Source organism: Vicugna pacos, chromosome 22, assembly GCF_048564905.1.
Source record: "Vicugna pacos chromosome 22, VicPac4, whole genome shotgun sequence".
NCBI lineage: Eukaryota > Metazoa > Chordata > Mammalia > Artiodactyla > Camelidae > Vicugna > Vicugna pacos.
This window is the reverse complement of record NC_133008.1, coordinates 2,910,393-2,981,783: the sequence shown is the minus strand read 5'-3', so window position 1 is coordinate 2,981,783 and position 71,391 is coordinate 2,910,393.

Sequence of the window (71,391 nt, the reverse complement as noted above, 5' to 3'; positions counted from 1 at the left end):
TTGCAGGAGAAACCCTTACTCTGGTTTCTCAGTCTGTTTCCCAGTGCCGGTTTGAAGTGCCTGCCGTTTTCACTGTAAAACCGTGTTGGAGCTTGTACCTCCCCATATATATGTATGGATTGGAGTTGGCAACTGAAAAGAAACTTTGTGTTCCCTTCAAGCTAGGTGAAGGACGGCTTTCACACACACTTATCTCTCAGAACTGAGCATGTGGAGAGACGTTCGTTCATCCAGCACAAAGGGAACGGGTTGCAGGAGAAACCCTTACTCTGGTTTCTCAGTCTGTTTCCTAGTGCCGGTTTGAAGTGCCTGCCGTTTTCACTGTAAAACCGAGTTGGAGCTTGTACCTCCCCATATATATGTATGGAGTGGAGTTGGCAACTGAAAAGAAAGTTTGTGTTCCCTTCAAGCTAGGTGAAGGACGGCTTTCACACACACTTATCTCTCAGAACTGAGCATGTGGAGAGACGTTCGTTCATCCAGCACAAAGGGAACGGGTTGCAGGAGAAACCCTTACTCTGGTTTCTCAGTCTGTTTCCTAGTGCCGGTTTGAAGTGCCTGCCGTTTTCACTGTAAAACCGAGTTGGAGCTTGTACCTCCCCATATATATGTATGGAGTGGAGTTGGCAACTGAAAAGAAAGTTTGTGTTCCCTTCAAGCTAGGTGAAGGACGGCTTTCACACACACTTATCTCTCAGAACTGAGCATGTGGAGAGACGTTCGTTCATCCAGCACAAAGGGAACGGGTTGCAGGAGAAACCCTTACTCTGGTTTCTCAGTCTGTTTCCTAGTGCCGGTTTGAAGTGCCTGCCGTTTTCACTGTAAAACCGAGTTGGAGCTTGTTCCTCCCCATATATATGTATGGAGTGGAGTTGACAACTGAAAAGAAACTTTGTGTTCCCTTCAAGCTAGGTGAAGGACGGCTTTCACACACACTTATCTCTCAGAACTGAGCATGTGGAGAGACGTTCGTTCATCCAGCACAAAGGGAACGGGTTGCAGGAGAAACCCTTACTCTGGTTTCTCAGTCTGTTTCCCAGTGCCGGTTTGAAGTGCCTGCCGTTTTCACTGTAAAACCGAGTTGGAGCTTGTACCTCCCCATATATATGTATGGAGTGGAGTTTGCAACTGAAAAGAAACTTTGTGTTCCCTTCAAGCTAGGTGAAGGACGGCTTTCACACACACTTATCTCTCAGAACTGAACATGTGGAGAGAAGTTCGTTCATCCAGCACAAAGGGAACGGGATGCAGGAGAAACCCTTACTCTGGTTTCTCAGTCTGTTTCCTAGTGCCGGTTTGAAGTGCCTGCCGTTTTCACTGTAAAACCGAGTTGGAGCTTGTACCTACCCATATATATGTATGGAGTGGAGTTGGCAACTGAAAAGAAACTTTGTGTTCCAGTCAAGCTAGGTGAAGGACGGCTTTCACACACACTTATCTCTCAGAACTGAGCATGTGGAGAGACGTTCGTTCATCCAGCACAAAGGGAACGGGTTGCAGGAGAAACCCTTACTCTGGTTTCTCAGTCTGTTTCCTAGTGCCGGTTTGAAGTGCCTGCCGTTTTCACTGTAAAACCGAGTTGGAGCTTGTACCTCCCCATATATATGTATGGAGTGGAGTTGGCAAAAGAAAAGAAACTTTGTTTTCCCTTCAAGCTAGGTGAAGGACGGCTTTCACACACACTTATCTCTCTGAACTGAGCATGTGGAGAGACGTTCGTTCATCCAGCACAAAGGGAACGGGTTGCAGGAGAAACCCTTACTCTGGTTTCTCAGTCTGTTTCCCAGTGCCGGTTTGCAGTGTCTGCCGTTTTCACTGTAAAACCGAGTTGGAGCTTGTTCCTCCCCATATATATTTATGGAGTGGAGTTGGCAACTGAAAAGAAACTTTGTGTTCCCTTCAAGCTAGGTGAAGGACGGCTTTCACACACACTTATCTCTCAGAACTGAGCATGTGGAGAGACGTTCTTTCATCCAGCACAAAGGGAACGGTTTGCACGAGAAACCCTTACTCTGGTTTCTCAGTCTGTTTCCCAGTGCCGGTGTGAAGTGCCTGCCGTTTTCACTGTAAAACCGAGTTGGAGCTTGTACCTCCCCTTATATATGTATGGAGTGGAGTTGGCAACTGAAAAGAAACTTTGTGTTCCCTTCAAGCTAGGTGAAGGACGGCTTTCACACACACTTATCTCTTAGAACTGAGCATGTGGAGAGACGTTCGTTCATCCAGCACAAAGGGAACGGGTTGCAGGAGAAACCCTTACTCTGGTTTCTCAGTCTGTTTCCCAGTGCCGGTTTGAAGTGCCTGCCGTTTTCACTGTAAAACCGTGTTGGAGCTTGTACCTCCCCATATATATGTATGGAGTGGAGTTGGCAAATGAAAAGAAACTTTGTGTTCCCTTCAAGCTAGGTGAAGGACGGCTTTCACACACACTTATCTCTCAGAACTGAGCATGTGGAGAGACGTTCGTTCATCCAGCACAAAGGGAACGGGTTGCAGGAGAAACCCTTACACTGGTTTCTCAGTCTGTTTCCTAGTGCCGGTTTGAAGTGCCTGCCGTATTCACTGTAAAACCGAGTTGGAGCTTGTACCTCCCCATATATATTTATGGAGTGGAGTTGGCAACTGAAAAGAAACTTTGTGTTCCCTTCAAGCTAGGTGAAGGACGGCTTTCACACACACTTATCTCTCAGAACTGAGCATGTGGAGAGACGTTCTTTCATCCAGCACAAAGGGAACGGGTTGCAGGAGAATCCCTTACTCTGGTTTCTCAGTCTGTTTCCCAGTGCCGGTTTGAAGTGCCTGCCGTTTTCACTGTAAAACCGAGTTGGAGCTTGTTCCTCCCCATAAATATGTATGGAGTGGTGTTGGCAACTGAAAAGAAACTTTGTGTTCCCTTCAAGCTAGGTGAAGGACGGCTTTCACACACACTTATCTCTCAGAACTGAGCATGTGGAGAGACGTTCGTTCATCCAGCACAAAGGGAACGGGTTGCAGGAGAAACCCTTACTCTGGTTTCTCAGTCTGTTTCCTAGTGCCGGTTTGAAGTGCCTGCCGTTTTCACTGTAAAACCGAGTTGGAGCTTGTACCTCCCCATATATATGTATGGAGTGGAGTTGGCAACTGAAAAGAAACTTTGTGTTCCCTTCAAGCTAGGTGAAGGACGGCTTTCACACACACTTATCTCTCAGAACTGAGCATGTGGAGAGACGTTCGTTCATCCAGCACAAAGGGAACGGGTTGCAGGCGATACCCTTACTCTGGTTTCTCAGTCTGTTTCCTAGTGCCGGTTTGAAGTGCCTGCCGTTTTCACTGTAAAACCGAGTTGGAGCTTGTACCTCCCCATATATATGTATGGAGTGGAGTTGGCAACTGAAAAGAAACTTTGTGTTCCCTTCAAGCTAGGTGAAGGACGGCTTTCACACACACTTATCTCTCAGAACTGAGCATGTGGAGAGACGTTCGTTCATCCAGCACAAAGGGAACGGGTTGCAGGAGAAACCCTTACTCTGGTTTCTCAGTCTGTTTCCTAGTGCCGGTTTGAAGTGCCTGCCGTTTTCACTGTAAAACCGAGTTGGAGCTTGTACCTCCCCATATATATGTATGGAGTGGAGTTGGCAACTGAAAAGAAACTTTGTGTTCCCTTCAAGCTAGGTGAAGGACGGCTTTCACACACACTTATCTCTCAGAACTGAGCATGTGGAGAGACGTTCTTTCATGCAGCACAAAGGGAACGGGTTGCAGGAGAAACCCTTACTCTGGTTTCTCAGTCTGTTTCCTAGTGCCGGTTTGAAGTGCCTGCCGTTTTCACTGTAAAACCGAGTTGGAGCTTGTACCTCCCCATATATATGTATGGAGTGGAGTTGGCAACTGAAAAGAAAGTTTGTGTTCCCTTCAAGCTAGGTGAAGGACGGCTTTCACACACACTTATCTCTCAGAACTGAGCATGTGGAGAGACGTTCGTTCATCCAGCACAAAGGGAACGGTTTGCAGGAGAAACCCTTACTCCGGATTCTCAGTCTGTTTCCTAGTGCCGGTTTGAAGTGCCTGCCGTTTTCACTGTAAAACCGAGTTGGAGCTTGTACCTCCCCATATATATGTATGGAGTGGAGTTGGCAACTGAAAAGAAACTTTGTGTTCCCTTCAAGCTAGGTGAAGGACGGCTTTCACACACACTTATCTCTCAGAACTGAACATGTGGAGAGACGTTCGTTCATCCAGCACAAAGGGAACGGGATGCAGGAGAAACCCTTACTCTGGTTTCTCAGTCTGTTTCCTAGTGCCGGTTTGAAGTGCCTGCCGTTTTCACTGTAAAACCGAGTTGGAGCTTGTACCTCCCCATATATATGTATGGAGTGGAGTTGGCAACTGAAAAGAAACTTTGTGTTCCCTTCAAGCTAGGTGAAGGACGGCTTTCACACACACTTATCTCTCAGAACTGAGCATGTGGAGAGACGTTCGTTCATCCACCACAAAGGGAACCGGTTGCAGGAGAAACCCTTACTCTGGTTTCTCAGTCTGTTTCCCAGTGCCGGTTTGAAGTGCCTGCCGTTTTCACTGTAAAACCGAGTTGGAGCTTGTACCTCCCCATATATATGTATGGAGTGGAGTTGGCAACTGAAAAGAAACTTTGTGTTCCCTTCAAGCTAGGTGAAGGACGGCTTTCACACACACTTATCTCTCAGAACTGAGCATGTGGAGAGACGTTCGTTCATCCAGCACAAAGGGAACGGGTTGCAGGAGAAACCCTTACTCTGGTTTCTCAGTCTGTTTCCTAGTGCCGGTTTGAAGTGCCTGCCGTTTTCACTGTAAAACCGAGTTGGAGCTTGTTCCTCCCCATATATATGTATGGAGTGGAGTTGGCAACTGAAAAGAAACTTTGTGTTCCCTTCAAGCTAGGTGAAGGACGGCTTTCACACACACTTATCTCTCAGAACTGAGCATGTGGAGAGACGTTCGTTCATCCAGCACAAAGGGAAAGGTTGCAGGAGAAAAACTTATTCTGGATTCTCAGTCTGTTTCCTAGTGCCGGTTTGAATTGCCTGCCGTTTTCACTGTAAAACCGAGTTATAGCTTGTACCTCCCCATATATATGTATGGATTGGAGTTTGCAACTGAAAAGAAACTTTGTGTTCCCTTCAAGCTAGGTGAAGGACGGCTTTCACACACACTTATCTCTCAGAACTGAACATGTGGAGAGACGTTCGTTCATCCAGCCCAAAGGGAACGGGATGCAGGAGAAACCCTTACTGTGGTTTCTCAGTCTGTTTCCTAGTGCCGGTTTGAAGTGCCTGCCGTTTTCACTGTAAAACCCAGTTGGAGCTTGTACCTCCCCATATATATGTATGGAGTGGAGTTGACAACTGAAAAGAAACTTTGTGTTCCCTTCAAGCTCGGTGAAGGACGGCTTTCACACACACTTTTCTCTCAGAACTGAGCATGTGGAGAGACGTTCGTTCATCCAGCACAAAGGGAACGGGTTGCAGGAGAAACCCTTACTCTGGTTTCTCAGTCTGTTTCCTAGTGCCGGTTTGAAGTGCCTGCCGTTTTCACTGTAAAACCGAGTTGGAGCTTGTACCTCCCCATATATATGTATGGAGTGGAGTTGGCAACTGAAAAGAAACTTTGTGTTCCCTTCAAGCTAGGTGAAGGACGGCTTTCACACACACTTATCTCTTAGAACTGAGCTTGTGGAGAGACGTTCGTTCATCCAGCACAAAGGGAACGGGTTGCAGGAGAAACCCTTACTCTGGTTTCTCAGTCTGTTTCCCAGTGCCGGTTTGAAGTGCCTGCCGTTTTCACTGTAAAACCGTGTTGGAGCTTGTACCTCCCCATATATATGTATGGAGTGGAGTTGGCAAATGAAAAGAAACTTTGTGTTCCCTTCAAGCTAGGTGAAGGACGGCTTTCACACACACTTATCTCTCAGAACTGAGCATGTAGAGAGACGTTCGTTCATCCAGCACAAAGGGAACGGGTTGCAGGAGAAACCCTTACTCTGGTTTCTCAGTCTGTTTCCTAGTGCCGGTTTGAAGTGCCTGCCGTTTTCACTGTAAAACCGAGTTGGAGCTTGTACCTCCCCATATATATGTATGGAGTGGAGTTGGCAACTGTAAAGAAACTTTGTGTTCCCTTCAAGCTAGGTGAAGGACCGCTTTCACACACACTTATCTCTCAGAACTGAGCATGTGGAGAGACGTTCTTTCATCCAGCACAAAGGGAACGGGTTGCAGGAGAATCCCTTACTCTGGTTTCTCAGTCTGTTTCCCAGTGCCGGTTTGAAGTGCCTGCCGTTTTCACTGTAAAACCGAGTTGGAGCTTGTACCTCCCCATATATATGTATGGAGTGGAGTTGGCAACTGAAAAGAAACTTTGTGTTCCCTTCAAGCTAGGTGAAGGACGTCTTTCACACACACTTATCTCTCAGAACTGAGCATGTGGAGAGACGTTCGTTCATCCAGCACAAAGGGAACGGGTTGCAGGAGAAACCCTTACTCTGGTTTCTCAGTCTGTTTCCTAGTGCCGGTTTGAAGTGCCTGCCGTTTTCACTGTAAAACCGAGTTGGAGCTTGTACCTCCCCATATATATGTATGGAGTGGAGTTGGCAACTGAAAAGAAACTTTGTGTTCCCTTCAAGCTAGGTGAAGGACGGCTTTCACACACACTTATCTCTCAGAACTGAGCATGTGGAGAGACGTTCGTTCATCCAGCACAAAGGGAACGGTTTGCAGGAGAAACCCTTACTCTGGTTTCTCAGTCTGTTTCCTAGTGCCGGTTTGAAGTGCCTGCCGTTTTCACTGTAAAACCGAGTTGGAGCTTGTACCTCCCCATATATATGTATGGAGTGGAGTTGGCAACTGAAAAGAAACTTTTTGTTCCCTTCAAGCTATGTGAAGGACCGCTTTCACACACAATTATCTCTCAGAACTGAGCATGTGGAGAGACATTCTTTCATCCAGCACAAAGGGAACGGGTTGCAGGAGAATCCCTTACTCTGGTTTCTCAGTCTGTTTCCCAGTGCCGGTTTGAAGTGCCTGCCGTTTTCACTGTAAAACCGAGTTAGAGCTTGTTCCTCCCCATAAATATGTATGGAGTGGTGTTGGCAACTGAAAAGAAACTTTGTGTTCCCTTCAAGCTAGGTGAAGGACGGCTTTCACACACACTTATCTCTCAGAACTGAGCATGTGGAGAGACGTTCGTTCATCCAGCACAAAGGGAACGGGTTCTAGGAGAAACCCTTACTCTGGTTTCTCAGTCTGTTTCCTAGTGCCGGTTTGAAGTGCCTGCCGTTTTCACTGTAAAACCGAGTTGGAGCTTGTACCTCCCCATATATATGTATGGAGTGGAGTTGGCAACTGAAAAGAAACTTTGTGTTCCCTTCAAGCTAGGTGAAGGACGGCTTTCATACACACTTATCTCTCAGAACTGAGCATGTGGAGAGACGTTCGTTCATCCAGCACAAAGGGAACGGGTTGCAGGAGAAACCCTTACTCTGGTTTCTCAGTCTGTTTCCTAGTGCCGGTTTGAAGTGCCTGCCGTTTTCACTGTAAAACCGAGTTGGAGCTTGTTCCTCCCCATATATATGTATGGAGTGGAGTTGGCAACTGAAAAGAAACTTTGTGTTCCCTTCAAGCTAGGTGAAGGACGGCTTTCACACACACTTATCTCTCAGAACTGAGCATGTGGAGAGACGTTCGTTCATCCAGCACAAAGGGAACGGTTGCAGGAGAAAAACTTATTCTGGATTCTCAGTCTGTTTCCTAGTGCCGGTTTGAATTGCCTGCCGTTTTCACTGTAAAACCGAGTTATAGCTTGTACCTCCCCATATATATGTATGGAGTGGAGTTTGCAACTGAAAAGAAACTTTGTGTTCCCTTCAAGCTAGGTGAAGGACGGCTTTCACACACACTTATCTCTCAGAACTGAACATGTGGAGAGACGTTCGTTCATCCAGCCCAAAGGGAACGGGATGCAGGAGAAACCCTTACTCTGGTTTCTCAGTCTGTTTCCTAGTGCCGGTTTGAAGTGCCTGCCGTTTTCACTGTAAAACCCAGTTGGAGCTTGTACCTCCCCATATATATGTATGGAGTGGAGTTGACAACTGAAAAGAAACTTTGTGTTCCCTTCAAGCTAGGTGAAGGACGGCTTTCACACACACTTTTCTCTCAGAACTGAGCATGTGGAGAGACGTTCGTTCATCCAGCACAAAGGGAACGGGTTGCAGGAGAAACCCTTACTCTGGTTTCTCAGTCTGTTTCCTAGTGCCGGTTTGAAGTGCCTGCCGTTTTCACTGTAAAACCGAGTTGGAGCTTGTACCTCCCCATATATATGTATGGAGTGGAGTTGGCAACTGAAAAGAAACTTTGTGTTCCCTTCAAGCTAGGTGAAGGACGGCTTTCACACACACTTATCTCTCAGAACTGAGCATGTGGAGAGACGTTCGTTCATCCAGCACAAAGGGAACGGTTTGCAGGAGAAACCCTTACTCTGGTTTCTCAGTCTGTTTCCTAGTGCCGGTTTGAAGTGCCTGCCGTTTTCACTGTAAAACCGAGTTGGAGCTTGTACCTCCCCATATATATGTATGGAGTGGAGTTGGCAACTGAAAAGAAACTTTGTGTTCCCTTCAAGCTATGTGAAGGACCGCTTTCACACACAATTATCTCTCAGAACTGAGCATGTGGAGAGACATTCTTTCATCCAGCACAAAGGGAACGGGTTGCAGGAGAATCCCTTACTCTGGTTTCTCAGTCTGTTTCCCAGTGCCGGTTTGAAGTGCCTGCCGTTTTCACTGTAAAACCGAGTTAGAGCTTGTTCCTCCCCATAAATATGTATGGAGTGGTGTTGGCAACTGAAAAGAAACTTTGTGTTCCCTTCAAGCTAGGTGAAGGACGGCTTTCACACACACTTATCTCTCAGAACTGAGCATGTGGAGAGACGTTCGTTCATCCAGCACAAAGGGAACGGGTTCTAGGAGAAACCCTTACTCTGGTTTCTCAGTCTGTTTCCTAGTGCCGGTTTGAAGTGCCTGCCGTTTTCACTGTAAAACCGAGTTGGAGCTTGTACCTCCCCATATATATGTATGGAGTGGAGTTGGCCACTGAAAAGAAACTTTGTGTTCCCTTCAAGCTAGGTGAAGGACGGCTTTCATACACACTTATCTCTCAGAACTGAGCATGTGGAGAGACGTTCGTTCATCCAGCACAAAGGGAACGGGTTGCAGGAGAAACCCTTACTCTGGTTTCTCAGTCTGTTTCCCAGTGCCGGTTTGAAGTGCCTGCCGTTTTCACTGTAAAACCGAGTTGGAGCTTGTACTTCCCCATATATATGTATGGAGTGGAGTTGGCAACTGAAAAGAAACTTTGTGTTCCCTTCAAGCTAGGTGAAGTACGGCTTTCACACACACTTATCTCTCAGAACTGAACATGTGGAGAGACGTTCGTTCATCCAGCACAAAGGGAACGGGATGCAGGAGAAACCCTTACTCTGGTTTCTCAGTCTGTTTCCTAGTGCCGGTTTGAAGTGCCTGCCGTTTTCACTGTAAAACCGAGTTGGAGCTTCTACCTCCCCATATATATGTATGGAGTGGAGTTGGCAACTAAAAAGAAACTTTGTGTTCCCTTCAAGCTAGGTGAAGGACGGCTTTCACACACACTTATCTCTCAGAACTGAGCATGTGGAGAGACGTTCGTTCATCCAGCACAAAGGGAACCGGTTGCAGGAGAAACCCTTACTCTGGTTTCTCAGTCTGTTTCCCAGTGCCGGTTTGAAGTGCCTGCCGTTTTCACTGTAAAACCGTGTTGGAGCTTGTACCTCCCCATATATATGTATGGAGTGGAGTTGGCAACTGAAAAGAAACTTTGTGTTCCCTTCAAGCTAGGTGAAGGACGGCTTTCACACACACTTATCTCTCAGATCTGAGCATGTGGAGAGACGTTCGTTCATCCAGCACAAAGGGAATGGGTTGCAGGAGAAACCCTTACTCTGGTTTCTCAGTCTGTTTCCTAGTGCCGGTTTGAAGTGCCTGCCGTTTTCACTGTAAAACCGAGTTGGAGCTTGTACCTCCCCATATATATGTATGGAGTGGAGTTGGCAACTGAAAAGAAACTTTGTGTTCCCTTCAAGCTATGTGAAGGACCGCTTTCATACACACTTATCTCTCAGAACTGAGCATGCGGAGAGACGTTCTTTCATCCAGCACAAAGGGAACGGGTTGCAGGAGAATCCCTTACTCTGGTTTCTCAGTCTGTTTCCCAGTGCCGGTTTGAAGTGCCTGCCGTTTTCACTGTAAAACCGAGTTGGAGCTTGTACCTCCCCATATATATGTATGGAGTGGAGTTGGCAACTGAAAAGAAACTTTGTGTTCCCTTCAAGCTAGGTGAAGGACGGCTTTCACACACACTTATCTCTCAGAACTGAGCATGTGGAGAGACGTTCGTTCATCCAGCACAAAGGGAACGGGTTGCAGGAGAAACCCTTACTCTGGTTTCTCAGTCTGTTTCCTAGTGCCGGTTTGAAGTGCCTGCCGTTTTCACTGTAAAACCGAGTTGGAGCTTGTACCTCCCCATATATATGTATGGAGTGGAGTTGGGAACTGAAAAGAAACTTTGTGTTCCCTTCAAGCTAGGTGAAGGACGGCTTTCACACACACTTATCTCTCAGAACTGAGCATGTGGAGAGACGTTCGTTCATCCAGCACAAAGGGAACGGGTTGCAGGAGAAACCCTTACTCTGGTTTCTCAGTCTGTTTCCTAGTGCCGGTTTGAAGTGCCTGCCGTTTTCACTGTAAAACCGAGTTGGAGCTTGTACCTCCCCATATATATGTATGGAGTGGAGTTGGCAACTGAAAAGAAACTTTGTGTTCCCTTCAAGCTAGGTGAAGGACGGCTTTCACACACACTTATCTCTCAGAACTGAGCATGTGGAGAGACGTTCGTTCATGCAGCACAAAGGGAACGGGTTGCAGGAGAAACCCTTACTCTGGTTTCTCAGTCTGTTTCCTAGTGCCGGTTTGAAGTGCCTGCCGTTTTCACTGTAAAACCGAGTTGGAGCTTGTACCTCCCCATATATATGTATGGAGTGGAGTTGGCAACTGAAAAGAAAGTTTGTGTTCCCTTCAAGCTAGGTGAAGGACGGCTTTCACACACACTTATCTCTCAGAACTGAGCATGTGGAGAGACGTTCCTTCATCCAGCACAAAGGGAACGGGTTGCAGGAGAAACCCTTACTCTGGTTTCTCAGTCTGTTTCCCAGTGCCGGTTTGAAGTGCCTGCCGTTTTCACTGTAAAACCGAGTTGGAGCTTGTACCTCCCCATATATATGTATGGAGTGGAGTTGGCAACTGAAAAGAAACTTTGTGTTCCCTTAAAGCTAGGTGAAGGACGGCTTTCACACACACTTATCTCTCAGAACTGAGCATGTGGAGAGACGTTCGTTCATCCAGCACAAAGGGAACGGGTTGCAGGAGAATCCCTTACTCTGGTTTCTCAGTCTGTTTCCCAGTGCCGGTTTGAAGTGCCTGCCGTTTTCATTGTAAAACCGAGTTGGAGCTTGTTCCTCCCCATAAATATGTATGGAGTGGTGTTGGCAACTGAAAAGAAACTTTGTGTTCCCTTCAAGCTAGGTGAAGGACGGCTTTCACACACACTTATCTCTCAGAACTGAGCATGTGGAGAGACGTTCGTTCATCCAGCACAAAGGGAACGGGTTCTAGGAGAAACCCTTACTCTGGTTTCTCAGTCTGTTTCCTAGTGCCGGTTTGAAGTGCCTGCCGTTTTCACTGTAAAACCGAGTTGGAGCTTGTACCTCCCCATATATATGTATGGAGTGGAGTTGGCAACTGAAAAGAAACTTTGTGTTCCCTTCAAGCTAGGTGAAGGACGGCTTTCACACACACTTATCTCTCAGAACTGAGCATGTGGAGAGACGTTCGTTCATCCAGCACAAAGGGAACGGGTTGCAGGAGAAACCCTTACTCTGGTTTCTCAGTCTGTTTCCTAGTGCCGGTTTGAAGTGCCTGCCGTTTTCACTGTAAAACCGAGTTGGAGCTTGTACCTCCCCATATATATGTATGGAGTGGAGTTGGCAACTGAAAAGAAAGTTTGTGTTCCCTTCAAGCTAGGTGAAGGACGGCTTTCACACACACTTATCTCTCAGAACTGAGCATGTGGAGAGACGTTCGTTCATCCAGCACAAAGGGAACGGGTTCTAGGAGAAACCCTTACTCTGATTTCTCAGTCTGTTTCCTAGTGCCGGTTTGAAGTGCCTGCCGTTTTCACTGTAAAACCGAGTTGGAGCTTGTACCTCCCCATATATATGTATGGAGTGGAGTTGGCAACTGAAAAGAAACTTTGTGTTCCCTTCAAGCTAGGTGAAGGACGGCTTTCACACACACTTATCTCTCAGAACTGAGCATGTGGAGAGACGTTCGTTCATCCAGCACAAAGGGAACGGGTTGCAGGAGAAACCCTTACTCTGGTTTCTCAGTCTGTTTCCTAGTGCCGGTTTGAAGTGCCTGCCGTTTTCACTGTAAAACCGAGTTGGAGCTTGTACCTCCCCATATATATGTATGGAGTGGAGTTGGCAACTGAAAAGAAACTTTGTGTTCCCTTCAAGCTAGGTGAAGGACGGCTTTCACACACACTTATCTCTCAGAACTGAGCATGTGGAGAGACGTTCGTTCATCCAGCACAAAGGGAACGGGTTGCAGGAGAAACCCTTACTCTGGTTTCTCAGTCTATTTCCTAGTGCCGGTTTGAAGTGCCTGCCGTTTTCACTGTAAAACCGAGTTGGAGCTTGTACCTCCCCATATATATGTATGGAGTGGAGTTGGCAACTGAAAAGAAACTTTGTGTTCCCTTCAAGCTAGGTGAAGGACGGCTTTCACACACACTTATCTCTCAGAACTGAGCATGTGGAGAGACGTTCTTTCATGCAGCACAAAGGGAACGGGTTGCAGGAGAAACCCTTACTCTGGTTTCTCAGTCTGTTTCCTAGTGCCGGTTTGAAGTGCCTGCCGTTTTCACTGTAAAACCGAGTTGGAGCTTGTACCTCCCCATATATATGTATGGAGTGGAGTTGGCAACTGAAAAGAAACTTTGTGTTCCCTTCAAGCTAGGTGAAGGACGGCTTTCACACACACTTATCTCTCAGAACTGAGCATGTGGAGAGACGTTCCTTCATCCAGCACAAAGGGAACGGGTTGCAGGAGAAACCCTTACTCTGGTTTCTCAGTCTGTTTCCTAGTGCCGGTTTGAAGTGCCTGCCGTTTTCACTGTAAAACCGAGTTGGAGCTTGTACCTCCCCATATATATGTATGGAGTGGAGTTGGCAACTGAAAAGAAACTTTGTGTTCCCTTCAAGCTAGGTGAAGGACGGCTTTCACACACACTTATCTCTCAGAACTGAGCATGTGGAGAGACGTTCGTTCATCCAGCACAAAGGGAACGGGTTGCAGGAGAAACCCTTACTCTGGTTTCTCAGTCTGTTTCCTAGTGCCGGTTTGAAGTGCCTGCCGTTTTCACTGTAAAACCGAGTTGGAGCTTGTTCCTCCCCATATATATGTATGGAGTGGAGTTGACAACTTAAAAGAAACTTTGTGTTCCCTTCAAGCTAGGTGAAGGACGGCTTTCACACACACTTATCTCTCAGAACTGAGCATGTGGAGAGACGTTCGTTCATCCAGCACAAAGGGAACGGGTTGCAGGAGAAACCCTTACTCTGGTTTCTCAGTCTGTTTCCCAGTGCCGGTTTGAAGTGCCTGCCGTTTTCACTGTAAAACCGAGTTGGAGCTTGTACCTCCCCATATATATGTATGGAGTGGAGTTGGCAACTGAAAAGAAACTTTGTGTTCCCTTCAAGCTAGGTGAAGGACGGCTTTCACACACACTTATCTCTCAGAACTGAACATGTGGAGAGACGTTCGTTCATCCAGCACAAAGGGAACGGGATGCAGGAGAAACCCTTACTCTGGTTTCTCAGTCTGTTTCCTAGTGCCGGTTTGAAGTGCCTGCCGTTTTCACTGTAAAACCGAGTTGGAGCTTGTACCTCCCCATATATATGTATGGAGTGGAGTTGGCAACTAAAAAGAAACTTTGTGTTCCCTTCAAGCTAGGTGAAGGACGGCTTTCACACACACTTATCTCTCAGAACTGAGCATGTGGAGAGACGTTCGTTCATCCAGCACAAAGGGAACCGGTTGCAGGAGAAACCCTTACTCTGGTTTCTCAGTCTGTTTCCCAGTGCCGGTTTGAAGTGCCTGCCGTTTTCACTGTAAAACCGTGTTGGAGCTTGTACCTCCCCATATATATGTATGGAGTGGAGTTGGCAACTGAAAAGAAACTTTGTGTTCCCTTCAAGCTAGGTGAAGGACGGCTTTCACACACACTTATCTCTCAGAACTGAGCATGTGGAGAGACGTTCGTTCATCCAGCACAAAGGGAACGGGTTGCAGGAGAAACCCTTACTCTGGTTTCTCAGTCTGTTTCCTAGTGCCGGTTTGAAGTGCCTGCCGTTTTCACTGTAAAACCGAGTTGGAGCTTGTACCTCCCCATATATATGTATGGAGTGGAGTTGGCAACTGTAAAGAAACTTTGTGTTCCCTTCAAGCTAGGTGAAGGACCGCTTTCACACACACTTATCTCTCAGAACTGAGCATGTGGAGAGACGTTCTTTCATCCAGCACAAAGGGAACGGGTTGCAGGAGAATCCCTTACTCTGGTTTCTCAGTCTGTTTCCCAGTGCCGGTTTGAAGTGCCTGCCGTTTTCACTGTAAAACCGAGTTGGAGCTTGTTCCTCCCCATAAATATGTATGGAGTGGTGTTGACAACTGAAAAGAAACTTTGTGTTCCCTTCAAGCTAGGTGAAGGACGGCTTTCACACACACTTATCTCTCAGAACTGAGCATGTGGAGAGACGTTCGTTCATCCAGCACAAAGGGAACGGGTTCTAGGAGAAACCCTTACTCTGATTTCTCAGTCTGTTTCCTAGTGCCGGTTTGAAGTGCCTGCCGTTTTCACTGTAAAACCGAGTTGGAGCTTGTACCTCCCCATATATATGTATGGAGTGGAGTTGGCAACTGAAAAGAAACTTTGTGTTCCCTTCAAGCTAGGTGAAGGACGGCTTTCACACACACTTATCTCTCAGAACTGAGCATGTGGAGAGACGTTCGTTCATCCAGCACAAAGGGAACGGGTTGCAGGAGAAACCCTTACTCTGGTTTCTCAGTCTGTTTCCTAGTGCCGGTTTGAAGTGCCTGCCGTTTTCACTGTAAAACCGAGTTGGAGCTTGTACCTCCCCATATATATGTATGGAGTGGAGTTGGCAACTGAAAAGAAACTTTGTGTTCCCTTCAAGCTAGGTGAAGGACGGCTTTCACACACACTTATCTCTCAGAACTGAGCATGTGGAGAGACGTTCGTTCATCCAGCACAAAGGGAACGGGTTGCAGGAGAAACCCTTACTCTGGTTTCTCAGTCTATTTCCTAGTGCCGGTTTGAAGTGCCTGCCGTTTTCACTGTAAAACCGAGTTGGAGCTTGTACCTCCCCATATATATGTATGGAGTGGAGTTGGCAACTGAAAAGAAACTTTGTGTTCCCTTCAAGCTAGGTGAAGGACGGCTTTCACACACACTTATCTCTCAGAACTGAGCATGTGGAGAGACGTTCTTTCATGCAGCACAAAGGGAACGGGTTGCAGGAGAAACCCTTACTCTGGTTTCTCAGTCTGTTTCCTAGTGCCGGTTTGAAGTGCCTGCCGTTTTCACTGTAAAACCGAGTTGGAGCTTGTACCTCCCCATATATATGTATGGAGTGGAGTTGGCAACTGAAAAGAAACTTTGTGTTCCCTTCAAGCTAGGTGAAGGACGGCTTTCACACACACTTATCTCTCAGAACTGAGCATGTGGAGAGACGTTCCTTCATCCAGCACAAAGGGAACGGGTTGCAGGAGAAACCCTTACTCTGGTTTCTCAGTCTGTTTCCTAGTGCCGGTTTGAAGTGCCTGCCGTTTTCACTGTAAAACCGAGTTGGAGCTTGTACCTCCCCATATATATGTATGGAGTGGAGTTGGCAACTGAAAAGAAACTTTGTGTTCCCTTCAAGCTAGGTGAAGGACGGCTTTCACACACACTTATCTCTCAGAACTGAGCATGTGGAGAGACGTTCGTTCATCCAGCACAAAAGGAACGGGTTGCAGGAGAAACCCTTACTCTGGTTTCTCAGTCTGTTTCCTAGTGCCGGTTTGAAGTGCCTGCCGTTTTCACTGTAAAACCGAGTTGGAGCTTGTTCCTCCCCATATATATGTATGGAGTGGAGTTGACAACTTAAAAGAAACTTTGTGTTCCCTTCAAGCTAGGTGAAGGACGGCTTTCACACACACTTATCTCTCAGAACTGAGCATGTGGAGAGACGTTCGTTCATCCAGCACAAAGGGAACGGGTTGCAGGAGAAACCCTTACTCTGGTTTCTCAGTCTGTTTCCCAGTGCCGGTTTGAAGTGCCTGCCGTTTTCACTGTAAAACCGAGTTGGAGCTTGTACCTCCCCATATATATGTATGGAGTGGAGTTGGCAACTGAAAAGAAACTTTGTGTTCCCTTCAAGCTAGGTGAAGGACGGCTTTCACACACACTTATCTCTCAGAACTGAACATGTGGAGAGACGTTCGTTCATCCAGCACAAAGGGAACGGGATGCAGGAGAAACCCTTACTCTGGTTTCTCAGTCTGTTTCCTAGTGCCGGTTTGAAGTGCCTGCCGTTTTCACTGTAAAACCGAGTTGGAGCTTGTACCTCCCCATATATATGTATGGAGTGGAGTTGGCAACTAAAAAGAAACTTTGTGTTCCCTTCAAGCTAGGTGAAGGACGGCTTTCACACACACTTATCTCTCAGAACTGAGCATGTGGAGAGACGTTCGTTCATCCAGCACAAAGGGAACCGGTTGCAGGAGAAACCCTTACTCTGGTTTCTCAGTCTGTTTCCCAGTGCCGGTTTGAAGTGCCTGCCGTTTTCACTGTAAAACCGTGTTGGAGCTTGTACCTCCCCATATATATGTATGGAGTGGAGTTGGCAACTGAAAAGAAACTTTGTGTTCCCTTCAAGCTAGGTGAAGGACGGCTTTCACACACACTTATCTCTCAGAACTGAGCATGTGGAGAGACGTTCGTTCATCCAGCACAAAGGGAACGGGTTGCAGGAGAAACCCTTACTCTGGTTTCTCAGTCTGTTTCCTAGTGCCGGTTTGAAGTGCCTGCCGTTTTCACTGTAAAACCGAGTTGGAGCTTGTACCTCCCCATATATATGTATGGAGTGGAGTTGGCAACTGAAAAGAAACTTTGTGTTCCCTTCAAGCTAGGTGAAGGACGGCTTTCACACACACTTATCTCTCAGAACTGAGCATGTGGAGAGACGTTCGTTCATCCAGCACAAAGGGAACGGTTTGCAGGAGAAACCCTTACTCTGGTTTCTCAGTCTGTTTCCTAGTGCCGGTTTGAAGTGCCTGCCGTTTTCACTGTAAAACCGAGTTGGAGCTTGTACCTCCCCATATATATGTATGGAGTGGAGTTGGCAACTGAAAAGAAACTTTGTGTTCCCTTCAAGCTATGTGAAGGACCGCTTTCACACACAATTATCTCTCAGAACTGAGCATGTGGAGAGACATTCTTTCATCCAGCACAAAGGGAACGGGTTGCAGGAGAATCCCTTACTCTGGTTTCTCAGTCTGTTTCCCAGTGCCGGTTTGAAGTGCCTGCCGTTTTCACTGTAAAACCGAGTTAGAGCTTGTTCCTCCCCATAAATATGTATGGAGTGGTGTTGGCAACTGAAAAGAAACTTTGTGTTCCCTTCAAGCTAGGTGAAGGACGGCTTTCACACACACTTATCTCTCAGAACTGAGCATGTGGAGAGACGTTCGTTCATCCAGCACAAAGGGAACGGGTTCTAGGAGAAACCCTTACTCTGGTTTCTCAGTCTGTTTCCTAGTGCCGGTTTGAAGTGCCTGCCGTTTTCACTGTAAAACCGAGTTGGAGCTTGTACCTCCCCATATATATGTATGGAGTGGAGTTGGCAACTGAAAAGAAACTTTGTGTTCCCTTCAAGCTAGGTGAAGGACGGCTTTCACACACACTTATCTCTCAGAACTGAGCATGTGGAGAGACGTTCGTTCATCCAGCACAAAGGGAACGGGTTGCAGGAGAAACCCTTACTCTGGTTTCTCAGTCTGTTTCCTAGTGCCGGTTTGAAGTGCCTGCCGTTTTCACTGTAAAACCGAGTTGGAGCTTGTACCTCCCCATATATATGTATGGAGTGGAGTTGGCAACTGAAAAGAAACTTTGTGTTCCCTTCAAGCTAGGTGAAGGACGGCTTTCACACACACTTATCTCTCAGAACTGAGCATGTGGAGAGACGTTCGTTCATCCAGCACAAAGGGAACGGGTTGCAGGAGAAACCCTTACTCTGGTTTCTCAGTCTGTTTCCTAGTGCCGGTTTGAAGTGCCTGCCGTTTTCACTGTAAAACCGAGTTGGAGCTTGTACCTCCCCATATATATGTATGGAGTGGAGTTGGCAACTGAAAAGAAACTTTGTGTTCCCTTCAAGCTAGGTGAAGGACGGCTTTCACACACACTTATCTCTCAGAACTGAGCATGTGGAGAGACGTTCGTTCATCCAGCACAAAGGGAACGGGTTGCAGGAGAAACCCTTACTCTGGTTTCTCAGTCTGTTTCCTAGTGCCGGTTTGAAGTGCCTGCCGTTTTCACTGTAAAACCGAGTTGGAGCTTGTTCCTCCCCATATATATGTATGGAGTGGAGTTGACAACTGAAAAGAAACTTTGTGTTCCCTTCAAGCTAGGTGAAGGACGGCTTTCACACACACTAATCTCTCAGAACTGAGCATGTGGAGAGACGTTCGTTCATCCAGCACAAAGGGAACGGGTTGCAGGAGAAACCCTTACTCTGGTTTCTCAGTCTGTTTCCCAGTGCCGGTTTGAAGTGCCTGCCGTTTTCACTGTAAAACCGAGTTGGAGCTTGTACCTCCCCATATATATGTATGGAGTGGAGTTGGCAACTGAAAAGAAACTTTGTGTTCCCTTCAAGCTAGGTGAAGGACGGCTTTCACACACACTTATCTCTCAGAACTGAACATGTGGAGAGACGTTCGTTCATCCAGCACAAAGGGAACGGGATGCAGGAGAAACCCTTACTCTGGTTTCTCAGTCTGTTTCCTAGTGCCGGTTTGAAGTGCCTGCCGTTTTCACTGTAAAACCGAGTTGGAGCTTGTACCTCCCCATATATATGTATGGAGTGGAGTTGGCAACTAAAAAGAAACTTTGTGTTCCCTTCAAGCTAGGTGAAGGACGGCTTTCACACACACTTATCTCTCAGAACTGAGCATGTGGAGAGACGTTCGTTCATCCAGCACAAAGGGAACCGGTTGCAGGAGAAACCCTTACTCTGGTTTCTCAGTCTGTTTCCCAGTGCCGGTTTGAAGTGCCTGCCGTTTTCACTGTAAAACCGTGTTGGAGCTTGTACCTCCCCATATATATGTATGGAGTGGAGTTGGCAACTGAAAAGAAACTTTGTGTTCCCTTCAAGCTAGGTGAAGGACGGCTTTCACACACACTTATCTCTCAGAACTGAGCATGTGGAGAGACGTTCGTTCATCCAGCACAAAGGGAACGGGTTGCAGGAGAAACCCTTACTCTGGTTTCTCAGTCTGTTTCCTAGTGCCGGTTTGAAGTGCCTGCCGTTTTCACTGTAAAACCGAGTTGGAGCTTGTACCTCCCCATATATATGTATGGAGTGGAGTTGGCAACTGAAAAGAAACTTTGTGTTCCCTTCAAGCTAGGTGAAGGACGGCTTTCACACACACTTATCTCTCAGAACTGAGCATGTGGAGAGACGTTCGTTCATCCAGCACAAAGGGAACGGTTTGCAGGAGAAACCCTTACTCTGGTTTCTCAGTCTGTTTCCTAGTGCCGGTTTGAAGTGCCTGCCGTTTTCACTGTAAAACCGAGTTGGAGCTTGTACCTCCCCATATATATGTATGGAGTGGAGTTGGCAACTGAAAAGAAACTTTGTGTTCCCTTCAAGCTATGTGAAGGACCGCTTTCACACACAATTATCTCTCAGAACTGAGCATGTGGAGAGACATTCTTTCATCCAGCACAAAGGGAACGGGTTGCAGGAGAATCCCTTACTCTGGTTTCTCAGTCTGTTTCCCAGTGCCGGTTTGAAGTGCCTGCCGTTTTCACTGTAAAACCGAGTTAGAGCTTGTTCCTCCCCATATATATGTATGGAGTGGAGTTGGCAACTGAAAAGAAACTTTGTGTTCCCTTCAAGCTAGGTGAAGGACGGCTTTCACACACACTTATCTCTCAGAACTGAGCATGTGGAGAGATGTTCGTTCATCCAGCACAAAGGGAACGGGTTCTAGGAGAAACCCTTACTCTGGTTTCTCAGTCTGTTTCCTAGTGCCGGTTTGAAGTGCCTGCCGTTTTCACTGTAAAACCGAGTTGGAGCTTGTACCTCCCCATATATATGTATGGAGTGGAGTTGGCAACTGAAAAGAAACTTTGTGTTCCCTTCAAGCTAGGTGAAGGACGGCTTTCACACACACTTATCTCTCAGAACTGAGCATGTGGAGAGACGTTCGTTCATCCAGCACAAAGGGAACGGGTTGCAGGAGAAACCCTTACTCTGGTTTCTCAGTCTGTTTCCTAGTGCCGGTTTGAAGTGCCTGCCGTTTTCACTGTAAAACCGAGTTGGAGCTTGTACCTCCCCATATATATGTATGGAGTGGAGTTGGCAACTGAAAAGAAACTTTGTGTTCCCTTCAAGCTAGGTGAAGGACGGCTTTCACACACACTTATCTCTCAGAACTGAGCATGTGGAGAGACGTTCGTTCATCCAGCACAAAGGGAACGGGTTGCAGGAGAAACCCTTACTCTGGTTTCTCAGTCTGTTTCCTAGTGCCGGTTTGAAGTGCCTGCCGTTTTCACTGTAAAACCGAGTTGGAGCTTGTACCTCCCCATATATATGTATGGAGTGGAGTTGGGAACTGAAAAGAAACTTTGTGTTCCCTTCAAGCTAGGTGAAGGACGGCTTTCACACACACTTATCTCTCAGAACTGAGCATGTGGAGAGACGTTCGTTCATCCAGCACAAAGGGAACGGGTTGCAGGAGAAACCCTTACTCTGGTTTCTCAGTCTGTTTCCTAGTGCCGGTTTGAAGTGCCTGCCGTTTTCACTGTAAAACCGAGTTGGAGCTTGTTCCTCCCCATATATATGTATGGAGTGGAGTTGACAACTGAAAAGAAACTTTGTGTTCCCTTCAAGCTAGGTGAAGGACGGCTTTCACACACACTTATCTCTCAGAACTGAGCATGTGGAGAGACGTTCGTTCATCCAGCACAAAGGGAACGGGTTGCAGGAGAAACCCTTACTCTGGTTTCTCAGTCTGTTTCCCAGTGCCGGTTTGAAGTGCCTGCCGTTTTCACTGTAAAACCGAGTTGGAGCTTGTACCTCCCCATATATATGTATGGAGTGGAGTTGGCAACTGAAAAGAAACTTTGTGTTCCCTTCAAGCTAGGTGAAGGACGGCTTTCACACACACTTATCTCTCAGAACTGAGCATGTGGAGAGACGTTCGTTCATCCAGCACAAAGGGAACCGGTTGCAGGAGAAACCCTTACTCTGGTTTCTCAGTCTGTTTCCCAGTGCCGGTTTGAAGTGCCTGCCGTTTTCACTGTAAAACCGTGTTGGAGCTTGTACCTCCCCATATATATGTATGGAGTGGAGTTGGCAACTGAAAAGAAACTTTGTGTTCCCTTCAAGCTAGGTGAAGGACGGCTTTCACACACACTTATCTCTCAGAACTGAGCATGTGGAGAGACGTTCGTTCATCCAGCACAAAGGGAACGGGTTGCAGGAGAAACCCTTACTCTGGTTTCTCAGTCTGTTTCCTAGTGCCGGTTTGAAGTGCCTGCCGTTTTCACTGTAAAACCGAGTTGGAGCTTGTACCTCCCCATATATATGTATGGAGTGGAGTTGGCAACTGAAAAGAAACTTTGTGTTCCCTTCAAGCTAGGTGAAGGACGGCTTTCACACACACTTATCTCTCAGAACTGAGCATGTGGAGAGACGTTCGTTCATCCAGCACAAAGGGAACGGTTTGCAGGAGAAACCCTTACTCTGGTTTCTCAGTCTGTTTCCTAGTGCCGGTTTGAAGTGCCTGCCGTTTTCACTGTAAAACCGAGTTGGAGCTTGTACCTCCCCATATATATGTATGGAGTGGAGTTGGCAACTGAAAAGAAACTTTGTGTTCCCTTCAAGCTATTTGAAGGACCGCTTTCACACACAATTATCTCTCAGAACTGAGCATGTGGAGAGACATTCTTTCATCCAGCACAAAGGGAACGGGTTGCAGGAGAATCCCTTACTCTGGTTTCTCAGTCTGTTTCCCAGTGCCGGTTTGAAGTGCCTGCCGTTTTCACTGTAAAACCGAGTTAGAGCTTGTTCCTCCCCATAAATATGTATGGAGTGGTGTTGGCAACTGAAAAGAAACTTTGTGTTCCCTTCAAGCTAGGTGAAGGACGGCTTTCACACACACTTATCTCTCAGAACTGAGCATGTGGAGAGACGTTCGTTCATCCAGCACAAAGGGAACGGGTTCTAGGAGAAACCCTTACTCTGGTTTCTCAGTCTGTTTCCTAGTGCCGGTTTGAAGTGCCTGCCGTTTTCACTGTAAAACCGAGTTGGAGCTTGTACCTCCCCATATATATGTATGGAGTGGAGTTGGCAACTGAAAAGAAACTTTGTGTTCCCTTCAAGCTAGGTGAAGGACGGCTTTCATACACACTTATCTCTCAGAACTGAGCATGTGGAGAGACGTTCGTTCATCCAGCACAAAGGGAACGGGTTGCAGGAGAAACCCTTACTCTGGTTTCTCAGTCTGTTTCCTAGTGCCGGTTTGAAGTGCCTGCCGTTTTCACTGTAAAACCGAGTTGGAGCTTGTACCTCCCCATATATATGTATGGAGTGGAGTTGGCAACTGAAAAGAAACTTTGTGTTCCCTTCAAGCTAGGTGAAGGACGGCTTTCACACACACTTATCTCTCAGAACTGAGCATGTGGAGAGACGTTCGTTCATCCAGCACAAAGGGAACGGGTTGCAGGAGAAACCCTTACTCTGGTTTCTCAGTCTGTTTCCTAGTGCCGGTTTGAAGTGCCTGCCGTTTTCACTGTAAAACCGAGTTGGAGCTTGTACCTCCCCATATATATGTATGGAGTGGAGTTGGCAACTGAAAAGAAACTTTGTGTTCCCTTCAAGCTAGGTGAAGGACGGCTTTCACACACACTTATCTCTCAGAACTGAGCATGTGGAGAGACGTTCGTTCATCCAGCACAAAGGGAACGGGTTGCAGGAGAAACCCTTACTCTGGTTTCTCAGTCTGTTTCCTAGTGCCGGTTTGAAGTGCCTGCCGTTTTCACTGTAAAACCGAGTTGGAGCTTGTTCCTCCCCATATATATGTATGGAGTGGAGTTGACAACTGAAAAGAAACTTTGTGTTCCCTTCAAGCTATGTGAAGGACGGCTTTCACACACACTTATCTCTCAGAACTGAGCATGTGGAGAGACGTTCGTTCATCCAGCACAAAGGGAACGGGTTGCAGGAGAAACCCTTACTCTGGTTTCTCAGTCTGTTTCCCAGTGCCGGTTTGAAGTGCCTGCCGTTTTCACTGTAAAACCGTGTTGGAGCTTGTACCTCCCCATATATATGTATGGATTGGAGTTGGCAACTGAAAAGAAACTTTGTGTTCCCTTCAAGCTAGGTGAAGGACGGCTTTCACACACACTTATCTCTCAGAACTGAGCATGTGGAGAGACGTTCGTTCATCCAGCACAAAGGGAACGGGTTGCAGGAGAAACCCTTACTCTGGTTTCTCAGTCTGTTTCCTAGTGCCGGTTTGAAGTGCCTGCCGTTTTCACTGTAAAACCGAGTTGGAGCTTGTACCTCCCCATATATATGTATGGAGTGGAGTTGGCAACTGAAAAGAAACTTTGTGTTCCCTTCAAGCTATGTGAAGGACCGCTTTCACACACACTTATCTCTCAGAACTGAGCATGTGGAGAGACGTTCTTTCATCCAGCACAAAGGGAACGGGTTGCAGGAGAATCCCTTACTCTGGTTTCTCAGTCTGTTTCCCAGTGCCGGTTTGAAGTGCCTGCCGTTTTCACTGTAAAACCGAGTTGGAGCTTGTACCTCCCCATATATATGTATGGAGTGGAGTTGGCAACTGAAAAGAAAGTTTGTGTTCCCTTCAAGCTAGGTGAAGGACGGCTTTCACACACACTTATCTCTCAGAACTGAGCATGTGGAGAGACGTTCCTTCATCCAGCACAAAGGGAACGGGTTGCAGGAGAAACCCTTACTCTGGTTTCTCAGTCTGTTTCCCAGTGCCGGTTTGAAGTGCCTGCCGTTTTCACTGTAAAACCGAGTTGGAGCTTGTACCTCCCCATATATATGTATGGAGTGGAGTTGGCAACTGAAAAGAAACTTTGTGTTCCCTTAAAGCTAGGTGAAGGACGGCTTTCACACACACTTATCTCTCAGAACTGAGCATGTGGAGAGACGTTCGTTCATCCAGCACAAAGGGAACGGGTTGCAGGAGAATCCCTTACTCTGGTTTCTCAGTCTGTTTCCCAGTGCCGGTTTGAAGTGCCTGCCGTTTTCATTGTAAAACCGAGTTGGAGCTTGTTCCTCCCCATAAATATGTATGGAGTGGTGTTGGCAACTGAAAAGAAACTTTGTGTTCCCTTCAAGCTAGGTGAAGGACGGCTTTCACACACACTTATCTCTCAGAACTGAGCATGTGGAGAGACGTTCGTTCATCCAGCACAAAGGGAACGGGTTGCAGGAGAAACCCTTACTCTGGTTTCTCAGTCTGTTTCCTAGTGCCGGTTTGAAGTGCCTGCCGTTTTCACTGTAAAACCGAGTTGGAGCTTGTACCTCCCCATATATATGTATGGAGTGGAGTTGGCAACTGAAAAGAAACTTTGTGTTCCCTTCAAGCTAGGTGAAGGACGGCTTTCACACACACTTATCTCTCAGAACTGAGCATGTGGAGAGACGTTCGTTCATCCAGCACAAAGGGAACGGGTTGCAGGAGAAACCCTTACTCTGGTTTCTCAGTCTGTTTCCTAGTGCCGGTTTGAAGTGCCTGCCGTTTTCACTGTAAAACCGAGTTGGAGCTTGTACCTCCCCATATATATGTATGGAGTGGAGTTGGCAACTGAAAAGAAACTTTGTGTTCCCTTCAAGCTAGGTGAAGGACGGCTTTCACACACACTTATCTCTCAGAACTGAGCATGTGGAGAGACGTTCGTTCATCCAGCACAAAGGGAACGGGTTGCAGGAGAAACCCTTACTCTGGTTTCTCAGTCTGTTTCCTAGTGCCGGTTTGAAGTGCCTGCCGTTTTCACTGTAAAACCGAGTTGGAGCTTGTACCTCCCCATATATATGTATGGAGTGGAGTTGGCAACTGAAAAGAAACTTTGTGTTCCCTTCAAGCTAGGTGAAGGACGGCTTTCACACACACTTATCTCTCAGAACTGAGCATGTGGAGAGACGTTCGTTCATCCAGCACAAAGGGAACGGGTTGCAGGAGAAACCCTTACTCTGGTTTCTCAGTCTGTTTCCTAGTGCCGGTTTGAAGTGCCTGCCGTTTTCACTGTAAAACCGAGTTGGAGCTTGTACCTCCCCATATATATGTATGGAGTGGAGTTGGCAACTGAAAAGAAACTTTGTGTTCCCTTCAAGCTAGGTGAAGGACGGCTTTCACACACACTTATCTCTCAGAACTGAGCATGTGGAGAGACGTTCGTTCATGCAGCACAAAGGGAACGGGTTGCAGGAGAAACCCTTACTCTGGTTTCTCAGTCTGTTTCCTAGTGCCGGTTTGAAGTGCCTGCCGTTTTCACTGTAAAACCGAGTTGGAGCTTGTACCTCCCCATATATATGTATGGAGTGGAGTTGGCAACTGAAAAGAAACTTTGTGTTCCCTTCAAGCTAGGTGAAGGACGGCTTTCACACACACTTATCTCTTAGAACTGAGCTTGTGGAGAGACGTTCGTTCATCCAGCACAAAGGGAACGGGTTGCAGGAGAAACCCTTACTCTGGTTTCTCAGTCTGTTTCCCAGTGCCGGTTTGAAGTGCCTGCCGTTTTCACTGTAAAACCGTGTTGGAGCTTGTACCTCCCCATATATATGTATGGAGTGGAGTTGGCAAATGAAAAGAAACTTTGTGTTCCCTTCAAGCTAGGTGAAGGACGGCTATCACACACACTTATCTCTCAGAACTGAGCATGTAGAGAGACGTTCGTTCATCCAGCACAAAGGGAACGGGTTGCAGGAGAAACCCTTACTCTGGTTTCTCAGTCTGTTTCCTAGTGCCGGTTTGAAGTGCCTGCCGTTTTCACTGTAAAACCGAGTTGGGGCTTGTACCTCCCCATATATATGTATGGAGTGGAGTTGGCAACTGTAAAGAAACTTTGTGTTCCCTTCAAGCTAGGTGAAGGACCGCTTTCACACACACATATCTCTCAGAACTGAGCATGTGGAGAGACGTTCTTTCATCCAGCACAAAGGGAACGGGTTGCAGGAGAATCCCTTACTCTGGTTTCTCAGTCTGTTTCCCAGTGCCGGTTTGAAGTGCCTGCCGTTTTCACTGTAAAACCGAGTTGGAGCTTGTTCCTCCCCATAAATATGTATGGAGTGGAGTTGGCAACTGAAAAGAAACTTTGTGTTCCCTTCAAGCTAGGTGAAGGACGGCTTTCACACACACTTATCTCTCAGAACTGAGCATGTGGAGAGACGTTCGTTCATCCAGCACAAAGGGAACGGGTTGCAGGAGAAACCCTTACTCTGGTTTCTCAGTCTGTTTCCTAGTGCCGGTTTGAAGTGCCTGCCGTTTTCACTGTAAAACCGAGTTGGAGCTTGTACGTCCCCATATATATGTATGGAGTGGAGTTGGCAACTGAAAAGAAACTTTGTGTTCCCTTCAAGCTAGGTGAAGGACGGCTTTCACACACACTTATCTCTCAGAACTGAGCATGTGGAGAGACGTTCGTTCATGCAGCACAAAGGGAACGGGTTGCAGGAGAAACCCTTACTCTGGTTTCTCAGTCTGTTTCCTAGTGCCGGTTTGAAGTGCCTGCCGTTTTCACTGTAAAACCGAGTTGGAGCTTGTACCTCCCCATATATATGTATGGAGTGGAGTTGGCAACTGAAAAGAAACTTTGTGTTCCCTTCAAGCTAGGTGAAGGACGGCTTTCACACACACTTATCTCTCAGAACTGAGCATGTGGAGAGACGTTCTTTCATGCAGCACAAAGGGAACGGGTTGCAGGAGAAACCCTTACTCTGGTTTCTCAGTCTGTTTCCTAGTGCCGGTTTGAAGTGCCTGCCGTTTTCACTGTAAAACCGAGTTGGAGCTTGTACCTCCCCATATATATGTATGGAGTGGAGTTGGCAACTGAAAAGAAACTTTGTGTTCCCTTCAAGCTAGGTGAAGGACGGCTTTCACACACACTTATCTCTCAGAACTGAGCATGTGGAGAGACGTTCCTTCATCCAGCACAAAGGGAACGGGTTGCTGGAGAAACCCTTACTCTGGTTTCTCAGTCTGTTTCCTAGTGCCGGTTTGAAGTGCCTGCCGTTTTCACTGTAAAACCGAGTTGGAGCTTGTACCTCCCCATATATATGTATGGAGTGGAGTTGGCAACTGAAAAGAAATTTTGTGTTCCCTTCAAGCTAGGTGAAGGACGGCTTTCACACACACTTATCTCTCAGAACTGAGCATGTGGAGAGACGTTCGTTCATCCAGCACAAAGGGAACGGGTTGCAGGAGAAACCCTTACTCTGGTTTCTCAGTCTGTTTCCTAGTGCCGGTTTGAAGTGCCTGCCGTTTTCACTGTAAAACCGAGTTGGAGCTTGTTCCTCCCCATATATATGTATGGAGTGGAGTTGACAACTGAAAAGAAACTTTGTGTTCCCTTCAAGCTAGGTGAAGGACGGCTTTCACACACACTTATCTCTCAGAACTGAGCATGTGGAGAGACGTTCGTTCATCCAGCACAAAGGGAACGGGTTGCAGGAGAAACCCTTACTCTGGTTTCTCAGTCTGTTTCCCAGTGCCGGTTTGAAGTGCCTGCCGTTTTCACTGTAAAACCGAGTTGGAGCTTGTACCTCCCCATATATATGTATGGAGTGGAGTTGGCAACTGAAAAGAAACTTTGTGTTCCCTTCAAGCTAGGTGAAGGACGGCTTTCACACACACTTATCTCTCAGAACTGAACATGTGGAGAGACGTTCGTTCATCCAGCACAAAGGGAACGGGATGCAGGAGAAACCCTTACTCTGGTTTCTCAGTCTGTTTCCTAGTGCCGGTTTGAAGTGCCTGCCGTTTTCACTGTAAAACCGAGTTGGAGCTTGTACCTCCCCATATATATGTATGGAGTGGAGTTGGCAACTAAAAAGAAACTTTGTGTTCCCTTCAAGCTAGGTGAAGGACGGCTTTTACACACACTTATCTCTCAGAACTGAGCATGTGGAGAGACGTTCGTTCATCCAGCACAAAGGGAACCGGTTGCAGGAGAAACCCTTACTCTGGTTTCTCAGTCTGTTTCCCAGTGCCGGTTTGAAGTGCCTGCCGTTTTCACTGTAAAACCGTGTTGGAGCTTGTACCTCCCCATATATATGTATGGAGTGGAGTTGGCAACTGAAAAGAAACTTTGTGTTCCCTTCAAGCTAGGTGAAGGACGGCTTTCACACACACGTATCTCTCAGAACTGAGCATGTGGAGAGACGTTCGTTCATCCAGCACAAAGGGAACGGGTTGCAGGAGAAACCCTTACTCTGGTTTCTCAGTCTGTTTCCTAGTGCCGGTTTGAAGTGCCTGCCGTTTTCACTGTAAAACCGAGTTGGAGCTTGTACCTCCCCATATATATGTATGGAGTGGAGTTGGCAACTGAAAAGAAACTTTGTGTTCCCTTCAAGCTAGGTGAAGGACGGCTTTCACACACACTTATCTCTCAGAACTGAGCATGTGGAGAGACGTTCGTTCATCCAGCACAAAGGGAACGGTTTGCAGGAGAAACACTTACTCTGGTTTCTCAGTCTGTTTCCTAGTGCCGGTTTGAAGTGCCTGCCGTTTTCACTGTAAAACCGAGTTGGAGCTTGTACCTCCCCATATATATGTATGGAGTGGAGTTGGCAACTGAAAAGAAACTTTGTGTTCCCTTCAAGCTAGGTGAAGGACGGCTTTCACACACACTTATCTCTCAGAACTGAGCATGTGGAGAGACGTTCGTTCATCCAGCACAAAGGGAACGGGTTGCAGGAGAAACCCTTACTCTGGTTTCTCAGTCTGTTTCCTAGTGCCGGTTTGAAGTGCCTGCCGTTTTCACTGTAAAACCGAGTTGGAGCTTGTACCTCCCCATATATATGTATGGAGTGGAGTTGGCAACTGAAAAGAAACTTTGTGTTCCCTTCAAGCTAGGTGAAGGACGGCTTTCACACACACTTATCTCTCAGAACTGAGCATGTGGAGAGACGTTCGTTCATGCAGCACAAAGGGAACGGGTTGCAGGAGAAACCCTTACTCTGGTTTCTCAGTCTGTTTCCTAGTGCCGGTTTGAAGTGCCTGCCGTTTTCACTGTAAAACCGAGTTGGAGCTTGTACCTCCCCATATATATGTATGGAGTGGAGTTGGCAACTGAAAAGAAACTTTGTGTTCCCTTCAAGCTAGGTGAAGGACGGCTTTCACACACACTTATCTCTTAGAACTGAGCTTGTGGAGAGACGTTCGTTCATCCAGCACAAAGGGAACGGGTTGCAGGAGAAACCCTTACTCTGGTTTCTCAGTCTGTTTCCCAGTGCCGGTTTGAAGTGCCTGCCGTTTTCACTGTAAAACCGTGTTGGAGCTTGTACCTCCCCATATATATGTATGGAGTGGAGTTGGCAAATGAAAAGAAACTTTGTGTTCCCTTCAAGCTAGGTGAAGGACGGCTATCACACACACTTATCTCTCAGAACTGAGCATGTAGAGAGACGTTCGTTCATCCAGCACAAAGGGAACGGGTTGCAGGAGAAACCCTTACTCTGGTTTCTCAGTCTGTTTCCTAGTGCCGGTTTGAAGTGCCTGCCGTTTTCACTGTAAAACCGAGTTGGGGCTTGTACCTCCCCATATATATGTATGGAGTGGAGTTGGCAACTGTAAAGAAACTTTGTGTTCCCTTCAAGCTAGGTGAAGGACCGCTTTCACACACACATATCTCTCAGAACTGAGCATGTGGAGAGACGTTCTTTCATCCAGCACAAAGGGAACGGGTTGCAGGAGAATCCCTTACTCTGGTTTCTCAGTCTGTTTCCCAGTGCCGGTTTGAAGTGCCTGCCGTTTTCACTGTAAAACCGAGTTGGAGCTTGTTCCTCCCCATAAATATGTATGGAGTGGAGTTGGCAACTGAAAAGAAACTTTGTGTTCCCTTCAAGCTAGGTGAAGGACGGCTTTCACACACACTTATCTCTCAGAACTGAGCATGTGGAGAGACGTTCGTTCATCCAGCACAAAGGGAACGGGTTGCAGGAGAAACCCTTACTCTGGTTTCTCAGTCTGTTTCCTAGTGCCGGTTTGAAGTGCCTGCCGTTTTCACTGTAAAACCGAGTTGGAGCTTGTACGTCCCCATATATATGTATGGAGTGGAGTTGGCAACTGAAAAGAAACTTTGTGTTCCCTTCAAGCTAGGTGAAGGACGGCTTTCACACACACTTATCTCTCAGAACTGAGCATGTGGAGAGACGTTCGTTCATGCAGCACAAAGGGAACGGGTTGCAGGAGAAACCCTTACTCTGGTTTCTCAGTCTGTTTCCTAGTGCCGGTTTGAAGTGCCTGCCGTTTTCACTGTAAAACCGAGTTGGAGCTTGTACCTCCCCATATATATGTATGGAGTGGAGTTGGCAACTGAAAAGAAACTTTGTGTTCCCTTCAAGCTAGGTGAAGGACGGCTTTCACACACACTTATCTCTCAGAACTGAGCATGTGGAGAGACGTTCTTTCATGCAGCACAAAGGGAACGGGTTGCAGGAGAAACCCTTACTCTGGTTTCTCAGTCTGTTTCCTAGTGCCGGTTTGAAGTGCCTGCCGTTTTCACTGTAAAACCGAGTTGGAGCTTGTACCTCCCCATATATATGTATGGAGTGGAGTTGGCAACTGAAAAGAAACTTTGTGTTCCCTTCAAGCTAGGTGAAGGACGGCTTTCACACACACTTATCTCTCAGAACTGAGCATGTGGAGAGACGTTCCTTCATCCAGCACAAAGGGAACGGGTTGCTGGAGAAACCCTTACTCTGGTTTCTCAGTCTGTTTCCTAGTGCCGGTTTGAAGTGCCTGCCGTTTTCACTGTAAAACCGAGTTGGAGCTTGTACCTCCCCATATATATGTATGGAGTGGAGTTGGCAACTGAAAAGAAATTTTGTGTTCCCTTCAAGCTAGGTGAAGGACGGCTTTCACACACACTTATCTCTCAGAACTGAGCATGTGGAGAGACGTTCGTTCATCCAGCACAAAGGGAACGGGTTGCAGGAGAAACCCTTACTCTGGTTTCTCAGTCTGTTTCCTAGTGCCGGTTTGAAGTGCCTGCCGTTTTCACTGTAAAACCGAGTTGGAGCTTGTTCCTCCCCATATATATGTATGGAGTGGAGTTGACAACTGAAAAGAAACTTTGTGTTCCCTTCAAGCTAGGTGAAGGACGGCTTTCACACACACTTATCTCTCAGAACTGAGCATGTGGAGAGACGTTCGTTCATCCAGCACAAAGGGAACGGGTTGCAGGAGAAACCCTTACTCTGGTTTCTCAGTCTGTTTCCCAGTGCCGGTTTGAAGTGCCTGCCGTTTTCACTGTAAAACCGAGTTGGAGCTTGTACCTCCCCATATATATGTATGGAGTGGAGTTGGCAACTGAAAAGAAACTTTGTGTTCCCTTCAAGCTAGGTGAAGGACGGCTTTCACACACACTTATCTCTCAGAACTGAACATGTGGAGAGACGTTCGTTCATCCAGCACAAAGGGAACGGGATGCAGGAGAAACCCTTACTCTGGTTTCTCAGTCTGTTTCCTAGTGCCGGTTTGAAGTGCCTGCCGTTTTCACTGTAAAACCGAGTTGGAGCTTGTACCTCCCCATATATATGTATGGAGTGGAGTTGGCAACTAAAAAGAAACTTTGTGTTCCCTTCAAGCTAGGTGAAGGACGGCTTTTACACACACTTATCTCTCAGAACTGAGCATGTGGAGAGACGTTCGTTCATCCAGCACAAAGGGAACCGGTTGCAGGAGAAACCCTTACTCTGGTTTCTCAGTCTGTTTCCCAGTGCCGGTTTGAAGTGCCTGCCGTTTTCACTGTAAAACCGTGTTGGAGCTTGTACCTCCCCATATATATGTATGGAGTGGAGTTGGCAACTGAAAAGAAACTTTGTGTTCCCTTCAAGCTAGGTGAAGGACGGCTTTCACACACACGTATCTCTCAGAACTGAGCATGTGGAGAGACGTTCGTTCATCCAGCACAAAGGGAACGGGTTGCAGGAGAAACCCTTACTCTGGTTTCTCAGTCTGTTTCCTAGTGCCGGTTTGAAGTGCCTGCCGTTTTCACTGTAAAACCGAGTTGGAGCTTGTACCTCCCCATATATATGTATGGAGTGGAGTTGGCAACTGAAAAGAAACTTTGTGTTCCCTTCAAGCTAGGTGAAGGACGGCTTTCACACACACTTATCTCTCAGAACTGAGCATGTGGAGAGACGTTCGTTCATCCAGCACAAAGGGAACGGTTTGCAGGAGAAACACTTACTCTGGTTTCTCAGTCTGTTTCCTAGTGCCGGTTTGAAGTGCCTGCCGTTTTCACTGTAAAACCGAGTTGGAGCTTGTACCTCCCCATATATATGTATGGAGTGGAGTTGGCAACTGAAAAGAAACTTTGTGTTCCCTTCAAGCTATGTGAAGGACCGCTTTCACACACAATTATCTCTCAGAACTGAGCATGTGGAGAGACATTCTTTCATCCAGCACAAAGGGATCGGGTTGCAGGAGAATCCCTTACTCTGGTTTCTCAGTCTGTTTCCCAGTGCCGGTTTGAAGTGCCTGCCGTTTTCACTGTAAAACCGAGTTAGAGCTTGTTCCTCCCCATAAATATGTATGGAGTGGTGTTGGCAACTGAAAAGAAACTTTGTGTTCCCTTCAAGCTAGGTGAAGGACGGCTTTCACACACACTTATCTCTCAGAACTGAGCATGTGGAGAGACGTTCGTTCATCCAGCACAAAGGGAACGGGTTCTAGGAGAAACCCTTACTCTGGTTTCTCAGTCTGTTTCCTAGTGCCGGTTTGAAGTGCCTGCCGTTTTCACTGTAAAACCGAGTTGGAGCTTGTACCTCCCCATATATATGTATGGAGTGGAGTTGGCAACTGAAAAGAAACTTTGTGTTCCCTTCAAGCTAGGTGAAGGACGGCTTTCATACACACTTATCTCTCAGAACTGAGCATGTGGAGAGACGTTCGTTCATCCAGCACAAAGGGAACGGGTTGCAGGAGAAACCCTTACTCTGGTTTCTCAGTCTGTTTCCTAGTGCCGGTTTGAAGTGCCTGCCGTTTTCACTGTAAAACCGAGTTGGAGCTTGTACCTCCCCATATATATGTATGGAGTGGAGTTGGCAACTGAAAAGAAACTTTGTGTTCCCTTCAAGCTAGGTGAAGGACGGCTTTCACACACACTTATCTCTCAGAACTGAGCATGTGGAGAGACGTTCGTTCATCCAGCACAAAGGGAACGGGTTGCAGGAGAAACCCTTACTCTGGTTTCTCAGTCTGTTTCCTAGTGCCGGTTTGAAGTGCCTGCCGTTTTCACTGTAAAACCGAGTTGGAGCTTGTACCTCCCCATATATATGTATGGAGTGGAGTTGGCAACTGAAAAGAAACTTTGTGTTCCCTTCAAGCTAGGTGAAGGACGGCTTTCACACACACTTATCTCTCAGAACTGAGCATGTGGAGAGACGTTCGTTCATCCAGCACAAAGGGAACGGGTTGCAGGAGAAACCCTTACTCTGGTTTCTCAGTCTGTTTCCTAGTGCCGGTTTGAAGTGCCTGCCGTTTTCACTGTAAAACCGAGTTGGAGCTTGTACCTCCCCATATATATGTATGGAGTGGAGTTGGCAACTGAAAAGAAACTTTGTGTTCCCTTCAAGCTAGGTGAAGGACGGCTTTCACACACACTTATCTCTCAGAACTGAGCATGTGGAGAGACGTTCGTTCATCCAGCACAAAGGGAACGGGTTGCAGGAGAAACCCTTACTCTGGTTTCTCAGTCTGTTTCCTAGTGCCGGTTTGAAGTGCCTGCCGTTTTCACTGTAAAACCGAGTTGGAGCTTGTTTCTCCCCATATATATGTATGGAGTGGAGTTGACAACTGAAAAGAAACTTTGTGTTCCCTTCAAGCTATGTGAAGGACGGCTTTCACACACACTTATCTCTCAGAACTGAGCATGTGGAGAGACGTTCGTTCATCCAGCACAAAGGGAACGGGTTGCAGGAGAAACCCTTACTCTGGTTTCTCAGTCTGTTTCCCAGTGCCGGTTTGAAGTGCCTGCCGTTTTCACTGTAAAACCGAGTTGGAGCTTGTACCTCCCCATATATATGTATGAAGTGGAGTTGGCAACTGAAAAGAAACTTTGTGTTCCCTTCAAGCTAGGTGAAGGACGGCTTTCACACACACTTATCTCTCAGAACTGAACATGTGGAGAGACGTTCGTTCATCCAGCACAAAGGGAACGGGATGCAGGAGAAACCCTTACTCTGGTTTCTCAGTCTGTTTCCTAGTGCCGGTTTGAAGTGCCTGCCGTTTTCACTGTAAAACCGAGTTGGAGCTTGTACCTCCCCATATATATGTATGGAGTGGAGTTGGCAACTGAAAAGAAACTTTGTGTTCCCTTCAAGCTAGGTGAAGGACCGCTTTCACACACACTTATCTCTCAGAACTGAGCATGTGGAGAGACGTTCGTTCATCCAGCACAAAGGGAACCGGTTGCAGGAGAAACCCTTACTCTGGTTTCTCAGTCTGTTTCCCAGTGCCGGTTTGAAGTGCCTGCCGTTTTCACTGTAAAACCGTGTTGGAGCTTGTACCTCCCCATATATATGTATGGAGTGGAGTTGGCAACTGAAAAGAAACTTTGTGTTCCCTTCAAGCTAGGTGAAGGACGGCTTTCACACACACTTATCTCTCAGAACTGAGCATGTGGAGAGACGTTCGTTCATCCAGCACAAAGGGAACGGGTTGCAGGAGAAACCCTTACTCTGGTTTCTCAGTCTGTTTCCTAGTGCCGGTTTGAAGTGCCTGCCGTTTTCACTGTAAAACCGAGTTGGAGCTTGTACCTCCCCATATATATGTATGGAGTGGAGTTGGCAACTGAAAAGAAACTTTGTGTTCCCTTCAAGCTAGGTGAAGGACCGCTTTCACACACACTTATCTCTCAGAACTGAGCATGTGGAGAGACGTTCTTTCATCCAGCACAAAGGGAACGGGTTGCAGGAGAATCCCTTACTCTGGTTTCTCAGTCTGTTTCCCAGTGCCGGTTTGAAGTGCCTGCCGTTTTCACTGTAAAACCGAGTTGGAGCTTGTACCTCCCCATATATATGTATGGAGTGGAGTTGGCAACTGAAAAGAAACTTTGTGTTCCCTTCAAGCTAGGTGAAGGACGGCTTTCACACACACTTATCTCTCAGAACTGAGCATGTGGAGAGACGTTCGTTCATCCAGCACAAAGGGAACGGGTTGCAGGAGAAACCCTTACTCTGGTTTCTCAGTCTGTTTCCTCGTGCCGGTTTGAAGTGCCTGCCGTTTTCACTGTAAAACCGAGTTGGAGCTTGTACCTCCCCATATATATGTATGGAGTGGAGTTGGCAACTGAAAAGAAACTTTGTGTTCCCTTCAAGCTAGGTGAAGGACCGCTTTCACACACACTTATCTCTCAGAACTGAGCATGTGGAGAGACGTTCGTTCATCCAGCACAAAGGGAACGGGTTGCAGGAGAAACCCTTACTCTGGTTTCTCAGTCTGTTTCCTAGTGCCGGTTTGAAGTGCCTGCCGTTTTCACTGTAAAACCGAGTTGGAGCTTGTACCTCCCCATATATATGTATGGAGTGGAGTTGGCAACTGAAAAGAAACTTTGTGTTCCCTTCAAGCTAGGTGAAGGACGGCTTTCACACACACTTATCTCTCAGAACTGAGCATGTGGAGAGACGTTCGTTCATGCAGCACAAAGGGAACGGGTTGCAGGAGAAACCCTTACTCTGGTTTCTCAGTCTGTTTCCTAGTGCCGGTTTGAAGTGCCTGCCGTTTTCACTGTAAAACCGAGTTGGAGCTTGTACCTCCCCATATATATGTATGGAGTGGAGTTTGCAACTGAAAAGAAAGTTTGTGTTCCCTTCAAGCTAGGTGAAGGACGGCTTTCACACACACTTATCTCTCAGAACTGAGCATGTGGAGAGACGTTCCTTCATCCAGCACAAAGGGAACGGGTTGCAGGAGAAACCCTTACTCTGGTTTCTCAGTCTGTTTCCTAGTGCCGGTTTGAAGTGCCTGCCGTTTTCACTGTAAAACCGAGTTGGAGCTTGTACCTCCCCATATATATGTATGGAGTGGAGTTGGCAACTGAAAAGAAACTTTGTGTTCCCTTCAAGCTAGGTGAAGGACGGCTTTCACACACACTTATCTCTCAGAACTGAGCATGTGGAGAGACGTTCGAGCATCCAGCACAAAGGGAACGGGTTGCAGGAGAATCCCTTACTCTGGTTTCTCAGTCTGTTTCCCAGTGCCGGTTTGAAGTGCCTGCCGTTTTCACTGTAAAACCGAGTTGGAGCTTGTTCCTCCCCATAAATATGTATGGAGTGGTGTTGGCAACTGAAAAGAAACTTTGTGTTCCCTTCAAGCTAGGTGAAGGACGGCTTTCACACACACTTATCTCTCAGAACTGAGCATGTGGAGAGACGTTCGTTCATCCAGCACAAAGGGAACGGGTTCTAGGAGAAACCCTTACTCTGGTTTCTAAGTCTGTTTCCTAGTGTCGGTTTGAAGTGCCTGCCGTTTTCACTGTAAAACCGAGTTGGAGCTTGTACCTCCCCATATATATGTATGGAGTGGAGTTGGCAACTGAAAAGAAACTTTGTGTTCCCTTCAAGCTAGGTGAAGGACGGCTTTCACACACACTTATCTCTCAGAACTGAGCATGTGGAGAGACGTTCGTTCATCCAGCACAAAGGGAACGGGTTGCAGGAGAAACCCTTACTCTGGTTTCTCAGTCTGTTTCCTAGTGCCGGTTTGAAGTGCCTGCCGTTTTCACTGTAAAACCGAGTTGGAGCTTGTACCTCCCCATATATATGTATGGAGTGGAGTTGGCAACTGAAAAGAAACTTTGTGTTCCCTTCAAGCTAGGTGAAGGACGGCTTTCACACACACTTATCTCTCAGAACTGAGCATGTGGAGAGACGTTCGTTCATGCAGCACAAAGGGAACGGGTTGCAGGAGAAACCCTTACTCTGGTTTCTCAGTCTGTTTCCTAGTGCCGGTTTGAAGTGCCTGCCGTTTTCACTGTAAAACCGAGTTGGAGCTTGTACCTCCCCATATATATGTATGGAGTGGAGTTGGCAACTGAAAAGAAACTTTGTGTTCCCTTCAAGCTAGGTGAAGGACGGCTTTCACACACACTTATCTCTCAGAACTGAGCATGTGGAGAGACGTTCTTTCATGCAGCACAAAGGGAACGGGTTGCAGGAGAAACCCTTACTCTGGTTTCTCAGTCTGTTTCCTAGTGCCGGTTTGAAGTGCCTGCCGTTTTCACTGTAAAACCGAGTTGGAGCTTGTACCTCCCCATATATATGTATGGAGTGGAGTTGGCAACTTAAAAGAAACTTTGTGTTCCCTTCAAGCTAGGTGAAGGACGGCTTTCACACACACTTATCTCTCAGAACTGAGCATGTGGAGAGACGTTCCTTCATCCAGCACAAAGGGAACGGGTTGCTGGAGAAACCCTTACTCTGGTTTCTCAGTCTGTTTCCTAGTGCCGGTTTGAAGTGCCTGCCGTTTTCACTGTAAAACCGAGTTGGAGCTTGTACCTCCCCATATATATGTATGGAGTGGATTTGGCAACTGAAAAGAAACTTTGTGTTCCCTTCAAGCTAGGTGAAGGACGGCTTTCACACACACTTATCTCTCAGAACTGAGCATGTGGAGAGACGTTCGTTCATCCAGCACAAAGGGAACGGGTTGCAGGAGAAACCCTTACTCTGGTTTCTCAGTCTGTTTCCTAGTGCCGGTTTGAAGTGCCTGCCGTTTTCACTGTAAAACCGAGTTGGAGCTTGTTCCTCCCCATATATATGTATGGAGTGGAGTTGACAACTGAAAAGAAACTTTGTGTTCCCTTCAAGCTAGGTGAAGGACGGCTTTCACACACACTTATCTCTCAGAACTGAGCATGTGGAGAGACGTTCGTTCATCCAGCACAAAGGGAACGGGTTGCAGGAGAAACCCTTACTCTGGTTTCTCAGTCTGTTTCCCAGTGCCGGTTTGAAGTGCCTGCCGTTTTCACTGTAAAACCGAGTTGGAGCTTGTACCTCCCCATATATATGTATGGAGTGGAGTTGGCAACTGAAAAGAAACTTTGTGTTCCCTTCAAGCTAGGTGAAGGACGGCTTTCACACACACTTATCTCTCAGAACTGAACATGTGGAGAGACGTTCGTTCATCCAGCACAAAGGGAACGGGATGCAGGAGAAACCCTTACTCTGGTTTCTCAGTCTGTTTCCTAGTGCCGGTTTGAAGTGCCTGCCGTTTTCACTGTAAAACCGAGTTGGAGCTTGTACCTCCCCATATATATGTATGGAGTGGAGTTGGCAACTAAAAAGAAACTTTGTGTTCCCTTCAAGCTAGGTGAAGGACGGCTTTCACACACACTTATCTCTCAGAACTGAGCATGTGGAGAGACGTTCGTTCATCCAGCACAAAGGGAACCGGTTGCAGGAGAAACCCTTACTCTGGTTTCTCAGTCTGTTTCCCAGTGCCGGTTTGAAGTGCCTGCCGTTTTCACTGTAAAACCGTGTTGGAGCTTGTACCTCCCCATATATATGTATGGAGTGGAGTTGGCAACTGAAAAGAAACTTTGTGTTCCCTTCAAGCTAGGTGAAGGACGGCTTTCACACACACGTATCTCTCAGAACTGAGCATGTGGAGAGACGTTCGTTCATCCAGCACAAAGGGAACGGGTTGCAGGAGAAACCCTTACTCTGGTTTCTCAGTCTGTTTCCTAGTGCCGGTTTGAAGTGCCTGCCGTTTTCACTGTAAAACCGAGTTGGAGCTTGTACCTCCCCATATATATGTATGGAGTGGAGTTGGCAACTGAAAAGAAACTTTGTGTTCCCTTCAAGCTAGGTGAAGGACGGCTTTCACACACACTTATCTCTCAGAACTGAGCATGTGGAGAGACGTTCGTTCATCCAGCACAAAGGGAACGGTTTGCAGGAGAAACACTTACTCTGGTTTCTCAGTCTGTTTCCTAGTGCCGGTTTGAAGTGCCTGCCGTTTTCACTGTAAAACCGAGTTGGAGCTTGTACCTCCCCATATATATGTATGGAGTGGAGTTGGCAACTGAAAAGAAACTTTGTGTTCCCTTCAAGCTATGTGAAGGACCGCTTTCACACACAATTATCTCTCAGAACTGAGCATGTGGAGAGACATTCTTTCATCCAGCACAAAGGGATCGGGTTGCAGGAGAATCCCTTACTCTGGTTTCTCAGTCTGTTTCCCAGTGCCGGTTTGAAGTGCCTGCCGTTTTCACTGTAAAACCGAGTTAGAGCTTGTTCCTCCCCATAAATATGTATGGAGTGGTGTTGGCAACTGAAAAGAAACTTTGTGTTCCCTTCAAGCTAGGTGAAGGACGGCTTTCACACACACTTATCTCTCAGAACTGAGCATGTGGAGAGACGTTCGTTCATCCAGCACAAAGGGAACGGGTTCTAGGAGAAACCCTTACTCTGGTTTCTCAGTCTGTTTCCTCGTGCCGGTTTGAAGTGCCTGCCGTTTTCACTGTAAAACCGAGTTGGAGCTTGTACCTCCCCATATATATGTATGGAGTGGAGTTGGCAACTGAAAAGAAACTTTGTGTTCCCTTCAAGCTAGGTGAAGGACCGCTTTCACACACACTTATCTCTCAGAACTGAGCATGTGGAGAGACGTTCGTTCATCCAGCACAAAGGGAACGGGTTGCAGGAGAAACCCTTACTCTGGTTTCTCAGTCTGTTTCCTAGTGCCGGTTTGAAGTGCCTGCCGTTTTCACTGTAAAACCGAGTTGGAGCTTGTACCTCCCCATATATATGTATGGAGTGGAGTTGGCAACTGAAAAGAAACTTTGTGTTCCCTTCAAGCTAGGTGAAGGACGGCTTTCACACACACTTATCTCTCAGAACTGAGCATGTGGAGAGACGTTCGTTCATGCAGCACAAAGGGAACGGGTTGCAGGAGAAACCCTTACTCTGGTTTCTCAGTCTGTTTCCTAGTGCCGGTTTGAAGTGCCTGCCGTTTTCACTGTAAAACCGAGTTGGAGCTTGTACCTCCCCATATATATGTATGGAGTGGAGTTTGCAACTGAAAAGAAAGTTTGTGTTCCCTTCAAGCTAGGTGAAGGACGGCTTTCACACACACTTATCTCTCAGAACTGAGCATGTGGAGAGACGTTCCTTCATCCAGCACAAAGGGAACGGGTTGCAGGAGAAACCCTTACTCTGGTTTCTCAGTCTGTTTCCTAGTGCCGGTTTGAAGTGCCTGCCGTTTTCACTGTAAAACCGAGTTGGAGCTTGTACCTCCCCATATATATGTATGGAGTGGAGTTGGCAACTGAAAAGAAACTTTGTGTTCCCTTCAAGCTAGGTGAAGGACGGCTTTCACACACACTTATCTCTCAGAACTGAGCATGTGGAGAGACGTTCGAGCATCCAGCACAAAGGGAACGGGTTGCAGGAGAATCCCTTACTCTGGTTTCTCAGTCTGTTTCCCAGTGCCGGTTTGAAGTGCCTGCCGTTTTCACTGTAAAACCGAGTTGGAGCTTGTTCCTCCCCATAAATATGTATGGAGTGGTGTTGGCAACTGAAAAGAAACTTTGTGTTCCCTTCAAGCTAGGTGAAGGACGGCTTTCACACACACTTATCTCTCAGAACTGAGCATGTGGAGAGACGTTCGTTCATCCAGCACAAAGGGAACGGGTTCTAGGAGAAACCCTTACTCTGGTTTCTAAGTCTGTTTCCTAGTGTCGGTTTGAAGTGCCTGCCGTTTTCACTGTAAAACCGAGTTGGAGCTTGTACCTCCCCATATATATGTATGGAGTGGAGTTGGCAACTGAAAAGAAACTTTGTGTTCCCTTCAAGCTAGGTGAAGGACGGCTTTCACACACACTTATCTCTCAGAACTGAGCATGTGGAGAGACGTTCGTTCATCCAGCACAAAGGGAACGGGTTGCAGGAGAAACCCTTACTCTGGTTTCTCAGTCTGTTTCCTAGTGCCGGTTTGAAGTGCCTGCCGTTTTCACTGTAAAACCGAGTTGGAGCTTGTACCTCCCCATATATATGTATGGAGTGGAGTTGGCAACTGAAAAGAAACTTTGTGTTCCCTTCAAGCTAGGTGAAGGACGGCTTTCACACACACTTATCTCTCAGAACTGAGCATGTGGAGAGACGTTCGTTCATGCAGCACAAAGGGAACGGGTTGCAGGAGAAACCCTTACTCTGGTTTCTCAGTCTGTTTCCTAGTGCCGGTTTGAAGTGCCTGCCGTTTTCACTGTAAAACCGAGTTGGAGCTTGTACCTCCCCATATATATGTATGGAGTGGAGTTGGCAACTGAAAAGAAACTTTGTGTTCCCTTCAAGCTAGGTGAAGGACGGCTTTCACACACACTTATCTCTCAGAACTGAGCATGTGGAGAGACGTTCTTTCATGCAGCACAAAGGGAACGGGTTGCAGGAGAAACCCTTACTCTGGTTTCTCAGTCTGTTTCCTAGTGCCGGTTTGAAGTGCCTGCCGTTTTCACTGTAAAACCGAGTTGGAGCTTGTACCTCCCCATATATATGTATGGAGTGGAGTTGGCAACTTAAAAGAAACTTTGTGTTCCCTTCAAGCTAGGTGAAGGACGGCTTTCACACACACTTATCTCTCAGAACTGAGCATGTGGAGAGACGTTCCTTCATCCAGCACAAAGGGAACGGGTTGCTGGAGAAACCCTTACTCTGGTTTCTCAGTCTGTTTCCTAGTGCCGGTTTGAAGTGCCTGCCGTTTTCACTGTAAAACCGAGTTGGAGCTTGTACCTCCCCATATATATGTATGGAGTGGATTTGGCAACTGAAAAGAAACTTTGTGTTCCCTTCAAGCTAGGTGAAGGACGGCTTTCACACACACTTATCTCTCAGAACTGAGCATGTGGAGAGACGTTCGTTCATCCAGCACAAAGGGAACGGGTTGCAGGAGAAACCCTTACTCTGGTTTCTCAGTCTGTTTCCTAGTGCCGGTTTGAAGTGCCTGCCGTTTTCACTGTAAAACCGAGTTGGAGCTTGTTCCTCCCCATATATATGTATGGAGTGGAGTTGACAACTGAAAAGAAACTTTGTGTTCCCTTCAAGCTAGGTGAAGGACGTCTTTCACACACACTTATCTCTCAGAACTGAGCATGTGGAGAGACGTTCGTTCATCCAGCACAAAGGGAACGGGTTGCAGGAGAAACCCTTACTCTGGTTTCTCAGTCTGTTTCCCAGTGCCGGTTTGAAGTGCCTGCCGTTTTCACTGTAAAACCGAGTTGGAGCTTGTACCTCCCCATATATATGTATGGAGTGGAGTTGGCAACTGTAAAGAAACTTTGTGTTCCCTTCAAGCTAGGTGAAGGACGGCTTTCACACACACTTATCTCTCAGAACTGAACATGTGGAGAGACGTTCGTTCATCCAGCACAAAGGGAACGGGATGCAGGAGAAACCCTTACTCTGGTTTCTCAGTCTGTTTCCTAGTGCCGGTTTGAAGTGCCTGCCGTTTTCACTGTAAAACCGAGTTGGAGCTTGTACCTCCCCATATATATGTATGGAGTGGAGTTGGCAACTAAAAAGAAACTTTGTGTTCCCTTCAAGCTAGGTGAAGGACGGCTTTCACACACACTTATCTCTCAGAACTGAGCATGTGGAGAGACGTTCGTTCATCCAGCACAAAGGGAACCGGTTGCAGGAGAAACCCTTACTCTGGTTTCTCAGTCTGTTTCCCAGTGCCGGTTTGAAGTGCCTGCCGTTTTCACTGTAAAACCGTGTTGGAGCTTGTACCTCCCCATATATATGTATGGAGTGGAGTTGGCAACTGAAAAGAAACTTTGTGTTCCCTTCAAGCTAGGTGAAGGACGGCTTTCACACACACGTATCTCTCAGAACTGAGCATGTGGAGAGACGTTCGTTCATCCAGCACAAAGGGAACGGGTTGCAGGAGAAACCCTTACTCTGGTTTCTCAGTCTGTTTCCTAGTGCCGGTTTGAAGTGCCTGCCGTTTTCACTGTAAAACCGAGTTGGAGCTTGTACCTCCCCATATATATGTATGGAGTGGAGTTGGCAACTGAAAAGAAACTTTGTGTTCCCTTCAAGCTAGGTGAAGGACGGCTTTCACACACACTTATCTCTCAGAACTGAGCATGTGGAGAGACGTTCGTTCATCCAGCACAAAGGGAACGGTTTGCAGGAGAAACACTTACTCTGGTTTCTCAGTCTGTTTCCTAGTGCCGGTTTGAAGTGCCTGCCGTTTTCACTGTAAAACCGAGTTGGAGCTTGTACCTCCCCATATATATGTATGGAGTGGAGTTGGCAACTGAAAAGAAACTTTGTGTTCCCTTCAAGCTATGTGAAGGACCGCTTTCACACACAATTATCTCTCAGAACTGAGCATGTGGAGAGACATTCTTTCATCCAGCACAAAGGGATCGGGTTGCAGGAGAATCCCTTACTCTGGTTTCTCAGTCTGTTTCCCAGTGCCGGTTTGAAGTGCCTGCCGTTTTCACTGTAAAACCGAGTTAGAGCTTGTTCCTCCCCATAAATATGTATGGAGTGGTGTTGGCAACTGAAAAGAAACTTTGTGTTCCCTTCAAGCTAGGTGAAGGACGGCTTTCACACACACTTATCTCTCAGAACTGAGCATGTGGAGAGACGTTCGTTCATCCAGCACAAAGGGAACGGGTTCTAGGAGAAACCCTTACTCTGGTTTCTCAGTCTGTTTCCTAGTGCCGGTTTGAAGTGCCTGCCGTTTTCACTGTAAAACCGAGTTGGAGCTTGTACCTCCCCATATATATGTATGGAGTGGAGTTGGCAACTGAAAAGAAACTTTGTGTTCCCTTCAAGCTAGGTGAAGGACGGCTTTCATACACACTTATCTCTCAGAACTGAGCATGTGGAGAGACGTTCGTTCATCCAGCACAAAGGGAACGGGTTGCAGGAGAAACCCTTACTCTGGTTTCTCAGTCTGTTTCCTAGTGCCGGTTTGAAGTGCCTGCCGTTTTCACTGTAAAACCGAGTTGGAGCTTGTACCTCCCCATATATATGTATGGAGTGGAGTTGGCAACTGAAAAGAAACTTTGTGTTCCCTTCAAGCTAGGTGAAGGACGGCTTTCACACACAATTATCTCTCAGAACTGAGCATGTGGAGAGACGTTCGTTCATCCAGCACAAAGGGAACGGGTTGCAGGAGAAACCCTTACTCTGGTTTCTCAGTCTGTTTCCTAGTGCCGGTTTGAAGTGCCTGCCGTTTTCACTGTAAAACCGAGTTGGAGCTTGTACCTCCCCATATATATGTATGGAGTGGAGTTGGCAACTGAAAAGAAACTTTGTGTTCCCTTCAAGCTAGGTGAAGGACGGCTTTCACACACACTTATCTCTCAGAACTGAGCATGTGGAGAGACGTTCGTTCATCCAGCACAAAGGGAACGGGTTGCAGGAGAAACCCTTACTCTGGTTTCTCAGTCTGTTTCCTAGTGCCGGTTTGAAGTGCCTGCCGTTTTCACTGTAAAACCGAGTTGGAGCTTGTTCCTCCCCATATATATGTATGGAGTGGAGTTGACAACTGAAAAGAAACTTTGTGTTCCCTTCAAGCTATGTGAAGGACGGCTTTCACACACACTTATCTCTCAGAACTGAGCATGTGGAGAGACGTTCGTTCATCCAGCACAAAGGGAACGGGTTGCAGGAGAAACCCTTACTCTGGTTTCTCAGTCTGTTTCCCAGTGCCGGTTTGAAGTGCCTGCCGTTTTCACTGTAAAACCGAGTTGGAGCTTGTACCTCCCCATATATATGTATGAAGTGGAGTTGGCAACTGAAAAGAAACTTTGTGTTCCCTTCAAGCTAGGTGAAGGACGGCTTTCACACACACTTATCTCTCAGAACTGAACATGTGGAGAGACGTTCGTTCATCCAGCACAAAGGGAACGGGATGCAGGAGAAACCCTTACTCTGGTTTCTCAGTCTGTTTCCTAGTGCCGGTTTGAAGTGCCTGCCGTTTTCACTGTAAAACCGAGTTGGAGCTTGTACCTCCCCATATATATGTATGGAGTGGAGTTGGCAACTGAAAAGAAACTTTGTGTTCCCTTCAAGCTAGGTGAAGGACCGCTTTCACACACACTTATCTCTCAGAACTGAGCATGTGGAGAGACGTTCGTTCATCCAGCACAAAGGGAACCGGTTGCAGGAGAAACCCTTACTCTGGTTTCTCAGTCTGTTTCCCAGTGCCGGTTTGAAGTGCCTGCCGTTTTCACTGTAAAACCGTGTTGGAGCTTGTACCTCCCCATATATATGTATGGAGTGGAGTTGGCAACTGAAAAGAAACTTTGTGTTCCCTTCAAGCTAGGTGAAGGACGGCTTTCACACACACTTATCTCTCAGAACTGAGCATGTGGAGAGACGTTCGTTCATCCAGCACAAAGGGAACGGGTTGCAGGAGAAACCCTTACTCTGGTTTCTCAGTCTGTTTCCTAGTGCCGGTTTGAAGTGCCTGCCGTTTTCACTGTAAAACCGAGTTGGAGCTTGTACCTCCCCATATATATGTATGGAGTGGAGTTGGCAACTGAAAAGAAACTTTGTGTTCCCTTCAAGCTAGGTGAAGGACCGCTTTCACACACACTTATCTCTCAGAACTGAGCATGTGGAGAGACGTTCTTTCATCCAGCACAAAGGGAACGGGTTGCAGGAGAATCCCTTACTCTGGTTTCTCAGTCTGTTTCCCAGTGCCGGTTTGAAGTGCCTGCCGTTTTCACTGTAAAACCGAGTTGGAGCTTGTACCTCCCCATATATATGTATGGAGTGGAGTTGGCAACTGAAAAGAAACTTTGTGTTCCCTTCAAGCTAGGTGAAGGACGGCTTTCACACACACTTATCTCTCAGAACTGAGCATGTGGAGAGACGTTCGTTCATCCAGCACAAAGGGAACGGGTTGCAGGAGAAACCCTTACTCTGGTTTCTCAGTCTGTTTCCTAGTGCCGGTTTGAAGTGCCTGCCGTTTTCACTGTAAAACCGAGTTGGAGCTTGTACCTCCCCATATATATGTATGGAGTGGAGTTGGCAACTGAAAAGAAACTTTGTGTTCCCTTCAAGCTAGGTGAAGGACCGCTTTCACACACACTTATCTCTCAGAACTGAGCATGTGGAGAGACGTTCGTTCATCCAGCACAAAGGGAACGGGTTGCAGGAGAAACCCTTACTCTGGTTTCTCAGTCTGTTTCCTAGTGCCGGTTTGAAGTGCCTGCCGTTTTCACTGTAAAACCGAGTTGGAGCTTGTACCTCCCCATATATATGTATGGAGTGGAGTTGGCAACTGAAAAGAAACTTTGTGTTCCCTTCAAGCTAGGTGAAGGACGGCTTTCACACACACTTATCTCTCAGAACTGAGCATGTGGAGAGACGTTCGTTCATGCAGCACAAAGGGAACGGGTTGCAGGAGAAACCCTTACTCTGGTTTCTCAGTCTGTTTCCTAGTGCCGGTTTGAAGTGCCTGCCGTTTTCACTGTAAAACCGAGTTGGAGCTTGTACCTCCCCATATATATGTATGGAGTGGAGTTTGCAACTGAAAAGAAAGTTTGTGTTCCCTTCAAGCTAGGTGAAGGACGGCTTTAACACACACTTATCTCTCAGAACTGAGCATGTGGAGAGACGTTCCTTCATCCAGCACAAAGGGAACGGGTTGCAGGAGAAACCCTTACTCTGGTTTCTCAGTCTGTTTCCTAGTGCCGGTTTGAAGTGCCTGCCGTTTTCACTGTAAAACCGAGTTGGAGCTTGTACCTCCCCATATATATGTATGGAGTGGAGTTGGCAACTGAAAAGAAACTTTGTGTTCCCTTCAAGCTAGGTGAAGGACGGCTTTCACACACACTTATCTCTCAGAACTGAGCATGTGGAGAGACGTTCGAGCATCCAGCACAAAGGGAACGGGTTGCAGGAGAATCCCTTACTCTGGTTTCTCAGTCTGTTTCCCAGTGCCGGTTTGAAGTGCCTGCCGTTTTCACTGTAAAACCGAGTTGGAGCTTGTTCCTCCCCATAAATATGTATGGAGTGGTGTTGGCAACTGAAAAGAAACTTTGTGTTCCCTTCAAGCTAGGTGAAGGACGGCTTTCACACACACTTATCTCTCAGAACTGAGCATGTGGAGAGACGTTCGTTCATCCAGCACAAAGGGAACGGGTTCTAGGAGAAACCCTTACTCTGGTTTCTCAGTCTGTTTCCTAGTGCCGGTTTGAAGTGCCTGCCGTTTTCACTGTAAAACCGAGTTGGAGCTTGTACCTCCCCATATATATGTATGGAGTGGAGTTGGCAACTGAAAAGAAACTTTGTGTTCCCTTCAAGCTAGGTGAAGGACGGCTTTCACACACACTTATCTCTCAGAACTGAGCATGTGGAGAGACGTTCGTTCATCCAGCACAAAGGGAACGGGTTGCAGGAGAAACCCTTACTCTGGTTTCTCAGTCTGTTTCCTAGTGCCGGTTTGAAGTGCCTGCCGTTTTCACTGTAAAACCGAGTTGGAGCTTGTACCTCCCCATATATATGTATGGAGTGGAGTTGGCAACTGAAAAGAAACTTTGTGTTCCCTTCAAGCTAGGTGAAGGACGGCTTTCACACACACTTATCTCTCAGAACTGAGCATGTGGAGAGACGTTCGTTCATCCAGCACAAAGGGAACGGGTTGCAGGAGAAACCCTTACTCTGGTTTCTCAGTCTGTTTCCTAGTGCCGGTTTGAAGTGCCTGCCGTTTTCACTGTAAAACCGAGTTGGAGCTTGTACCTCCCCATATATATGTATGGAGTGGAGTTGGCAACTGAAAAGAAACTTTGTGTTCCCTTCAAGCTAGGTGAAGGACGGCTTTCACACACACTTATCTCTCAGAACTGAGCATGTGGAGAGACGTTCTTTCATGCAGCACAAAGGGAACGGGTTGCAGGAGAAACCCTTACTCTGGTTTCTCAGTCTGTTTCCTAGTGCCGGTTTGAAGTGCCTGCCGTTTTCACTGTAAAACCGAGTTGGAGCTTGTACCTCCCCATATATATGTATGGAGTGGAGTTTGCAACTGAAAAGAAAGTTTGTGTTCCCTTCAAGGTAGGTGAAGGACGGCTTTCACACACACTTATCTCTCAGAACTGAGCATGTGGAGAGACGTTCCTTCATCCAGCACAAAGGGAACGGGTTGCAGGAGAAACCCTTACTCTGGTTTCTCAGTCTGTTTCCTAGTGCCGGTTTGAAGTGCCTGCCGTTTTCACTGTAAAACCGAGTTGGAGCTTGTACCTCCCCATATATATGTATGGAGTGGAGTTGGCAACTGAAAAGAAACTTTGTGTTCCCTTCAAGCTAGGTGAAGGACCGCTTTCACACACACTTATCTCTCAGAACTGAGCATGTGGAGAGACGTTCGTTCATCCAGCACAAAGGGAACGGGTTGCAGGAGAAACCCTTACTCTGGTTTCTCAGTCTGTTTCCTAGTGCCGGTTTGAAGGGCCTGCCGTTTTCACTGTAAAACCGAGTTGGAGCTTGTACCTCCCCATATATATGTATGGAGTGGAGTTGGCAACTGAAAAGAAACTTTGTGTTCCCTTCAAGCTAGGTGAAGGACGGCTTTCACACACACTTATCTCTCAGAACTGAGCATGTGGAGAGACGTTCGTTCATGCAGCACAAAGGGAACGGGTTGCAGGAGAAACCCTTACTCTGGTTTCTCAGTCTGTTTCCTAGTGCCGGTTTGAAGTGCCTGCCGTTTTCACTGTAAAACCGAGTTGGAGCTTGTACCTCCCCATATATATGTATGGAGTGGAGTTTGCAACTGAAAAGAAAGTTTGTGTTCCCTTCAAGCTAGGTGAAGGACGGCTTTCACACACACTTATCTCTCAGAACTGAGCATGTGGAGAGACGTTCCTTCATCCAGCACAAAGGGAACGGGTTGCAGGAGAAACCCTTACTCTGGTTTCTCAGTCTGTTTCCTAGTGCCGGTTTGAAGTGCCTGCCGTTTTCACTGTAAAACCGAGTTGGAGCTTGTACCTCCCCATATATATGTATGGAGTGGAGTTGGCAACTGAAAAGAAACTTTGTGTTCCCTTCAAGCTAGGTGAAGGACGGCTTTCACACACACTTATCTCTCAGAACTGAGCATGTGGAGAGACGTTCGAGCATCCAGCACAAAGGGAACGGGTTGCAGGAGAATCCCTTACTCTGGTTTCTCAGTCTGTTTCCCAGTGCCGGTTTGAAGTGCCTGCCGTTTTCACTGTAAAACCGAGTTGGAGCTTGTTCCTCCCCATAAATATGTATGGAGTGGTGTTGGCAACTGAAAAGAAACTTTGTGTTCCCTTCAAGCTAGGTGAAGGACGGCTTTCACACACACTTATCTCTCAGAACTGAGCATGTGGAGAGACGTTCGTTCATCCAGCACAAAGGGAACGGGTTCTAGGAGAAACCCTTACTCTGGTTTCTCAGTCTGTTTCCTAGTGCCGGTTTGAAGTGCCTGCCGTTTTCACTGTAAAACCGAGTTGGAGCTTGTACCTCCCCATATATATGTATGGAGTGGAGTTGGCAACTGAAAAGAAACTTTGTGTTCCCTTCAAGCTAGGTGAAGGACGGCTTTCACACACACTTATCTCTCAGAACTGAGCATGTGGAGAGACGTTCGTTCATCCAGCACAAAGGGAACGGGTTGCAGCAGAAACCCTTACTCTGGTTTCTCAGTCTGTTTCCTAGTGCCGGTTTGAAGTGCCTGCCGTTTTCACTGTAAAACCGAGTTGGAGCTTGTACCTCCCCATATATATGTATGGAGTGGAGTTGGCAACTGAAAAGAAACTTTGTGTTCCCTTCAAGCTAGGTGAAGGACGGCTTTCACACACACTTATCTCTCAGAACTGAGCATGTGGAGAGACGTTCGTTCATCCAGCACAAAGGGAACGGGTTGCAGGAGAAACCCTTACTCTGGTTTCTCAGTCTGTTTCCTAGTGCCGGTTTGAAGTGCCTGCCGTTTTCACTGTAAAACCGAGTTGGAGCTTGTACCTCCCCATATATATGTATGGAGTGGAGTTGGCAACTGAAAAGAAACTTTGTGTTCCCTTCAAGCTAGGTGAAGGACGGCTTTCACACACACTTATCTCTCAGAACTGAGCATGTGGAGAGACGTTCTTTCATGCAGCACAAAGGGAACGGGTTGCAGGAGAAACCCTTACTCTGGTTTCTCAGTCTGTTTCCTAGTGCCGGTTTGAAGTGCCTGCCGTTTTCACTGTAAAACCGAGTTGGAGCTTGTACCTCCCCATATATATGTATGGAGTGGAGTTTGCAACTGAAAAGAAAGTTTGTGTTCCCTTCAAGCTAGGTGAAGGACGGCTTTCACACACACTTATCTCTCAGAACTGAGCATGTGGAGAGACGTTCCTTCATCCAGCACAAAGGGAACGGGTTGCAGGAGAAACCCTTACTCTGGTTTCTCAGTCTGTTTCCTAGTGCCGGTTTGAAGTGCCTGCCGTTTTCACTGTAAAACCGAGTTGGAGCTTGTACCTCCCCATATATATGTATGGAGTGGAGTTGGCAACTGAAAAGAAACTTTGTGTTCCCTTCAAGCTAGGTGAAGGACGGCTTTCACACACACTTATCTCTCAGAACTGAGCATGTGGAGAGACGTTCGTTCATCCAGCACAAAGGGAACGGGTTGCAGGAGAAACCCTTACTCTGGTTTCTCAGTCTGTTTCCTAGTGCCGGTTTGAAGTGCCTGCCGTTTTCACTGTAAAACCGAGTTGGAGCTTGTACCTCCCCATATATATGTATGGAGTGGAGTTTGCAACTGAAAAGAAAGTTTGTGTTCCCTTCAAGCTAGGTGAAGGACGGCTTTCACACACACTTATCTCTCAGAACTGAGCATGTGGAGAGACGTTCGTTCATCCAGCACAAAGGGAACGGGTTGCAGGAGAAACCCTTACTCTGGTTTCTCAGTCTGTTTCCTAGTGCCGGTTTGAAGTGCCTGCCGTTTTCACTGTAAAACCGAGTTGGAGCTTGTACCTCCCCATATATATGTATGGAGTGGAGTTGGCAACTGAAAAGAAAGTTTGTGTTCCCTTCAAGCTAGGTGAAGGACGGCTTCACACACACTTATCTCTCAGAACTGAGCATGTGGAGAGACGTTCGTTCATCCAGCACAAAGGGAACGGGTTGCAGGAGAATCCCTTACTCTGGTTTCTCAGTCTGTTTCCCAGTGCCGGTTTGAAGTGCCTGCCGTTTTCACTGTAAAACCGAGTTGGAGCTTTTCCTCCCCATAAATATGTATGGAGTGGTGTTGGCAACTGAAAAGAAACTTTGTGTTCCCTTCAAGCTAGGTGAAGGACGGCTTTCACACACACTTATCTCTCAGAACTGAGCATGTGGAGAGACGTTCGTTCATCCAGCACAAAGGGAACGGGTTGCAGGAGAAACCCTTACTCTGGTTTCTCAGTCTGTTTCCTAGTGCCGGTTTGAAGTGCCTGCCGTTTTCACTGTAAAACCGAGTTGGAGCTTGTACCTCCCCATATATATGTATGGAGTGGAGTTGGCAACTGAAAAGAAACTTTGTGTTCCCTTCAAGCTAGGTGAAGGACGGCTTTCACACACACTTATCTCTCAGAACTGAGCATGTGGAGAGACGTTCTTTCATGCAGCACAAAGGGAACGGGTTGCAGGAGAAACCCTTACTCTGGTTTCTCAGTCTGTTTCCTAGTGCCGGTTTGAAGTGCCTGCCGTTTTCACTGTAAAACCGAGTTGGAGCTTGTACCTCCCCATATATATGTATGGAGTGGAGTTTGCAACTGAAAAGAAAGTATGTGTTCCCTTCAAGCTAGGTGAAGGACGGCTTTCACACACACTTATCTCTCAGAACTGAGCATGTGGAGAGACGTTCCTTCATCCAGCACAAAGGGAACGGGTTGCAGGAGAAACCCTTACTCTGGTTTCTCAGTCTGTTTCCTAGTGCCGGTTTGAAGTGCCTGCCGTTTTCACTGTAAAACCGAGTTGGAGCTTGTACCTCCCCATATATATGTATGGAGTGGAGTTGGCAACTGAAAAGAAACTTTGTGTTCCCTTCAAGCTAGGTGAAGGACGGCTTTCACACACACTTATCTCTCAGAACTGAGCATGTGGAGAGACGTTCGTTCATCCAGCACAAAGGGAACGGGTTGCAGGAGAAACCCTTACTCTGGTTTCTCAGTCTGTTTCCTAGTGCCGGTTTGAAGTGCCTGCCGTTTTCACTGTAAAACCGAGTTGGAGCTTGTTCCTCCCCATATATATGTATGGAGTGGAGTTGGCAACTGAAAAGAAACTTTGTGTTCCCTTCAAGCTAGGTGAAGGACGGCTTTCACACACACTTATCTCTCAGAACTGAGCATGTGGAGAGACGTTCTTTCATGCAGCACAAAGGGAACGGGTTGCAGGAGAAACCCTTACTCTGGTTTCTCAGTCTGTTTCCTAGTGCCGGTTTGAAGTGCCTGCCGTTTTCACTGTAAAACCGAGTTGGAGCTTGTACCTCCCCATATATATGTATGGAGTGGAGTTTGCAACTGAAAAGAAAGTTTGTGTTCCCTTCAAGCTAGGTGAAGGACGGCTTTCACACACACTTATCTCTCAGAACTGAGCATGTGGAGAGACGTTCCTTCATCCAGCACAAAGGGAACGGGTTGCAGGAGAAACCCTTACTCTGGTTTCTCAGTCTGTTTCCTAGTGCCGGTTTGAAGTGCCTGCCGTTTTCACTGTAAAACCGAGTTGGAGCTTGTACCTCCCCATATATATGTATGGAGTGGAGTTGGCAACTGAAAAGAAACTTTGTGTTCCCTTCAAGCTAGGTGAAGGACGGCTTTCACACACACTTATCTCTCAGAACTGAGCATGTGGAGAGACGTTCGTTCATCCAGCACAAAGGGAACGGGTTGCAGGAGAAACCCTTACTCTGGTTTCTCAGTCTGTTTCCTAGTGCCGGTTTGAAGTGCCTGCCGTTTTCACTGTAAAACCGAGTTGGAGCTTGTTCCTCCCCATATATATGTATGGAGTGGAGTTGGCAACTGAAAAGAAACTTTGTGTTCCCTTCAAGCTAGGTGAAGGACGGCTTTCACACACACTTATCTCTCAGAACTGAGCATGTGGAGAGACGTTCTTTCATCCAGCACAAAGGGAACGGTTGCAGGAGAAAAACTTATTCTGGATTCTCAGTCTGTTTCCTAGTGCCGGTTTGAATTGCCTGCCGTTTTCACTGTAAAACCGAGTTATAGCTTGTACCTCCCCATATATATGTATGGAGTGGAGTTTGCAACTGAAAAGAAACTTTGTGTTCCCTTCAAGCTAGGTGAAGGACGGCTTTAACACACACTTATCTCTCAGAACTGAGCATGTGGAGAGACGTTCGTTCATCCAGCACAAAGGGAACGTGTTGCAGGAGAAACCCTTACTCTGGTTTCTCAGTCTGTTTCCTAGTGCCGGTTTGAAGTGCCTGCCGTTTTCACTGTAAAACCGAGTTGGAGCTTGTACCTCCCCATATATATGTATGGAGTGGAGTTGGCAACTGAAAAGAAACTTTGTGTTCCCTTCAAGCTAGGTGAAGGACGGCTTTCACACACACTTATCTCTCTGAACTGAGCATGTGGAGAGACGTTCGTTCATCCAGCACAAAGGGAACGGGTTGCAGGAGAAACCCTTACTCTGGTTTCTCAGTCTCTTTCCCAGTGCCGGTTTGCAGTGTCTACCGTTTTCACTGTAAAACCGAGTTGGAGCTTGTTCCTCCCCATATATGTGTATGGAGTGGAGTTGGCAACTGAAAAGAAACTTTGTGTTCCCTTCAAGCTAGGTGAAGGACGGCTTTCACACACACTTATCTCTCAGAACTGAGCATGTGGAGAGACGTTCTTTCATCCAGCACAAAGGGAACGGTTTGCAGGAGAAACCCTTACTCTGGTTTCTCAGTCTGTTTCCCAGTGCCGGTTTGAAGTGCCTGCCGTTTTCACTGTAAAACCGAGTTGGAGCTTGTACCTCCCCATATATATGTATGGAGTGGAGTTGGCAACTGAAAAGAAACTTTGTGTTCCCTTTAAGCTAGGTGAAGGACGGCTTTCACACACACTTATCTCTCAGAACTGAACATGTGGAGAGACGTTCGTTCATCCAGCACAAAGGGAACGGGATGCAGGAGAAACCCTTACTCTGGTTTCTCAGTCTGTTTCCTAGTGCCGGTTTGAAGTGCCTGCCGTTTTCACTGTAAAAATCAGTTGGAGCTTGTACCTCCCCATATATATGTATGGAGTGGAGTTGGCAACTGAAAAGAAACTTTGTGTTCCCTTCAAGCTAGGTGAAGGACGGCTTTCACACACACTTTTCTCTCAGAACTGAGCATGTGGAGAGACGTTCGTTCATCCAGCACAAAGGGAACGGGTTGCAGGAGAAACCCTTACTCTGGTTTCTCAGTCTGTTTCCTAGTGCCGGTTTGAAGTGCCTGCCGTTTTCACTGTAAAACCGAGTTGGAGCTTGTACCTCCCCATATATATGTATGGAGTGGAGTTGGCAACTGAAAAGAAACTTTGTGTTCCCTTCAAGCTAGGTGAAGGACGGCTTTCACACACACTTATCTCTTAGAACTGAGCATGTGGAGAGACGTTCGTTCATCCAGCACAAAGGGAACGGGTTGCAGGAGAAACCCTTACTCTGGTTTCTCAGTCTGTTTCCCAGTGCCTGTTTGAAGTGCCTGCCGTTTTCACTGTAAAACCGTGTTGGAGCTTGTACCTCCCCATATATATGTATGGAGTGGAGTTGGCAACTGAAAAGAAACTTTGTGTTCCCTTCAAGCTAGGTGAAGGACGGCTTTCACACACACTTATCTCTCAGAACTGAGCATGTGGAGAGACGTTCGTTCATGCAGCACAAAGGGAACGGGTTGCAGGAGAAACCCTTACTCTGGTTTCTCAGTCTGTTTCCTAGTGCCGGTTTGAAGTGCCTGCCGTTTTCACTGTAAAACCGAGTTGGAGCTTGTACCTCCCCATATATATGTATGGAGTGGAGTTGGCAACTGAAAAGAAACTTTGTGTTCCCTTCAAGCTAGGTGAAGGACCGCTTTCACACACACTTATCTCTCAGAACTGAGCATGTGGAGAGACGTTCGTTCATCCAGCACAAAGGGAACGGGTTGCAGGAGAAACCCTTACTCTGGTTTCTCAGTCTGTTTCCCAGTGCCGGTTTGCAGTGTCTGCCGTTTTCACTGTAAAACCGAGTTGGAGCTTGTTCCTCCCCATATATGTGTATGGAGTGGAGTTGGCAACTGAAAAGAAACTTTGTGTTCCCTTCAAGCTAGGTGAAGGACGGCTTTCACACACACTTATCTCTCAGAACTGATCATGTGGAGAGACGTTCTTTCATCCAGCACAAAGGGAACGGTTTGCAGGAGAAACCCTTACTCTGGTTTCTCAGTCTGTTTCCCAGTGCCGGTTTGAAGTGCCTGCCGTTTTCACTGTAAAACCGAGTTGGAGCTTGTACCTCCCCATATATATGTATGGATTGGAGTTTGCAACTGAAAAGAAACTTTGTGTTCCCTTTAAGCTAGGTGAAGGACGGCTTTCACACACACTTATCTCTCAGAACTGAACATGTGGAGAGACGTTCGTTCATCCAGCACAAAGGGAACGGGATGCAGGAGAAACCCTTACTCTGGTTTCTCAGTCTGTTTCCTAGTGCCGGTTTGAAGTGCCTGCCGTTTTCACTGTAAAACCCAGTTGGAGACTGTACCTCCCCATATATATGTATGGAGTGGAGTTGGCAACTGAAAAGAAAGTTTGTGTTCCCTTCAAGCTAGTTGAAGGACGGCTTTCACACACACTTATCTCTCAGAACTGAGCATGTGGAGAGACATTCTTTCATCCAGCACAAAGGGAACGGGTTGCAGGAGAAACCTTTACTCTGGTTTCTCAGTCTGTTTCCCAGTGCCGGTTTGAAGTGCCTGCCGTTTTCACTGTAAAACCGAGTTGGAGCTTGTTCCTCCCCATATATGTGTATGGATTGGAGTTGGCAACTGAAAAGAAACTTTATGTTCCCTTCAAGCTAGGTGAAGGACGGCTTTCACACACACTTATCTCTCAGAACTGGCATGTGGAGAGACGTTCTTTCATCCAGCACAAAGGGAACGGTTTGCAGGAGAAACCCTTACTCTGGTTTCTCAGTCTGTTTCCCAGTGCCGGTTTGAAGTGCCTGCCGTTTTCACTGTAAAACCGAGTTATAGCTTGTACCTCCCCATATATATGTATGGAGTGGAGTTTGCAACTGAAAAGAAACTTTGTGTTCCCTTTAAGCTAGGTGAAGGACGGCTTTCACACACACTTATCTCTCAGAACTGAACATGTGGAGAGACGTTCGTTCATCCAGCACAAAGTGAACGGGATGCAGGAGAAACCCTTACTCTGGTTTCTCAGTCTGTTTCCTAGTGCCGGTTTGAAGTGCCTGCCGTTTTCACTGTAAAACCCAGTTGGAGCTTGTACCTCCCCATATATATGTATGCAGTGGAGTTGGCAACTGAAAAGAAACTTTGTGTTCCCTTCAAGCTAGGTGAAGGACGGCTTTCACACACACTTTTCTCTCAGAACTGAGCATGTGAAGAGACGTTCGTTCATCCAGCACAAAGGGAACGGGTTGCAGGAGAAACCCTTACTCTGGTTTCTCAGTCTGTTTCGTAGTGCCGGTTTGAAGTGCCTGCCGTTTTCACTGTAAAACCCAGTTGGAGCTTGTACCTCCCCATATATATGTATGGAGTGGAGTTGGCAAATGAAAAGAAAGTTTGTGTTCCCTTCAAGCTAGGTGAAGGACGGCTTTCACACACACTTATCTCTCAGAACTGAGCATGTGGAGAGACGTTCGTTCATCCAGCACAAAGGGAACGGGTTGCAGGAGAAACCCTTACTCTGGTTTCTCAGTCTGTTTCCTAGTGCCGGTTTGAAGTGCCTGCCGTTTTCACTGTAAAACCGAGTTGGAGCTTGTACCTCCCCATATATATGTATGGAGTGGAGTTGGCAACTGAAAAGAAACTTTGTGTTCCCTTCAAGCTAGGTGAAGGACGGCTTTCACACACACTTATCTCTCAGAACTGAGCATGTGGAGAGACGTTCGTTCATCCAGCACAAAGGGAACGGGTTGCAGGAGAAACCCTTACTCTGGTTTCTCAGTCTGTTTCCCAGTGCCGGTTTGCAGTGTCTGCCGTTTTCACTGTAAAACCGAGTTGGAGCTTGTTCCTCCCCATATATGTGTATGGAGTGGAGTTGGCAACTGAAAAGAAACTTTGTGTTCCCTTCAAGCTAGGTGAAGGACGGCTTTCACACACACTTATCTCTCAGAACTGATCATGTGGAGAGACGTTCTTTCATCCAGCACAAAGGGAACGGTTTGCAGGAGAAACCCTTACTCTGGTTTCTCAGTCTGTTTCCCAGTGCCGGTTTGAAGTGCCTGCCGTTTTCACTGTAAAACCGAGTTGGAGCTTGTACCTCCCCATATATATGTATGGATTGGAGTTTGCAACTGAAAAGAAACTTTGTGTTCCCTTTAAGCTAGGTGAAGGACGGCTTTCACACACACTTATCTCTCAGAACTGAACATGTGGAGAGACGTTCGTTCATCCAGCACAAAGGGAACGGGATGCAGGAGAAACCCTTACTCTGGTTTCTCAGTCTGTTTCCTAGTGCCGGTTTGAAGTGCCTGCCGTTTTCACTGTAAAACCCAGTTGGAGACTGTACCTCCCCATATATATGTATGGAGTGGAGTTGGCAACTGAAAAGAAAGTTTGTGTTCCCTTCAAGCTAGTTGAAGGACGGCTTTCACACACACTTATCTCTCAGAACTGAGCATGTGGAGAGACATTCTTTCATCCAGCACAAAGGGAACGGGTTGCAGGAGAAACCTTTACTCTGGTTTCTCAGTCTGTTTCCCAGTGCCGGTTTGAAGTGCCTGCCGTTTTCACTGTAAAACCGAGTTGGAGCTTGTTCCTCCCCATATATGTGTATGGATTGGAGTTGGCAACTGAAAAGAAACTTTATGTTCCCTTCAAGCTAGGTGAAGGACGGCTTTCACACACACTTATCTCTCAGAACTGGCATGTGGAGAGACGTTCGTTCATCCAGCACAAAGGGAACGGTTTGCAGGAGAAACCCTTACTCTGGTTTCTCAGTCTGTTTCCCAGTGCCGGTTTGAAGTGCCTGCCGTTTTCACTGTAAAACCGAGTTATAGCTTGTACCTCCCCATATATATGTATGGAGTGGAGTTTGCAACTGAAAAGAAACTTTGTGTTCCCTTTAAGCTAGGTGAAGGACGGCTTTCACACACACTTATCTCTCAGAACTGAACATGTGGAGAGACGTTCGTTCATCCAGCACAAAGTGAACGGGATGCAGGAGAAACCCTTACTCTGGTTTCTCAGTCTGTTTCCTAGTGCCGGTTTGAAGTGCCTGCCGTTTTCACTGTAAAACCCAGTTGGAGCTTGTACCTCCCCATATATATGTATGCAGTGGAGTTGGCAACTGAAAAGAAACTTTGTGTTCCCTTCAAGCTAGGTGAAGGACGGCTTTCACACACACTTTTCTCTCAGAACTGAGCATGTGAAGAGACGTTCGTTCATCCAGCACAAAGGGAACGGGTTGCAGGAGAAACCCTTACTCTGGTTTCTCAGTCTGTTTCGTAGTGCCGGTTTGAAGTGCCTGCCGTTTTCACTGTAAAACCCAGTTGGAGCTTGTACCTCCCCATATATATGTATGGAGTGGAGTTGGCAAATGAAAAGAAAGTTTGTGTTCCCTTCAAGCTAGGTGAAGGACGGCTTTCACACACACTTATCTCTCAGAACTGAGCATGTGGAGAGACGTTCGTTCATCCAGCACAAAGGGAACGGGTTGCAGGAGAAACCCTTACTCTGGTTTCTCAGTCTGTTTCCTAGTGCCGGTTTGAAGTGCCTGCCGTTTTCACTGTAAAACCGAGTTGGAGCTTGTACCTCCCCATATATATGTATGGAGTGGAGTTGGCAACTGAAAAGAAACTTTGTGTTCCCTTCAAGCTAGGTGAAGGACGGCTTTCACACACACTTATCTCTCAGAACTGAGCATGTGGAGAGACGTTCGTTCATCCAGCACAAAGGGAACGGGTTGCAGGAGAAACCCTTACTCTGGTTTCTCAGTCTGTTTCCTAGTGCCGGTTTGAAGTGCCTGCCGTTTTCACTGTAAAACCGAGTTGGAGCTTGTTCCTCCCCATATATATGTATGGAGTGGAGTTGACAACTGAAAAGAAACTTTGTGTTCCCTTCAAGCTAGGTGAAGGACGGCTTTCACACACACTTATCTCTCAGAACTGAGCATGTGGAGAGACGTTCGTTCATCCAGCACAAAGGGAACGGGTTGCAGGAGAAACCCTTACTCTGGTTTCTCAGTCTGTTTCCCAGTGCCGGTTTGAAGTGCCTGCCGTTTTCACTGTAAAACCGAGTTGGAGCTTGTACCTCCCCATATATATGTATGGAGTGGAGTTTGCAACTGAAAAGAAACTTTGTGTTCCCTTCAAGCTAGGTGAAGGACGGCTTTCACACACACATATCTCTCAGAACTGAACATGTGGAGAGACGTTCGTTCATCCAGCACAAAGGGAACGGGATGCAGGAGAAACCCTTACTCTGGTTTCTCAGTCTGTTTCCTAGTGCCGGTTTGAAGTGCCTGCCGTTTTCACTGTAAAACCGAGTTGGAGCTTGTACCTACCCATATATATGTATGGAGTGGAGTTGGCAACTGAAAAGAAACTTTGTGTTCCCTTCAAGCTAGTTGAAGGACGGCTTTCACACACACTTATCTCTCAGAACTGAGCATGTGGAGAGACGTTCGTTCATCCAGCACAAAAGGAACGGGTTGCAGGAGAAACCCTTACTCTGGTTTCTCAGTCTGTTTCCTAGTGCCGGTTTGAAGTGCCTGCCGTTTTCACTGTAAAACCGAGTTGGAGCTTGTACCTCCCCATATATATGTATGGAGTGGAGTTGGCAAAAGAAAAGAAACTTTGTTTTCCCTTCAAGCTAGGTGAAGGACGGCTTTCACACACACTTATCTCTCAGAACTGAGCATGTGGAGAGACGTTCGTTCATCCAGCACAAAGGGAACGCTTTGCAGGAGAAACCCTTACTCTGGTTTCTCAGTCTGTTTCCCAGTGTCGGTTTGAAGTGTCTGCCGTTTTCACTGTAAAACCGAGTTGGAGCTTGTTCCTCCCCATATATGTGTATGGAGTGGAGTTGGCAACTGAAAAGAAACTTTGTGTTCCCTTCAAGCTAGGTGAAGGACGGCTTTCACACACACTTATCTCTCAGAACTGAGCATGTGGAGAGACGTTCTTTCATCCAGCACAAAGGGAACGGTTTGCACGAGAAACCCTTACTCTGGTTTCTCAGTCTGTTTCCTAGTGCCGGTTTGAAGTGCCTGCCGTTTTCACTGTAAAACCGAGTTGGAGCTTGTACCTCCCCATATATATGTATGGAGTGGAGTTGGCAACTGAAAAGAAACTTTGTGTTCCCTTCAAGCTAGGTGAAGGACGGCTTTCACACACACTTATCTCTCAGAACTGAACATGTGGAGAGACGTTCGTTCATCCAGCCCAAAGGGAACGGGATGCAGGAGAAACCCTTACTCTGGTTTCTCAGTCTGTTTCCTAGTGCCGGTTTGAAGTGCCTGCCGTTTTCACTGTAAAACCCAGTTGGAGCTAGTACCTCCCCATATATATGTATGGAGTGGAGTTGGCAACTGAAAAGAAACTTTGTGTTCCCTTCAAGCTAGGTGAAGGACGGCTTTCACACACACTTTTCTCTCAGAACTGAGCATGTGGAGAGACGTTCGTTCATCCAGCACAAAGGGAACGGGTTGCAGGAGAAACCCTTACTCTGGTTTCTCAGTCTGTTTCCTAGTGCCGGTTTGAAGTGCCTGCCGTTTTCACTGTAAAACCGAGTTGGAGCTTGTACCTCCCCATATATATGTATGGAGTGGAATTGGCAACTGAAAAGAAACTTTGTGTTCCCTTCAAGCTAGGTGAAGGACGGCTTTCACACACACTTATCTCTTAGAACTGAGCATGTGGAGAGACGTTCGTTCATCCAGCACAAAGGGAACGGGTTGCAGGAGAAACCCTTACTCTGGTTTCTCAGTCTGTTTCCCAGTGCCGGTTTGAAGTGCCTGCCGTTTTCACTGTAAAACCGTGTTGGAGCTTGTACCTCCCCATATATATGTATGGAGTGGAGTTGGCAAATGAAAAGAAACTTTGTGTTCCCTTCAAGCTAGGTGAAGGACGGCTTTCACACACACTTATCTCTCAGAACTGAGCATGTGGAGAGACGTTCGTTCATCCAGCACAAAGGGAACGGGTTGCAGGAGAAACCCTTACTCTGGTTTCTCAGTCTGTTTCCTAGTGCCGGTTTGAAGTGCCTGCCGTTTTCACTGTAAAACCGACTTGGAGCTTGTACCTCCCCATATATATGTATGGAGTGGAGTTGGCAACTGAAAAGAAACTTTGTGTTCCCTTCAAGCTAGGTGAAGGACCGCTTTCACACACACTTATCTCTCAGAACTGAGCATGTGGAGAGACGTTCTTTCATCCAGCACAAAGGGAACGGGTTGCAGGAGAATCCCTTACTCTGGTTTCTCAGTCTGTTTCCCAGTGCCGGTTTGAAGTGCCTGCCGTTTTCACTGTAAAACCGAGTTGGAGCTTGTTCCTCCCCATAAATATGTATGGAGTGGTGTTGGCAACTGAAAAGAAACTTTGTGTTCCCTTCAAGCTAGGTGAAGGACGGCTTTCACACACACTTATCTCTCAGAACTGAGCATGTGGAGAGACGTTCGTTCATCCAGCACAAAGGGAACGGGTTCTAGGAGAAACCCTTACTCTGGTTTCTCAGTCTGTTTCCTAGTGCCGGTTTGAAGTGCCTGCCGTTTTCACTGTAAAACCGAGTTGGAGCTTGTACCTCCCCATATATATGTATGGAGTGGAGTTGGCAACTGAAAAGAAACTTTGTGTTCCCTTCAAGCTAGGTGAAGGACGGCTTTCACACACACTTATCTCTCAGAACTGAGCATGTGGAGAGACGTTCGTTCATCCAGCACAAAGGGAACGGGTTGCAGGAGAAACCCTTACTCTGGTTTCTCAGTCTGTTTCCTAGTGCCGGTTTGAAGTGCCTGCCGTTTTCACTGTAAAACCGAGTTGGAGCTTGTACCTCCCCATATATATGTATGGAGTGGAGTTGGCAACTGAAAAGAAACTTTGTGTTCCCTTCAAGCTAGGTGAAGGACGGCTTTCACACACACTTATCTCTCAGAACTGAGCATGTGGAGAGACGTTCGTTCATCCAGCACAAAGGGAACGGGTTGCAGGAGAAACCCTTACTCTGGTTTCTCAGTCTGTTTCCTAGTGCCGGTTTGAAGTGCCTGCCGTTTTCACTGTAAAACCGAGTTGGAGCTTGTACCTCCCCATATATATGTATGGAGTGGAGTTGGCAACTGAACAGAAACTTTGTGTTCCCTTCAAGCTAGGTGAAGGACGGCTTTCACACACACTTATCTCTCAGAACTGAGCATGTGGAGAGACGTTCTTTCATGCAGCACAAAGGGAACGGGTTGCAGGAGAAACCCTTACTCTGGTTTCTCAGTCTGTTTCCTAGTGCCGGTTTGAAGTGCCTGCCGTTTTCACTGTAAAACCGAGTTGGAGCTTGTACCTCCCCATATATATGTATGGAGTGGAGTTGGCAACTGAAAAGAAACTTTGTGTTCCCTTCAAGCTAGGTGAAGGACGGCTTTCACACACACTTATCTCTCAGAACTGAGCATGTGGAGAGACGTTCGTTCATCCAGCACAAAGGGAACCGGTTGCAGGAGAAACCCTTACTCTGGTTTCTCAGTCTGTTTCCCAGTGCCGGTTTGATGTGCCTGCCGTTTTCACTGTAAAACCGAGTTGGAGCTTGTACCTCCCCATATATATGTATGGAGTGGAGTTGGCAACTGAAAAGAAACTTTGTGTTCCCTTCAAGCTAGGTGAAGGACGGCTTTCACACACACTTATCTCTCAGAACTGAGCATGTGGAGAGACGTTCGTTCATCCAGCACAAAGGGAACGGGTTGCAGGAGAAACCCTTACTCTGGTTTCTCAGTCTGTTTCCTAGTGCCGGTTTGAAGTGCCTGCCGTTTTCACTGTAAAACCGAGTTGGAGCTTGTACCTCCCCATATATATGTATGGAGTGGAGTTGGCAACTGAAAAGAAACTTTGTGTTCCCTTCAAGCTAGGTGAAGGACGGCTTTCACACACACTTATCTCTCAGAACTGAGCATGTGGAGAGACGTTCGTTCATCCAGCACAAAGGGAACCGGTTGCAGGAGAAACCCTTACTCTGGTTTCTCAGTCTGTTTCCCAGTGCCGGTTTGATGTGCCTGCCGTTTTCACTGTAAAACCGAGTTGGAGCTTGTACCTCCCCATATATATGTATGGAGTGGAGTTGGCAACTGAAAAGAAACTTTGTGTTCCCTTCAAGCTAGGTGAAGGACGGCTTTCACACACACTTATCTCTCAGAACTGAGCATGTGGAGAGACGTTCGTTCATCCAGCACAAAGGGAACGGGTTGCAGGAGAAACCCTTACTCTGGTTTCTCAGTCTGTTTCCTAGTGCCGGTTTGAAGTGCCTGCCGTTTTCACTGTAAAACCGAGTTGGAGCTTGTTCCTCCCCATATATATGTATGGAGTGGAGTTGGCAACTGAAAAGAAACTTTGTGTTCCCTTCAAGCTAGGTGAAGGACGGCTTTCACACACACTTATCTCTCAGAACTGAGCATGTGGAGAGACGTTCGTTCATCCAGCACAAAGGGAACGGTTGCAGGAGAAAAACTTATTCTGTATTCTCAGTCTGTTTCCTAGTGCCGGTTTGAATTGCCTGCCGTTTTCACTGTAAAACCGAGTTATAGCTTGTACATCCCCATATATATGTATGGAGTGGAGTTTGCAACTGAAAAGAAACTTTGTGTTCCCTTCAAGCTAGGTGAAGGACGGCTTTCACACACACTTATCTCTCAGAACTGAGCATGTGGAGAGACGTTCGTTCATCCAGCACAAAGGGAACGGGTTGCAGGAGAAACCCTTACTCTGGTTTCTCAGTCTGTTTCCTAGTGCCGGTTTGAAGTGCCTGCCGTTTTCACTGTAAAACCGAGTTGGAGCTTGTACCTACATATATATATGTATGGAGTGGAGTTGGCAACTGAAAAGAAACTTTGTGTTCCCTTCAAGCTAGGTGAAGGACGGCTTTCACACACACTTATCTCTCTGAACTGAGCATGTGGAGAGACGTTCGTTCATCCAGCACAAAGGGAACGGGTTGCAGGAGAAACCCTTACTCTGGTTTCTCAGTCTGTTTCCCAGTGCCGGTTTGCAGTGTCTGCCGTTTTCACTGTAAAACCGAGTTGGAGCTTGTTCCTCCCCATATATGTGTATGGAGTGGAGTTGGCAACTGAAAAGAAACTTTGTGTTCCCTTCAAGCTAGGTGAAGGACGGCTTTCACACACACTTATCTCTCAGAACTGAGCATGTGGAGAGACGTTCTTTCATCCAGCACAAAGGGAAAGGTTTGCAGGAGAAACCCTTACTCTGGTTTCTCAGTCTGTTTCCCAGTGCCGGTTTGAAGTGCCTGCCGTTTTCACTGTAAAACCGAGTTGGAGCTTGTACCTCCCCATATATATGTATGGAGTGGAGTTGGCAACTGAAAAGAAACTTTGTGTTCCCTTCAAGCTAGGTGAAGGACGGCTTTCACACACACTTATCTCTCAGAACTGAGCATGTGGAGAGACGTTCGTTCATCCAGCACAAAGGGAACGGGTTGCAGGAGAAACCCTTACTCTGGTTTCTCAGTCTGTTTCCTAGTGCCGGTTTGAAGTGCCTGCCGTTTTCACTGTAAAACCGAGTTGGAGCTTGTACCTCCCCATATATATGTATGGAGTGGAGTTGGCAACTGAAAAGAAACTTTGTGTTCCCTTCAAGCTAGGTGAAGGACGGCTTTCACACACACTTATCTCTCAGAACTGAGCATGTGGAGAGACGTTCTTTCATGCAGCACAAAGGGAACGGGTTGCAGGAGAAACCCTTACTCTGGTTTCTCAGTCTGTTTCCTAGTGCCGGTTTGAAGTGCCTGCCGTTTTCACTGTAAAACCGAGTTGGAGCTTGTACCTCCCCATATATATGTATGGAATGGAGTTGGCAACTGAAAAGAAAGTTTGTGTTCCCTTCAAGCTAGGTGAAGGACGGCTTTCACACACACTTATCTCTCAGAACTGAGCATGTGGAGAGACGTTCGTTCATCCAGCACAAAGGGAACGGGTTGCAGGAGAAACCCTTACTCTGGTTTCTCAGTCTGTTTCCTAGTGCCGGTTTGAAGTGCCTGCCGTTTTCACTGTAAAACCGAGTTGGAGCTTGTACCTCCCCATATATATGTATGGAGTGGAGTTGGCAACTGAAAAGAAACTTTGTGTTCCCTTCAAGCTAGGTGAAGGACGGCTTTCACACACACTTATCTCTCAGAACTGAGCATGTGGAGAGACGTTCGTTCATCCAGCACAAAGGGAACCGGTTGCAGGAGAAACCCTTACTCTGGTTTCTCAGTCTGTTTCCCAGTGCCGGTTTGATGTGCCTGCCGTTTTCACTGTAAAACCGAGTTGGAGCTTGTACCTCCCCATATATATGTATGGAGTGGAGTTGGCAACTGAAAAGAAACTTTGTGTTCCCTTCAAGCTAGGTGAAGGACGGCTTTCACACACACTTATCTCTCAGAACTGAGCATGTGGAGAGACGTTCGTTCATCCAGCACAAAGGGAACGGGTTGCAGGAGAAACCCTTACTCTGGTTTCTCAGTCTGTTTCCTAGTGCCGGTTTGAAGTGCCTGCCGTTTTCACTGTAAAACCGAGTTGGAGCTTGTTCCTCCCCATATATATGTATGGAGTGGAGTTGGCAACTGAAAAGAAACTTTGTGTTCCCTTCAAGCTAGGTGAAGGACGGCTTTCACACACACTTATCTCTCAGAACTGAGCATGTGGAGAGACGTTCGTTCATCCAGCACAAAGGGAACGGTTGCAGGAGAAAAACTTATTCTGTATTCTCAGTCTGTTTCCTAGTGCCGGTTTGAATTGCCTGCCGTTTTCACTGTAAAACCGAGTTATAGCTTGTACATCCCCATATATATGTATGGAGTGGAGTTTGCAACTGAAAAGAAACTTTGTGTTCCCTTCAAGCTAGGTGAAGGACGGCTTTAACACACACTTATCTCTCAGAACTGAGCATGTGGAGAGACGTTCGTTCATCCAGCACAAAGGGAACGGGTTGCAGGAGAAACCCTTACTCTGGTTTCTCAGTCTGTTTCCTAGTGCCGGTTTGAAGTGCCTGCCGTTTTCACTGTAAAACCGAGTTGGAGCTTGTACCTACATATATATATGTATGGAGTGGAGTTGGCAACTGAAAAGAAACTTTGTGTTCCCTTCAAGCTAGGTGAAGGACGGCTTTCACACACACTTATCTCTCTGAACTGAGCATGTGAAGAGACGTTCGTTCATCCAGCACAAAGGGAACGGGTTGCAGGAGAAACCCTTACTCTGGTTTCTCAGTCTGTTTCCCAGTGCCGGTTTGCAGTGTCTGCCGTTTTCACTGTAAAACCGAGTTGGAGCTTGTTCCTCCCCATATATGTGTATGGAGTGGAGTTGGCAACTGAAAAGAAACTTTGTGTTCCCTTCAAGCTAGGTGAAGGACGGCTTTCACACACACTTATCTCTCAGAACTGAGCATGTGGAGAGACGTTCTTTCATCCAGCACAAAGGGAAAGGTTTGCAGGAGAAACCCTTACTCTGGTTTCTCAGTCTGTTTCCCAGTGCCGGTTTGAAGTGCCTGCCGTTTTCACTGTAAAACCGAGTTGGAGCTTGTACCTCCCCATATATATGTATGGAGTGGAGTTTGCAACTGAAAAGAAACTTTGTGTTCCCTTTAAGCTAGGTGAAGGACGGCTTTCACACACACTTATCTCTCAGAACTGAACATGTGGAGAGACGTTCGTTCATCCAGCACAAAGGGAACGGGATGCAGGAGAAACCCTTACTCTGGTTTCTCAGTCTGTTTCCTAGTGCCAGTTTGAAGTGCCTGCCGTTTTCACTGTAAAACCCACTTGGAGCTTGTACCTCCCCATATATATGTATGCAGTGGAGTTGGCAACTGAAAAGAAACTTTGTGTTCCCTTCAAGCTAGGTGAAGGACGGCTTTCACACACAGTTTTCTCTCAGAACTGAGCATGTGGAGAGACGTTCGTTCATCCAGCACAAAGGGAACGGGTTGCAGGAGAAACCCTTACTCTGGTTTCTCAGTCTGTTTCCTAGTGCCGGTTTGAAGTGCCTGCCGTTTTCACTGTAAAACCCAGTTGGAGCTTGTACCTCCCCATATATATGTATGGAGTGGAGTTGGCAACTGAAAAGAAAGTTTGTGTTCCCTTCAAGCTAGGTGAAGGACGGCTTTCACACACACTTATCTCTCAGAACTGAGCATGTGGAGAGACGTTCGTTCATCCAGCACAAAGGGAACGGGTTGCAGGAGAAACCCTTACTCTGGTTTCTCAGTCTGTTTCCTAGTGCCGGTTTGAAGTGCCTGCCGTTTTCACTGTAAAACCGAGTTGGAGCTTGTACCTCCCCATATATATGTATGGAGTGGAGTTGGCAACTGAAAAGAAAGTTTGTGTTCCCTTCAAGCTAGGTGAAGGACGGCTTTCACACACACTTATCTCTCAGAACTGAGCATGTGGAGAGACGTTCGTTCATCCAGCACAAAGGGAACGGGTTGCAGGAGAAACCCTTACTCTGGTTTCTCAGTCTGTTTCCTAGTGCCGGTTTGAAGTGCCTGCCGTTTTCACTGTAAAACCGAGTTGGAGCTTGTTCCTCCCCATATATATGTATGGAGTGGAGTTGACAACTGAAAAGAAACTTTGTGTTCCCTTCAAGCTAGGTGAAGGACGGCTTTCACACACACTTATCTCTCAGAACTGAACATGTGGAGAGACGTTCGTTCATCCAGCACAAAGGGAACGGGTTGCAGGAGAAACCCTTACTCTGGTTTCTCAGTCTGTTTCCCAGTGCCGGTTTGAAGTGCCTGCCGTTTTCACTGTAAAACCGAGTTGGAGCTTGTACCTCCCCATATATATGTATGGAGTGGAGTTTGCAACTGAAAAGAAACTTTGTGTTCCCTTCAAGCTAGGTGAAGGACGGCTTTCACACACACTTATCTCTCAGAACTGAACATGTGGAGAGACGTTCGTTCATCCAGCACAAAGGGAACGGGATGCAGGAGAAACCCTTACTCTGGTTTCTCAGTCTGTTTCCTAGTGCCGGTTTGAAGTGCCTGCCGTTTTCACTGTAAAACCGAGTTGGAGCTTGTACCTACCCATATATATGTATGGAGTGGAGTTGGCAACTGAAAAGAAACTTTGTGTTCCCTTCAAGCTAGGTGAAGGACGGCTTTCACACACACTTATCTCTCAGAACTTAGCATGTGGAGAGACGTTCGTTCATCCAGCACAAAGGGAACGGGTTGCAGGAGAAACCCTTACTCTGGTTTCTCAGTCTGTTTCCTAGTGCCGGTTTGAAGTGCCTGCCGTTTTCACTGTAAAACCGAGTTGGAGCTTGTACCTCCCCATATATATGTATGGAGTGGAGTTGGCAAAAGTAAAGAAACTTTGTTTTCCCTTCAAGCTAGGTGAAGGACGGCTTTCACACACACTTATCTCTCTGAACTGAGCATGTGGAGAGACGTTCGTTCATCCAGCACAAAGGGAACGGGTTGCAGGAGAAACCCTTACTCTGGTTTCTCAGTCTGTTTCCCAGTGCCGGTTTGCAGTGTCTGCCGTTTTCACTGTAAAACCGAGTTGGAGCTTGTTCCTCCCCATATATGTGTATGGAGTGGAGTTGGCAACTGAAAAGAAACTTTGGGTTCCCTTCAAGCTAGGTGAAGGACGGCTTTCACACACACTTATCTGTCAGAACTGAGCATGTGGAGAGACGTTCTTTCATCCAGCACAAAGGGAACGGTTTGCACGAGAAACCCTTACTCTGGTTTCTCAGTCTGTTTCCCAGTGCCGGTTTGAAGTGCCTGCCGTTTTCACTGTAAAACCGAGTTGGAGCTTGTACCTCCCCATATATATGTATGGAGTGGAGTTTGCAACTGAAAAGAAACTTTGTGTTCCCTTCAAGCTAGGTGAAGGACGGCTTTCACACACACTTATCTCTCAGAACTGAGCATGTGGAGAGACGTTCGTTCATCCAGCCCAAAGGGAACGGGATGCAGGAGAAACCCTTACTCTGGTTTCTCAGTCTGTTTGCTAGTGCCGGTTTGAAGTGCCTGCCGTTTTCACTGTAAAACCCAGTTGGAGCTTGTACCTCCCCATATATATGTATGGAGTGGAGTTGGCAACTGAAAAGAAAGTTTGTGTTCCCTTCAAGCTAGGTGAAGGACGGCTTTCACACACACTTTTCTCTCAGAACTGAGCATGTGGAGAGACGTTCGTTCATCCAGCACAAAGGGAACGGGTTGCAGGAGAAACCCTTACTCTGGTTTCTCAGTCTGTTTCCTAGTGCCGGTTTGAAGTGCCTGCCGTTTTCACTGTAAAACCGAGTTGGAGCTTGTACCTCCCCATATATATGTATGGAGTGGAGTTGGCAACTGAAAAGAAACTTTGTGTTCCCTTCAAGCTAGGTGAAGGACGGCTTTCACACACACTTATCTCTTAGAACTGAGCATGTGGAGAGACGTTCGTTCATCCAGCACAAAGGGAACGGGTTGCAGGAGAAACCCTTACTCTGGTTTCTCAGTCTGTTTCCCAGTGCCGGTTTGAAGTGCCTGCCGTTTTCACTGTAAAACTGTGTTGGAGCTTGTACCTCCCCATATATATGTATGGAGTGGAGTTGGCAAATGAAAAGAAACTTTGTGTTCCCTTCAAGCTAGGTGAAGGACGGCTTTCACACACACTTATCTCTCAGAACTGAGCATGTGGAGAGACGTTCGTTCATCCAGCACAAAGGGAACGGGTTGCAGGAGAAACCCTTACTCTGGTTTCTCAGTCTGTTTCCTAGTGCCGGTTTGAAGTGCCTGCCGTTTTCACTGTAAAACCGAGTTGGAGCTTGTACCTCCCCATATATATGTATGGAGTGGAGTTGGCAACTGAAAAGAAACTTTGTGTTCCCTTCAAGCTAGGTGAAGGACCGCTTTCACACACACTTATCTCTCAGAACTGAGCATGTGGAGAGACGTTCTTTCATCCAGCACAAAGGGAACGGGTTGCAGGAGAATCCCTTACTCTGGTTTCTCAGTCTGTTTCCCAGTGCCGGTTTGAAGTGCCTGCCGTTTTCACTGTAAAACCGAGTTGGAGCTTGTTCCTCCCCATAAATATGTATGGAGTGGTGTTGGCAACTGAAAAGAAACTTTGTGTTCCCTTCAAGCTAGGTGAAGGACGGCTTTCACACACACTTATCTCTCAGAACTGAGCATGTGGAGAGACGTTCGTTCATCCAGCACAAAGGGAACGGGTTCTAGGAGAAACCCTTACTCTGGTTTCTCAGTCTGTTTCCTAGTGCCGGTTTGAAGTGCCTGCCGTTTTCACTGTAAAACCGAGTTGGAGCTTGTACCTCCCCATATATATGTATGAAGTGGAGTTGGCAACTGAAAAGAAACTTTGTGTTCCCTTCAAGCTAGGTGAAGGACGGCTTTCACACA